Genomic DNA, 72,089 nt, shown 5'->3' on the forward strand with positions numbered 1-72,089 from the left:
TAATGCCCTCAACCGCCACCGCATACTACACTTTGTAGATTTGGCACACATAGTGCAGAAGTACTACGCAACGGAAAGTGCTTGGAAAACTCAGATAGCCCACTGGGAACCACAGGCCTTTAAGCCACCTCCCGGACGGGCAAAAAGGATGCACCCTCGCGGGGCACCTGATCACCATCCCGTGGACAAGAAAATTAAGCCCTTTACAGGGCATAGAACTGTGCTCGAGGGATGGCTTGATAGGCCATGTCAAATACACATGATGCCGAATACCGAACCAACCCACAACCTACGGGCATGTTGGATACTTCGGCAAGTGGCCAAGAGCGGTGAAGGTATCCTCACCAACACTACCCCAGAGAAGTACTCTTCGGAGGATGAAGATCCCGAAGTATTCACAGTCTTCGAGACCTTCTCATCAAATAATCGGCGCAAATGGGCGCTCCGCGACCTTGCCAAAGTCTGCCAAGTAGCAGCAATAAACCCTTGGAATGATACGGCGATTACCTTCAATACCAATGACGAACCAACATCCCGCTCAGTCCAGGCACCGGCCGCTTTGGTCCTAAACCCAATCGTGGACGGCTTTCGACTCACTAAAGTGCTGATGGACGATGGCAGCGGACTGAACCTCATCTACAAGGAGATGTTCAATAAAATGCAAATGGACATGAGTCGCATTGAGTAGAGTAATACAACTTTTCGAGGCATTATACTAGTCGGGAAGCAAGATGCTCAGGGAAAATCAAGCTCGACATGGTATTCGGCACACCGGAGAACTACAGGTCCGAAGAGTTACTCTTCCATGTGGCACCTTTCAATAGCAGGTATCATGCCCTGCTGGGGCAAGACGCATTCACACGCTGTCAAGCTATACCACATTACGGGTATATGAAGCTCAGAATGCCCAGGCCCAACGGAGTTATCACTGTTACCAGTGATCCGGACATAGCACTCCGCGCCGAAAACAAAACCGCCTCCTTGACCCTTGAGGCACTACCGGAGGCCCTCGCAGCCAAAGAATTAACCACCTTATGTTCCATAGTGGATAGGGATGATGTAATACTCGATAAGAGACCTAAGTCAACTTCCTTCAAACCAGCAGACGAAATAGTCAAATTTCAAGTTCACCCGACGGACTCCAAGAAGACAGCTTCCATCGGGGCACAGCTGGATCCGATGGTCGACGCCGCATTACGTGCGTTCCTGCGCGAAAATTGGGACATCTTCACCTTCCACCCTTCTGATATGCCAGGAATCCCGCGCGGACTGGCTGAACACAGTCAATATACTGAAGGTAGTAAAGCAAACGCTGTGGTGATTTTCCGAACCCAAACGACAGGCCATGGGGGACGAGCTAGCCAAGTTACTCGAAGCCGGGTTTATGAGAGAAATCAAACATCCGGACTGGCTAGCAAACTTGGTTATGGTACCGAAGAAGGATAAATCATGGCGCCTGTGTGTCGATTTCAAAGACCTTAATAAGGCCTGCCCTAAGGACCCCTTCCCAGTACCTCGCATCGACCAGATTATTGATGCAACCGCGGGACACGATTCACTGTGTTTCCTCGACGCATACTCCGGACACCATCAAATTAAGATGAAGGAATCCGACCAGGCTGCAACGGCATTTATCACCCCGTATGGGCCTTTCTGCTTCAACACTATGCCTTTTGGGCTCAAGAACGCTGGTGCCACATACCAACGCATGATTCAAATGTGCCTGGAAAATCAAATCGGCAAGACTGTGGAGGCATATGTAGATGACATAGTCACCAAAACCAAGCACGTGGATCGTTGGTGGATGACTTACGCCTTACATTCGAAAACCTCCGAACATATGACATCAGGCTCAATCCGGAAAAGTGCGTTTTCGGTGTTCCCGCCGGCAAACTGCTCGGCTTTATTGTCTCCAATAGAGGAATTGAAGCAAACCCACCCAAAATCTGAGCCCTGTCACAATTGGCAACACCGACTGACCTCAAGCAGGTCCAAAACTAGCCGGGTGCGTGGCAGCTTTGAGCCGTTTTATCTCCAGATTAGGAGAAAATGCATTGCCATTGTATCGCCTGCTCCGACGCACTGACCACTTCGCATGGACGGACGCTGCAGCGGCTGGGCTGGAGGAAATAAAAACTTTGCTAGCTAGCAACCCAATCCTGGCCGCACCAAACGTCGGTGAACCGATGTTGCTTTACATATTCGCAACCCACCAGGTGGTGAGTGCGGTGCTCGTCGTCGAATGAGAAGAAGAGGGGCATAAATTCCCACTTCAAAAACCAGTATACTACGTATCGACGGTCCTTACACCATGCAAATCTCGATACCCACATTATCAGAAGATAGCATATGCGGTCTTTATGGCATCTCGCAAGCTACGACACTACTTTCAAGAGTGCTCGATCACGGTGGCTTCAGAAGTACCACTCAATGATATTATAAACAACTGAGACGCCACCGGCCGGATTGCCAAATGGGCCATTGAGCTCTTACCATTTGAAATAACGGAGAAACCATGCCGAGCCATTAAGTCTCATGTGTTGGCTGACTTCATCGCTGAATGGACAGAGGCCGAACTCCCTAAAGAGTATGACACGTATTCCAATTGGGTGATGCACTTCGATGGCTCTAAAATGCTAGCTGGACTTGGGGCCGGCGTTGTCCTAACATCCCCCACAGGAGATACAGTCTGTTATGTGCTCCAAATACTATATACAGACTCTAATAACGCAGCCGAATAGGAGGCCTTATTGCATGGTCTTCGGATGGCTGTCTCTATGCACATACAATGCCTCGAGGTGCGTGGGGATTCAAACCTTGCAACATCCCAAAAATGGAGATTTTGATGCCAAAGATCCAAAGATGTCGGCTTACCATAACGCCGTACTTAAAATATTAGCTCGGTTCGAGGGGCTTGAGTTTCATCACGTGGCCCGAGAGAGCAATCAGGCAGCGGGCATCCTTGATTGTATGGGGGCTAAGCATGATCCCGTCCCACCTAACACATTTGTGGAAAGGCTCTTCAAGCCATACGTGGTATGGCAGGACGAGAGCAGCAACATCATTCTAGATCCGATCACACATGCGGATTCCGAATACAATCCCAATATCATCGGGGGCTCGGCCACCGAACCAACGCCATGGGCTCATGTAATCATGGCGGTAATCGCCCCATGGACCAAACCCTTCCTGGCCTACCTCAGTAGGTGAGAGAGCTCCCCGAGGACCAGAATGAGGCCCGATGCATCCTCCGATGCTCGAAAGCCGAAAAGGTTCATGAAGGAGAACTCTACAAGAAAAGTACTACCATAGTCCTTCAAAGGTGTATCTCCAAAGAAGAGGAGCGGCAGCTCTTGGCTGAAATCCATGCCGGTCTTGGCGGTCATTGTCGGTGTCAAAACCTGCGGATCTCGGGTAGGGGGTCCCGAACTGTGCGTCTAGGCCGGATGGTAAGAGGAGGCAGGGAACACGATGTTTTTCCCAGGTTCGGGCCCTCTCGATGGAGGTAAAACCCTACGTCCTACTTGATTAATATTGATGATATGGGTAGTACAAGAGTAGATCTAGCACGAGATCAAGGAGGCTAAACCCTAGAAGCTAGCCTATGGTATGATTGTTGTATGATGATGTTGTCCTACGGACTAGAACCCTCCGGTTTATATAGACACCGGATAGGGTTAGGGTTACACAGAGTCGGTTACAATGGTAGGAGATCTTGAATATCCGCATCACCAAGCTTGCCTTCCACGCCAAGGAAAGTCCCATCCGGACACGGGACGAAGTCTTCAATCTTGTATCTTCATAGTCCTGGAGTCCGGCTGAAGGTATAGTCCGGCTACCCGAACACCCCCTAATCCAGGACTCCCTCAGTAGCCCCTGAACCAGGCTTCAATGATGACAAGTCCGGTGCGCAAATTGTCTTCGGCATTGCAAGGCGGGTTCCTCCTCCAAGTTCTTCAAGAAGATTTTTAAACACCAAGAGTAGTGTCCGGCTCTGCAAAATAAGTTTCCACGTATTGCCATAGAGAGAATAATATTAACACAAATCTAATCCGCTGATGTATTCCGCAGCGTGACATCACACTACGGCCAAGCCTTTATTCGAATCGTTTTTACTTTTCCACCTCAGCACGTTGTGCGAGGCGGTTTCCTTGGCATGTCTTGTCAAAGCAGAGATCGTGTCCCCTTTATTTACGAGATTCTCATCAATACGGACGTGGGTAACCCAACCGTGCCGGTTAGCATGTTTCCTCGATTAAAGACGAGTCCCGAGCGGTTACGGGGAGGGATCTTGGTATTCAACCTCTTATAAAGAGACCAAGGCCTTACTCCTTTTTTAAATCTCAGGCGAGTTCGCTCGTCGCCTCGAGTTCCGACACCCTAGGCTCCAGATTCTAGGCACTTCGGACCTTCGACAATGTCCGGTTCTGACCTTCAAGGCCGATGGACGCCCTCCTCCGTCACGGAGGAGGACGTACTAAAGTTGCGGGAGGCTAAGTTCCTGACCGACAAAATTTGGCATAGGTTGCCTGCTCAAGGGCAGGTCATCCCCAGTCCTCAGCCCGGTGAGAGCGTGGTGTTCATGTCTCACTTCCTTCGGGGGTTGGGCTTCCTAATGGATCCCTTTGTGAGGGGACTGCTGTTTTATTACGGGCTGGAATTCCATGACTTAGCTCCGGAGTCCATCCTCCATATCTCCTCGTTTATTGTCGTGTGTGAAGCGTTCCTCCGTGTTACCCCTCACTTCGGATTATGGCTCAAGACCTTCAAAGTGGAGCCGAAGATGATCAAGGGATGGCATGCAGAGTGCGGAGGCGCTGTTATAAGCAAAAATGCTGGTGCTCCATGGCCCGAGGGCTCTTTTCAAGAGGAGCTAGGCTTGTGGCAACGAGAGTGGTTTTACATCACCGCTCCCCGGAGCACCAAGTGGGTGGCGCCTCCTGCCTTTCGCTCGGGTCCCCCACCAGGGCTAGCGTCATGGGTCAACAGAGGGTTAGGTTGGGGTTTGCCCAAAGACGTGCCCTTGTTACAGGGCCGCATTAAAGATCTCTTGGAAGGAGACCTCAGCCTGGTCAAGGTGACACAGGTCATGCTGATTCGCCGAATATTGCCCGGTGAACGTCGCCCCCTTCGCCTGTGGGAGTTTAATCCAGAGGGACTGCGAGCTCTCCAGAATTTCATGGGCGCAACGCCTGCGGAGATGTATAAACTGTTCTTTGGATCACAAGAGATGTGTCCGGATTTAACCGAGGACGCAGGCCTAAGCTGCAATCGCCCGGATACTCAAGTAAGCAACCTTGTGCCCGGACCTTCTATCCGTATAATTGTCATAAACTTGCCCCTAAAAGAGCTGTCCTTTTAAATAGGAGTGGATAGCGAAGGCAAAGCTGATCAGGTGTCCGGCTCCCCTTCCTGAAACCAGGCCGGATCCCGTGCTGGTCAGGATGCTGGAGATAATGCCTTTGGAGGGGGAGGACAAGGAAGCTATGGCCTCCTCGAAGGAGGCTGCTCCGAAGGGAGGAACCGACAATTCCTCTCCTAAGGGGAAGAAGAGAGCCGCCTCTGACGACCTGGAAACCATGGCCTCGAAGCGGGGGAGAAAATCCTCGTCAGAGGGTCCGACGCCGGGGAGTTCCTCGGCCGGACTAAGCCCTCAAGGGGATCAGCCCTCCAGCGAGCCGTAAGTGGAGAAAGATTTTCCTTTTGAGGGATGAGGGAAATCCTTGATTCATATCTGAGAAGATTAACCAAACCTTTACCTTGTAGCTCGGACCTCAGCCCTTCTCAGCAGAGCTCGTCTTCGGGGGATCTCCTTCCGGAGATGATGGAGAGCGGGACGCCTCCCCTTGCCGTGCCGCCTAGCGAGGCGGGCGGCCCTGAGGTGTTGTCGCGGAGGGTTTCTCCGAATCCGGCAGGGGCGGAAGGTAGATATGCGACCCCCCGAGGTTCTCCTCGTCCGGCCTTCGAAAGAGGTCATGTGACGAGCCCGGCACCGTCTGGTGCTCGGCCGGAGGAGCTAAAGATTCTGCTGGGGCGAGCTTCTATCTCAGAGGAGCACCGCGCATTGATGGGCACGGTGATTGAAAGGATTTCATCCGCAGAGAGCGGATTGCATGAGGCCGTCAAATGTTTACTGACGGGTTTCGAGGTACATTAGATAATGTATACTTTTGTCAGTTGCGCATGAATAAGATGCGCCCTGTGTAGATAGTAGCCCCTGAGACTCTGCGCGTCGTCAAGAAATGACGGCATGCGGAGGATCATAATCCCAGGTCTAAGATGTCGCCTTTGATTGTAGGCGGCAGGGTGTCCGGAATCGAGCCGAACTGATGATTTTGCCGAACTAAAGCGGCAACTGGACGTGGCAGATGCCGACATCACGCTTGTCAATAAGCGGCTTGATGAGGCTCAAGGTATGTAATTCCTCGGGCGACATCGGGTAAGAACAGTTTTATGCCTGTGTCTTACGATGTGTGTGCTTGACGCAGATGGCGCGGCCGCCGTGGAGAGTCTTAGGGCAGAACTTGCCCGAGCTAAAGAACAAGCCAGCGAAAGTGATGCGGCCACCAAGAAAGCCCTTGAAGAGCTGAGAGCCGAACAGGCTGCTCATTGCCGAAGCAAGGAAGAGATGGCCGAGATGGCCGAAAAGTTAAAAAGCGCTGCAGACCGTTGCAGACTTCTTGAGAAAGAAGACCAGGCGAAACAAACGGTCTTAGAGAAGGCCGTTGCCAATGCCAATGACGCGCGCTCTGCGATGAGAGCTGCGAAGGAGGAGCTGCGTCAGGTCGAACAGATTGCGGCTGGAAAGCCCTTCGTGCTGCGAAGGAAATTTTGCGATCCGAAGTTTGCTCCATTGGACCGGATGTGGAGTGTGGAGGATACCTATCTGGATTTGGCAGCGAGTGCTGCTGATGCGACCGAACACTTTCGAGATCAGAAAGATCGCAAAGTGGAAAAGCTTTTCTGGTCGCAGTTTCACAATCCAGAGCGTCCACTAGCAGTGGACGATCGTTTGGCTCAATGGGCCAAACTGAATAGGTTGTCCGGACTCTCCATGAAGTATGTCATGGGTCATCTGTGGCCGGGGAGATCGGAGCCGAAGAGTTATTTCAGCTTGGTGCAGCAATTCCTTGACGCGGTGCCACGTATAAATGCAATGAAGAGGTCAGCATGCATAGAGGGTGCAAGGATGGCTCTTGCCCGTGTTAAGACATACTAGGCAGAGATGGAGACCACCGTTGTTGCGTCCCGAGATTCGGACAAAAGCCGAGTACCCTCCGTGCACTATTTTCAGGAAGTCCTTGAAGGCGCTCGTGTAATAGAGACGCAGTGCTCGAAAGATGCTATGTTATGATAGCATATGTAATTATAAAGTAATATTTTGATAAAATGTAGTGGCCTTTTTATACTTGTGCCTTCAAGTATTGGGAACACCTCCTGTGCGGCCGTTTTAATATGTATATAAAATCTGAAAGATGGCAGTCATTGGCTTCAGCCCCCACGCACATAGTGCGGGTGTGCTCGTAGAAGACGCATTTTCACACTTAACCCAACGTCTTGGTCCTACAAAGGAGGTGATAGCGCAGCGGGCCCGGCAACTGGACTATAATGCTTTAACACTTTCACTTAGCCATAAGAGCTTGACAGTGAGACTATTTAGGTAGCTCCTTGGTGGCGACTGCGCTCATCCGAGTTCGGGGCGCGTATGTGCCTGACCGGGAAGCGGCCCTTCGTTAAAGCGGAGGAATCCGATAGATTCCGATAGGTCATCGAGTGGCTGACCAGTCTCACGCTACATCATGATAGTCAGTTTTCGGCTTTCTCTACTGAGGTGCTCGCCCGGCCGAACCGGGGCACAATCGCAGTAGTTCTCCTGGTGCTACCTTAGCCGATAGAGCGGAACGTAAGGTAGCCGAACTCAGGAGCCGGGAAACCCAACATTTGACCAAAGACATGATTCGGAGCTGATGCATATAATGCCAAAACTCGCAACGCTGAACACTCCCTAAGGTATTCGGTCTTTATGAGTGCGGGCGAAACAACACTCTTTATTAAAAAAGCCCCTAGTTTCCAGGTACGTGCAAAAATTCTGACGTGGCCACATGCCAAGACGCCAGCCTCCTCCTTGGTTATATCAGAAAAAACCAGGGGATGTGTAGCAACGAGAGACAGTAAAAAAGGTTTACGCAGGGTCTTAATCTAAAAAGAATCCTTTAGGACGGGTCCCTACTGCACATCTGCGCCTGTGTCTCCGTTGTGCCGTATCCTGGACGGGCGCCGCACGATGTTCATCTGTAAAAGAGAGGAACTGAGTTGAAAACAGGTCGTGCTGAACAAAAGTTTAAAATAAACAAAGTGTAAAGTAAAATATATAAAATTGAGCTTTATTGTCTCTTATTGTATATGCATGGAGCCCCTAGTGCGGGGGTATATGACCACTAAGCCTGCATCAATTATGATTATGTACCGAACTCGTCTATCCGCGTTCGTGGTCTTTAATGACCTATTTCGAAGTTTTTTGGCCGGTGAGGCCATTTTACTGTGGGGCTGTCAAAGCGGCCGCACAGTCCTCCACTTGGGGAGGCACACTTTAGCGCTTCCCCTTCAAAGAGATGATGCCTCGTGGACCGGGCATCTTAAGCATGAGAGATGCATAATGCGGTATTGCGTTAAAGCGAGCGAAAGCTTTGCGTCCCAGTAGTGCTTGGTAGCGACTTGAGAATGGGAAGATATGGAAGGTTAGCTTTTCGCGGCGGAAGTTATCGGCAGAGCCGAATATGACTTCGAGCCAGAGAAAACCCATACAATGGGTGTCCGGACTAGGTATTACCCCTTGAAAGGAGGTTTTGCTGCGGCGGATTCTTGCTGGGTTTATCCCCATGTGCTGGATTGTATCCTGATATATCAGGTTTAGTCCACTGCCGCCGTCCATAAGGACATTTGAAAACTGGAGTCCGCCAATTATTGGATCGAGTATCAAGGCAGTCCAGCCTGCATTCTTGATATTTCTAGAATAATCTAGCTGATCGAAGATGATCGGTTTTGACAACCAGTGGCAGGACCCTTTGGGGATGGGCCCTGTGGTGCGTACCTTTACGGGCGCCGCACGTTTTGTTATGTGAAGTAAGTTCACTGTTTTTACTTCTTGTGGGAAGTTATTTTGTTTCCTGGTGCTCTGCTTTCGGGGTTCGTTCTCGTCTTCGCTTGGTGTGTCGAGCCCCTTGTGTTCGGCATTGAGTCTGCCGGATTGTTTGAAAACCCAACAGTCTCTGTGGGTATGGTTAGCAGGCTTCCTGGGAGTACTGTGTATCTGACATATCCTGTCCAGGATTTTATTTAGGTTGGATGGATCGTCCCTGTTATCCTGGGGGGGGGGGCGATTTTGCCTGATTTTGTCGTGAGCCTTTGAATCCCGCGTTGACTGTCGTGCTCTTCAGACTTTTGTCCTTAGTCCGGCGACGGTCCTTGTTGCGTCACGGTTTTCCGTTTCCATCCCTAGTTTTGGATGTACTTGGGTCGCTGGGGCTGCACCTTGCCAACCAGCTGTCCTCCCCTACACAAAAGCGGGTCATGAGGTTTGTTAGTGTGGCCATTGTTCTTGGCTTTTCTTGGCCGAGGTGTCTGGCGAGCCATACGTCTCGGACGTTATGCCTGAAAGCTGCCAAGGCTTCGGCGTCCGGACAGTCGACTATCTGATTCTTTTTACTGAGGAATCTATTCCAGAACTACCGAGCTGATTCTCCGGGTTGTTGAGTTATGTGACTAAGATCATCTGCATCCGGAGGGAGGACATAGGTCCCTTGAAAGTTTGCTCGGAAAGCATCCTCGAGCTCTTCCCAGCTTCCAATTGTGTTTTAGGGAAGACTTTTAAGCCAATGCCGGGCTGGCCCTTTAAGCTTAAGGGGTAAATATTTTATGGCGTGGAGATCATCTCCTCTAGCCTTATGTATGTGGAGGATATAATCCTCGATCCAAACTCCAGGGTCTGTTGTTCCATCATATGCCTCTATGTTTACGGGTTTGAATCCCTCTAGAAATTCATAGTCTAAGACCTCATCGGTGAAACATAGGGGGTGTGCGGCGCCCCTGTATTTGGGTGTGCCGGATTCTGATGATGGCTTCATAGCATTGCTTAGAGAGCTTGCTTTCTTGGCCCATAAATGGTCTTGACTGGGCCATGATGCGAATCCTTAAGTGGGTCGCATGCCGATTTAAGTGCGGCGCCGCTTGCCGCTTTATGGGGTCGTCTATCCGACCGTGCGGCTTTCTCATTTTTTGAATGCGAGGGCTCTAGGGCCTCTTCATCGAATTCAGGCAGTAGCTTTCTTTTCGGATAGCTTTTAGTGCGGCGACTGTCACCGTATTTATCTGCGGTATTGATTACTTTACTCCATCTAATCCGGAATGCATCTTCCGCAGTTTTTAGCTTCCGCTTCTGCTTTTTTAGGCTGCGTGCAGTTGCAACGAGCCTCTCGTGGAGATTCTTCTGCACCATAGGTTTATCCGGCGTGAGGTCGTCCGGAATGCCGTTTTCGCCGGAGGAGGGATGTTCGGTTTCTCTATCCGTGTTGCCCTGTTCGGACGGTTGCTCTAAGGCCTGCTCGTCGTCTACCGGCTCGTCCTGCTCTATGGCTGGGTTTTTATCGAGGCGGGGCTTGGGTTGGCGTTTACGCCGATGCTTTGATTGCTTTTCGGGGGGTCGATCTCCCGTTCTATCCCCTTTTACCTCGTTGTCACTTCCTTTAGGGGTATCCACCATGTACACATCGTGAGATGAGGTGGTTGTCCAATGCCCTATGGGCGTTGGTTCGTCGGTATCTCCTGTATCGTCATCCATGCTGTCGATGTCTCCGGAGTCGAAGTTGAGCACGTCGTTTAAATTGTCGATAGTGGCTACCAAGTGGGTGGTGGGTGGGCTTTGAATTTCTTCATCGTCCGTATCCCACCCTCGCTGACCGTAGTCCGGCCAGGGCTCTCCTGATAAAGAAAGAGACTTAAGAGGATTCAGGATGTCGCCAAAAGGCGAGTGCTGAAAGATGTCTGCGGCGGTGAACTCCATTATCCGCGCCCAATCGGATTCGATTGGCAGGGGCGCGGGGGGTTCGGAGTCACGGGTCGTGCAGAGTGCGGGGCTAGCGTTTGGCTCGATCGTCTTTGAGATCGCAGCCCCCGAGGTGACGTCCAACCGCTCGTCCTCGATTGGCGCAATAGGCTCCGAGTTAGGGGTCGGAACCGATGCATGTGCGGCCTCCAGGACACTGTCCGGAGGCAGAGCTAGATCATGCCCCTCGAGATAGTGCGGCACGCTTGGCCGTGGCTCTAACCCGTCGAAGATCAAGTCTCCGCGGATGTCAGCCGTGTAGTTTAAGCTTCCAAACCTGACTTGATGGCCGGGGGCGTAGCTTTCGATCTACTCCAAGTGGCCAGGCGAATTGGCCCGCAGAGCGAAGCCTCTTAAGACGAAGATCTGTCCGGGAAGAAAGGTCTCACCCTCGACCGCATCGTTGTTGATGATCAGAGGAGCCATCGGGCCTAAAGGCGACGACACAGAGGAACTCTCAATGAAAGCACCAATGTCGGTGTCAAAACCGGCGGATCTCGGGTAGGGGGTCCCGAACTGTGCGTCTAGGCCGGATGGTAACAGGAGGCAGGGAACACGATGTTTTACCCAGGTTCGGGCCCTCTCGATGGAGGTAAAACCCTACGTCCTGCTTGATTAATATTGATGATATGGGTAGTACAAGAGTAGATCTTCCACGAGATCAAGGAGGCTAAACCCTAGAAGCTAGCCTATGGTATGATTGTTGTATGATGATGTTGTCCTACGGACTAGAACCCTCCGGTTTATATAGACACCGGATAGAGTTAGGGTTACACAGAGTCGGTTACAATGGTAGGAGATCTTGAATATCCGCATCGCCAAGCTTGCCTTCCACGCCAAGGAAAGTCCCATCCGGACACGGGACGAAGTCTTCAATCTTGTATCTTCATAGTCCTGGAGTCCGGCTGAAGGTATAGTCTGGCTACCCGAACACCCCCTAATCCAGGACTCCCTCAGTCATCATGTCGCAGCTCGGGCCTGAGGGAGTCCTGGATTAGGGGGTCTCCGGACAGCCGGACTATATCCTTTGGCCGGACTGTTGGACTATGAAGATACGAGATTGAAGACTTCGTCCCATGTCCGGATGGGACTCTACTTGGCGTGGAAGGCAAGCTAGGCAATACGGATATGCATATCTCGTCCTTTGTAACCGACCTTGTGTAACCCTAGCCTCCTCCGGTGTCTATATAAACCGGAGGGTTTTAGTCCGCAGGACAACATACAATCATACCATAGGCTAGCTTAGGGTTTAGCCTCTCCGATCTCGTGGTAGATCTACTCTTGTACTACTCATATTATCAAGAAGAATCAAGCAGGACGTAGGGTTTTACCTCCATCAAGAGGGTCCGAACCTGGTTAAAACATCATGTCCCCTGCCTCCTGTTACCATCCGCCTTAGACGCACAGTTCGGGACCCCCTACCCGAGATCCGCCGGTTTTGACACCGGCATTGGTGCTTTCATTGAGAGTTCCTCTATGTCATCATCATTAGGTTTGATGGCTCCTTCGATCATCGATAGCGATGTAGTCCAGGGTGAGACTTTTCTCCCCGGACAGATCTTTGTATTCGGCATCTCCGCACTGCGGGCCAACTCGCTTGGCCATCTAGAGCAGATCGAGAGCTACGCCCCTGGCTATCAGGTTAGATTTGGAAACTACACAGCCGACATCCACGGAGACTTGATCTTCGACGGATTCGAGCCCTTGCCGAGTGCGCCGCACGGTCACGATGAGCACGACATAGCTCTACCATCGGACAGTGTTCGGTAGATCGCACCGGCGACCGCTCCGACCCTCAAATCAGAGCCAATTGCGCCATCCAGTGACAGGTGGATAGACCCCGCCGCAAAGGCCGCACTCTCATCGGCGATCGAGCCGAGTATCGACCTTACTCTTCACGAGAGCCGTGACGCCAAACTGCCGGATTCTTCCCCGGCCACGGACTCCGAACCGCCTGTGCCCGTGCCTATCGAATCCAACTGGGTGCCGATCATGGAGTTCACCTCCGCGGATATCTTTCAGCACTCGCCCTTCGGCGACATACTGAACTCATTAAGGTCTCTCTCTCTGTCAGGAGAGCCCTGGCCGAACCATGTCCGGCAGAATTGGGATGCGGATGACGAAGAAATTCGCCACCCACCCACCACCCACTTAGTAGCCACTGTCGACGATTTGACCGACATGCTCGACTTCGACTCCGAAGGCATCGACGGTATGGACGATGATGCAGGAGACGAACAGGAACCACTGCCCACAGGGCACTGGATGCCCACTTCATCATATGATGTATACATGGTGGACACACCCAAAGAAAGCGACGACGAAGAACGGAAGGACACAGCGAAGGGTTGTTCCCTCAAGAAGCAGTCAAAGCGGTGGCGTAAGCGCCGCTCCAAATCCCGCCTCGGCAGAAGCAGCAATCATCTAAACCCAGCGATAGAGCAAGGCGAGCCAGCGGACAACAAACACGGCATTGAACCATCGTCTGACCACGGCAACACGGAGAATCAAACCGAACAACCCGACTCCGTTGAAGATAACAGTTCGGATAACATCACACCAGACAGGCACCCGGAGCAACAGAATACCCATAAAAGGCTTGTTGCCCCTACGAGGAGTCTGAAAAAGCAGAAGCAAAGGCTCAGGGCTGCACAAGGCACACTTAGAATCAGATGGAGTGAAGTACTCAACACTGAAGCGAAGTACGGCGGTAATCGCCACACCAAGAGCTACCCGAAGCGAAAGTTGCTACCTGAATTCGATGAGGAGGCCTTAGATCCCCCGCAATAAAAAAAAAACGGCCATCCGGTCGGATAGACGACCTCGTGGCCAACATAGAGCGGCAAACGACGCCGCACATAAGCCAGTACGCGATCCGCGTGAGGGCTCGCATCAAAAGGACGGGACAACCAGATCCATCTACGGGCCATGCAAGCGCGCTCCAGCATGCAATGCAACACAACAAACATCCCAACACAACGGTACACCCAAATACAGGGGTGCCGCACACCCCCTATGTTTCACCGATGAGGTGCTGGACCACGAATTTCCAGAGGGATTCAAACCCGTAAACATAGAGGCATACGACGGAACGACAGACCCTATGGTCTGGATTGAGGACTACATCCTCCATATCCATATGGCTCGAGGAGACGATCTCCACGCCATCAAGTACTTACCCCTCAAGCTCAAAGGGCCAGCTCGGCACTGGCTTAAAAGCCTCCCCGAAAACTCCATTGGAAGCTGGGAAGAGCTCGAAGACGCTTTTCGGGCAAATTTTCAAGGGACCTATGTCCGACCACCGGATGCAGACGATTTGAGTCATATAACTAAACAGCCTGGAGAGTCAGCCAGAAAGCTTTGGAATAGGTTCCTCACTAAAAATAACCAAATAGTCGACTGCCCGAACGCCGAAGCCTTAGCAGGTTTTAAGCACAGCGTTCGAGGCGAATGGCTTGCCAGACACCTCGGCCAAGAAAAGCCGAGAACAATGGCAGCATTGACAAGCCTCATGACCTACTTTTGCGCGAGCGAGGATAGCTGGTTAGCCCGATGTAGCACCAGCGACCCAAGTACATTCGAAGTCAGGGACGAAAACGGGAAACCACGATGCAGCAAAAACAAGCGCCGGAATAAAGAAGACAGCCCAAAGAGCACGGCGGTAAACGCTGGATTTAGAAGCTCTCGGCTAGGAAAACAAAAGCTGCCCTCCAAAGGCAACAGAGACGAACTGTCCAGCCTAAACAAGATTCTGGATAAAATATATCAGATCCACAGCACCCCCGATAAGCCTGCAAATCATACCCATAGAGAATGTTGGGTTTTCAAGCAGTCCGGCAAGCTCAACGCCGAACATATGGGGCAGGATACACCAAGCGAAGACGAGGACGAGCCTCGCAAGAAAAGCACTGGGGAACAGAAGAAATTCCCACCAGAAGTCAAAACAGTAAACGTGTTACATGTAACAAAGGGGAGAAACAAAGCGGAACTCCTAGTGACACATACCCCAGAGCCTATCACCGCGGTGTTCTGCCACTGGTCGTCCCAACCAATCACCTTTGACCATCGGGATTACTCGGCAAGTATCCGACGTGCAGGATGGGCTGCCTTGGTATTAGACCCAATAATTGACAGATACCACTTCACACGAGTCCTAATGGACGGCGGAGCAGTTTAAACCTGATATATCAGGACACAGTCTGCAAAATGGGGATAGACCCAAAAAAAATTAGCCGCAGCAATACTACCTTTAAAGGAGTAACGCCAGGCCCAGAGGCCCATTGCACGGGCTCCCTGCTACTAGAGGTTATATTCAGCTTTCCCGATAACTTCCGCAGCGAAAATTTAACGTTCCACATCACTCCGTTCCAAAGTGGCTATCAAGCACTACTCGGACACGAAGCTTTCGCTCGCTTTAACGCAATACCGCATTACGCTTCTCTCATGCTTAAGATGCCCGGTCCACGTGGCATCATTACAGTAAATGGAAATATTGAGTGCTCCTTGCGCGCGGAAGACCGTGCGGCTACCTTGGCAGCCGCACACTAAACGGCTCACCAACTAAAGCATCTGACAGGTCGTTAAGACCACGGACGTGGTTGGACGAGTCCAGCGCAGCTATATGTAATTGATACAGGTTTGATGGCTATACCCCTATTACAATACAAGGGGATCAACGCGCACAAACAAGTGACAATTAGGCTCAAATTTACTCATTTTGAACTGTACATGGTTTGTTTAGTATAACCTACCTTTTGCACGACAACTTTTCAATTAAGTTCCTTTCTTTTTCAGATGACCATCGTGCTACACCCGTCCAGAATACGGCACAACGGAGACACAGGCGCAGACGTGCAGTAGGGACCCGTTCCAAGGATTCTTTTTAGATTAAGACCCTGCGTAAACCTTTTTTACTGTCTCTTGTTGATACACATCCCTCGGATTCTCAGTACAATTGAGAAGGATGCTGACGTATTGGCATGTGGCCACGTCAGAATACTGCACGTACCTGGACAACAGGGGCTTATTACAAAGGGCACTGTTTCGACCCGGTTTACAACATAAAGACAGAATACCCTAGGGAGTGTTCGGTGTCGCGAGTTTGGCCTTATATGCATCAGCTCCGAATCATTTCTTTGGTCAAATGTTGAGTTTGCTCGGCTCCTGTGTTTTGCTACTTTACGTTCCGCTCTATCGGCTAAAGCGGCACCAGGATAACTACTGTGATTGTGCCCTGGTTCATTCGGACGAGCACCTCAGTAGAGAAAGCCGAAAACTAACTATCATGATATAGCGTGAGATTGGTCAACCACTCGATGACCTAGCGGAATCTTCGGGATTCCTCCACCTTAACAAAGGGCCGTTTCCCGGCCAGGCATGTACGCGCCCCGAATCCGGATGAGCGCAGAGCCACCAGGGGCTATATAGTAGCCCCACAGTCAAACTCCTCTGGCTAAGTGAAAGTGTTAAAGCATTATAGTCCGGTTGCCTACTTCGTTGTGCTATCACCTCCTTAATGGACCAAGAATTTTGATCAAGTGTGAACATGCGTCTTCTGCAAACACCCCCGCATTATATGCATGGGGGCTGAAGCCGACGACTGCCATCTTTCAGGTTATATACATATATACATAAACGGCCGCACAGGAGGCAGCATAGCACTTTCGGGTAAAAGTATAAATACAGCCTTGATAAATTCAATAAAACATTGTTTGTACAATGGGACTACATGTCACTGGAAAATAATATTCTTCGAGCACTAAGCCTCTATCGAACGAGCTTCTTCAAGGACTTCTTCAAAGTAGTGCTCGGCAGCCACTCGGCCTATGGCCGAACCCTGTGCCGCAACAGTGGTGGCCTCCATCTCTGCCCAGTATGTTTTGACACGGGCAAGGGCCATCCGCGCACCTTCTATGCATGCTGATCTCTTTACAGCATCGATGCATGGCATAGCTTCGAGGAATGGTTGCACTAAGCTAAAGTAGCTACTCGGCCTTGGCCCTCCCGGCCAGAGGTGATCCACAACGGACCTCATGGCAAGTCCGGACAACCTAAGGAGCTTGTCCCAACTGGTCAATCGCTCATTCAACAGCAGCGGACGGACTGGAGCGTGAAACTATGACCAGAACAGCTTTTCCACTTCGGGACCTTTCTGATCCTTGAAGTACTCGGCTGCATCAGCAGCACTTGCAGCCAAATCCATGTACGCGTCCGTAGAACTCCATAGCCGGTCCAGAGGAGCATACTTCGGATCTCCGAACTTAGTCCGCAACAAGAAGGGCTTCCCAAACATGATATCTGCAGCTTGATTTAGCTCCTCCTTCGTCGCTCTAATTTTGGAGCGGGCCTCCTTGGCAGCCACCCGGGCCTTCTCCAGGTCCGTCGCTATCGGTGTCAAAACCAGCGGATCTCGGGTAGGGGGTCCCGAACTGTGCGTCTAAGGCGGATGGTAACAGGAGGCAGGGACACGATGTTTTGACCAGGTCCGGGCCCTCTTGATGGAGGTAAAACCCTATGTCCTGCTTGATTATTCTTGACAATATAAGTAGTACAAGAGTTGATCTACCACGAGATCGGAGAGGCTAAACCCTAGAAGCTAGCCTATGGTATGATTGTATGTTGTCCTACGGACTAAAACCCTCCGGTTTATATAGACACCGGAGGAGGCTGGGGTTACACAAGGTCGGTTACAAAGGAGGAGATATACATATCTGTATTGCCTAGCTTGCCTTCCACACCAAGGAGAGTCCCAACCGGACAAGAGACGAAGTCTTCAATCTTGCATCTTCATAGCCCAACAGTCTGGCCAAAGGATATAGTCTGGCTGTCCGGAGACCCCCTAATCCATGTCAGCACCCCGATTCCAAGTCACATCGATCTAGCTGGTAACACCTCATATCACTTTGCGGCCTCACGCACGGTATTCCCACGGGTGTTGCCTTACCATGGCCCGGGACCGTTTGCGCCTTTTGGCTCACGTATATGATAGTGTCGCTAGCATCCATATGACAGAGAACCCGGGCCGACATGGCTAGCCATGAACCCAAAGCGGCACCAACCTATGGGGACATGCATACATGAATCACATCGAGCATGTCGGTCAGCAGCGCGTGAATCCGGGCTGTAGCACTGGGCTAACAGGACTCCGGGAGGACCCGGGCTGTAGCAGGCTAGGCAGGACTCCGGATGTCACCACGTGACATTTCCCCGAAGGGACAGACACAGGAACGAAGTGAAACACATGCCGGCCAGTCAAGTGTCCTGAGCAGTACTGCTGGGCTAGCAGGACTCCGGTAAACCGGGCTGTAGCGGACTACTATGGCTCATGGAAGCACTAGACTACATTTCCCCATAAGAGAGGCTGCCGAGGATAAACAACTAGATTGTCGGATCCCACACATACCAAGCATTTCAATCATACACACAATATGCTCGATATGTGTAAATACAACATGGCATCACAACATAACTCTACGACTCAAGTATTTATTCATTAGGCTCCGAGGAGCGAGATATTACAAACATGGGTCTCATGACCCAACAATCATAGCATACAAATCAAGCACATGCAGAAGCTTAACATGTCTGAGTATAGACATCTACAAATGAAAAAGGCTAAGAAGCCTGACTATCTACCAGATCCTGCTGAGGGCACAAGATCGTAGCTGAGGTATCAAGCTAAACGTCGAGGTCCACGCGAAACTACTAGTGAGACTAAAGTCTCTCTGCAAAACATAAATTAAGCAAACGTGAGTACAAATGTACCCAGCAAGACTTACATCAGAACTAACTACGTATGCATCGGTATCAACAAGGGGGGGGGGGTGGATTTTAACTGCAGCAAGCCAGCTTTGACTCAGTGGCTAACCTGAACTACGACTGCAAGAAACTCTTTTGAGGTGGCGCACACGAGTCCACATATTCACCATATCAATACACCACTATGGATCCGCTCCCGTCTCCCTATGAGAAGGCCATCCATAGCACTCACGCTTATCTTGCGAGTTTTAGAGTATCCACTTTCACTTGTCTATGAACTATGCAAGGGGTCTGTTAGTGTCAAAACCGGTGGATCTCGGGTAGGGGGTCCCGAACTGTGCGTCTAGGCCGGATGGTAACAGGAGGCAAGGAACACGATGTTTTACCCAGGTTCGGGCCCTCTTGATGGTGGTAAAACCCTACGTCCTGCTTGATTAATATTAATGATATGGGTAGTACAAGAGTAGATCTACCACGAGATCAAGGAGGCTAAACCCTAGAAGCTAGCCTATGGTATGATTGTTGTATGATGATGTTTTCCTACGGACTAAAACCCTCTGGTTTATATAGAAACCGGAGAGGGTTAGGGTTACACAAAGTCGGTTACAATGGTAGGAGATCTTGAATATCCGCATCGCCAAGCTTGCCTTCCACACCAAGGAAAGTCCCATCCGGACACGGGATGAAGTCTTCAATCTTGTATCTTCATAGTCCTAGAGTCCGGCTGAAGGTATAGTCCGGCTACCCGAACACCCCCTAATCCAGGACTCCCTCAGTAGCCCCTGAACCAGGCTTCAATGACGACGAGTCGGGCGCGTAGATTGTCTTCGGCATTGCAAGGTGGGTTCCTCCTCCAAATTCTTCATAAAAGTTTGTAAACACCAAGAGTAGTGTCCGGCTCTGCAAAATAAGTTTCCACGTATTGCCATAGAGAGAATAATATTAACACAAATCTAATCCGCTGATGTATTCCGCAGCGTGACATCACACTACGGCCAAGCCTTTATTCGAATCATTTTCACTTTTCCACCTAAGCGTGTTTTGCGAGGCGGTTTCCTTGGCATGTCTTGTCAAAGCAGAGATCGTGTCCCCTTTATTTACGGGATTCTCATCAATACGGACGTGGGTAACCCAATCGTGCCCGTCAGCATGTCTTCTCGATTAAAGGCGAGTCCCAAACGGTTACGGGGAGGGCTCCTGGTATTCAACCTCTTATAAAGAGACCAGGGCCTTACTCCTTTTCTCCAATCTCAAAACAATTTCGCCCGTCGCCTCGAATTCCAACAACCTAGGCTCCAGATTCCAGGCGCTTCGGACCTTCGACAATGTCCGGTTCCGACCTTCAAGGCTGATGGATGCCCTCCTCCGTCACGGAGGAGGACGTGCTAAAGTTGAGAGAGGCTAAGCTCTTGACGCCGAAATTTCGCATAGGTTGCCTGCTCAAAGGCAGGTTATTCCCAGTCCCCAGCCCGGTGAGAGCGTAGTGTTCATGTCTCACTTCCTTCGGGGGTTAGGCTTCCTGATGGATCCCTTCGTGAGGGGGCTGATGTTCTATTATGGGATGGAATTTCATGACTTAGCTCCGGAGTCCATCCTCCACATTTCCTTATTCATCGTTGTGTGCGAAGCGTTCCTCCGTGTTACTCCTCACTTTGGATTATGGCTCAAGACTTTTGGAGTGGAGCCGAAGATGATCAAGGGACGGCATGCAGAGTGCGGAGGCGCTGTCATAAGTAAGAATACTGATGCTCCATGGCCCGAGGGCTCCTTCCAAGAGGATCTCGGCTTGTGGCAACGAGAGTGGTTCTATATCACCGCTCCCAGGAGCACCAAGTGGGCGGCGCCACCTGCCTTTCGCTCGGGTCCCCCACCACGGCTAGCGTCATGGGTTAACAAAGGATTAGATTAAGGGTTATCCAAAGATGTGCCCCTGTTGCAGGGCCGCATTAGGGATCTCTTAGAAAGAGACCTCAACCTGGTCAAGGTGACACAGGTCATGCTGATTCGCCGAACACTGCCCAGCAAACGTCGCTCCCTTCGTCTGTGGGAGTTTAATCCGGAGGGACCACGAGCTCTCCAGCATTTTATGGGCGCAACACCCATGGAGATGTATAAAATGTTCTTCGGATCACAAGCAATGTGTCCAGATTTGATCGAGGACGCAGGTTTAAGCTGCAATCGCCCGGATACTCAAGTAAGTAACCTTGTGCCCGGACTCGCCATCCGTAAAATTGTCATAAATTCGCCCCTAAAAGAGTTGTCCTTTTAAACAGGAGTGGATAGCGAAGGCAAAGCTGATCAGGTGTCCGGCTCCCCTTCCTGAGACCAGGCCGGATCCCGTGCTAGTCAGGATGTTGAAGATCGTGCCTTTGGAGGGAAGTGAGGGGGAGGACAAGGAAACTATGGCCTCCTCGAAGGAGGCTGCTCCGAAGGGAGGAACCGACAATTCCTCTCCTAAGGGGAAGAAGAGGGCTGCCTGTGACGACCCAAAGACCATGGCCTCAAAGCGGGGGGGGGGGGGGGGGAAAGTCCTCGTCAGAGGGTCCGACGCCGGGGAGATCCTTGGCCGAACTACACCCTCAAAGGGATCAGCCCTCCAGCGAGCCGTAAGTAGAGAAAGATTTTCCTTTAGAGGGATGAGAGAAATCCTTGTTTTTTATGTGAGAATATTAACCGAAATTTTACTTTGTAGCTCGGACCTCAGCCCTTCTCAGCAGAGCTCGTCTTCGGGGGATGTTCTTCCGGAGATGATGGAGAGTGGAACGCCTCCCCCTGTCGTACCGCCTGGCGAGGCGGGCGACCCTGAGGTGTCTTCGCGGAGGGTTTCTCCGAATCCGGCAGGGGTGGAAGGTAGCCATATGTCCCCCCGAGGTTCTCCGCATCCGGCCTTCGATGGAGGTCATAGGACGAGTCCGACACCGTCCAATGCACGTTCGGAGGAGCTGATGATTCTGCTGGGGCGAGCTTCTATCTCAGAGGAGCACCGTGCGTTGATGGGTACGGTGATTGGAAGGATTTCATCCGCGGAAAGCGGATTGCATGAGGCCGTCAGAAGTTTGCTGACGGGTTTTGAGGTACGTTTGGTAATGTACTTCTTTGTCAGTTGCGCATAAACAAGATGCGCCCTGTGTAGATAGTAGCCCTTGAGACTTTGTGCGTTGTCAAAATTGACGGCGCGCAGAGGATCATAATCCCAGGTCTAAAATGTCGCCTTTGTATACAGGTGGCGAAGCATCCGGAATCGAGCCGAACTGATGATTTTGCCGAACTAAAGCGGCAACTTGACGTGGTAGATGCCGACATCGCACTCGTCAACGAGCGGCTTGATGAGGCTCAAGGTATGCAATTCCCCGGGCGGCATCTGATAAGAGGAGCTTTATGCCAGTATCTTACATTGTGTGTGCTTGACGCAGATGGTGTGGCCGCCGTGGAGAGTCTTTGGGCGGAACTTGCCCGAGCTAAGGAACAAGCCAGGAAAAGTGATGTGGCTGCCGAGAAGGCCCTTGAAGAGCTGAGAGCCGAACAGGCTGCTCACTGCCGAAGCAAGAAGGAGATGGCCGAGATGGCCATGAAATCAAAAAGTGCTGCTGACCATTGCAAGTTTCTTGAGAAAGAAGACCCGGCGAGACAGACGGACTTAGAGAAGGCCATTGCTGATGCCAAGGACGCTCGCTCTGCGATGAGAGCTGTGAAGGAGGAGCTGCGTCAGGCCGGACAGATTGCGGCTGGAAAGCCCTTTATGCTGCGGAGGAAGTTTTGCGATCCGAAGTTTCCTCCGTTGGACTGGATGTGGAGTGCGAAAGACACCTATCTGGATTTGGTAGCGAGTGCTGCTGATGCGACCGAATACTTTCGAGATCAAGAAGATCGTGAAGTGGAAAGGCTTTTCTGGTCGCAGTTCCAGAATCCAGAGCGTCCACTGGCAGTGGACGATCGTCTGGCTCAATGGGCCGAACTGAATAGATTGTCCAGACTCGCCATGAAGTACGTCATGGGTCATCTGTGGCCGGGGAGATCGGAGCCGAAAAGTTATTTCAGCTTGGTGCAGCAATTCCTTGACGCGGTGCCACGTATTAATGCAATGAAGAGGTCAGCATGCATAGAGGGCGCACGGATGGCTCTTGCCCGTGTCAAGACATACTGGGTAGAAATGGAGACCACCGTTGTTGCATCCCGAGATTCGGACAAAAGCCGAGTACACTCCGAGCACTATTTTCAGGAAGTCCTTGAAGGCGCTCGTGTAATAGAGGCGCAGTGCTCGAAGGATGCTATGTTCTGATAGCATATGTAATTATAAAGCAATATTTTGATGAATTGTAGTAGCCTTTTATACTTGTGCCTTCAAGTATTTGGAACACCTCATGTGCGGCCGTTTTAAGATATATATACAAAATCTGAAAGATTGCAGTCGTTGGCTTCAGCCCCCACGCACATAGTGCGGGGGTGCTCGCAGAAGGCGCATTTTCACACTTAATCCAACGTCTTGGTCCTACAAAGGAGGTGATAGCGCAGCGAGCTAGGCAACCGGACTATAATGCTTTAACACTTTCACTTAGCCATAGGAGCTTGACAATGGGACTATTTAGGTAGCCCCTGGTGGCGACTGCGCTCGCCCGAATTTGGGGCGCGTATGTGCCTGACCAGGAAACGGCCCTTCGTTAATGCGGAGGAATCCTACAGATTCCGGAGAGTCATCGAGTGGTTGACCAGTCTCACGCCATATCATGACAGTCGGTTTTCGGCTTTCTCTACTGAGGTGCTCGCCTAGCCGAACCAGGGCACAATCGCAGTAGTTCTCCTGGTGCCGCCTTAGCCGATAGAGCGGAACGTAAGGCGGCCGAACACAGGAGCCGGGCAACCCAACATTTGACCAAAATCATGACTCGGAGCTGATGCATATAAGGCCAAACTCGCGACGCCGAAAACTCCCTAAGGTATTCAGTCTTTATGAGAGCGTGAGAGGTAACGCTCTGAGGTATAAGCCCCTAGTGTCCAGGTACGCGCAAGAATTCTGACGTGGCCACATGCCAAGACGCCAGTCCTCCTCCTTGGTCATAGAACCAGGGGATGTGTATCAACAAGAGACAGTAAAAAAGGTTTACGCAGGGTCTTAATCTAAAAAGAATCCTTGGAACGGGTCCCTACTGCACGTCTGCGCCTGTGTCTCCGTTGTGCCGTATCCTGGACGGGCGCAGCACGACGTTCATCTGTAAAAAAGAGAGCAACTAAGTTGAAAAAGGGGCGTGCCGAACAAAAGTTAATGAAATAAACAAAGTGTAAAGATAAATATGAAAAATTGAGCTTTATTGTCTCTTATTTTATGCGCGTGAAGCCCCTAGTGCAGGGGTATATGGCCACTAAGCCTTTATCAACGATACTTTTGTGCCGGACTCGTCTATCCGTGTCTGTGGTCTTAATGACCCGTTCTGATGTTCTGGCTGGTGAAGCCATTATATTTTGGGGCTGCTAAAGCGGCCGCACAATCCTCCGCTTGGGGGAGGTGTTCTCACTGCTTCCCCTTTAAGGAGATGATGCCACGTGGACCGGGCATCTTTAGCATAAGAGATGCATAATGCGGTATTGCGTTAAAGTGGGCGAAAGCTTCGCGTCCCAGTAGTGCTTGGTAGCGACTTGAGAATGGGACGATGTGGAAAGTTAGCTTTTCGCGATGAAAGTTATCGGCAGAGCCGAAAATACCCTCGATCCGGAGAAAACCCATGCAATGGGTGTCTGGACCTGGCGTTACTCCTTGAAAGGAGGTTTTGCTGTGGCGAATTCTTTTTGGCTCGATCCGCATGTGGCGGATTGACTCCTGATATATCAGGTTGAGTCCGCTGCCACCGTCCATAAGGACATTTGAAAACTGGAGTCCGCCAATTATTGGATCGAGTACCAGGGCAGTCCAGCTTGGGTTCCTGATGCTTCTAGAATAATCCAGATGATCGAACATGATTGGTTTTGACAACCAGTGGTGGGATTCCTTTGGGATAGGCCGTGGGGAGCGTACCTTTATGGGCGCCACACGTTTTGTTATGTGGAGTAAGTTTACTATTTTTACTTCTTGTGGGAAATTCTTTTGTTTCCTGGTACCCTGCTTTTGGGGTTCGTCCTCGTCTTCGCTTGGTGTGTCGAGCCCCTTGTGTTCGGCGTTGAGTCTGCCGGATTGTTTGAAAACCCAACAATCTCTGTGGGTATGGTTAGCAGGCTTTCCGGGAGTGCTGTGTATTTGACATATCCTATCCAAGATTTTGTTTAGGTTGGATAGGTGTCCCTATTATCTTGGAGGGGCAGCTTTTTCTGATTCGGTCGTGAGCTTTTGAATCCAACGTTGACTGCCGTGCTCTTCGGACTTTTTTCCTTAGTCCGGCGACGGTCCTTATTGCGTCATGATTCTCCGTTTCCATCCCTAGTTTCGGATGTACTTGGGTCACTGGTGCTGCATCTTGCCAACCAGCTGTCCTCTCCTACGCAAAAGCGGGTCATGAGGCTTGTTAGTGCGGCCATTGTTCTTGGCTTTTCTTGGCCGAGGTGTCTGGCGAGCCATTCGTCTCGGACATTATGCCTGAAAGCCGCTAAGGCTTCAGCGTCCGGATAGTCGACTATCTGATTCTTTTTAGTAAGGAATCTATTCCAGAATTGCCGAGCTGACTCTCCGGGCTGTTGAGTTATGTGACTAAGATCGTCTGCATCCGGAGGGCAGACATAGGTCCCTTGAAAATTTGCTCGGAAAGCGTCCTCGAGCTCTTCCCAACTTCCGATTGTGTTTTCAGGAAGGATTTTGAGCCAATGCCGGGCTGGCCCTTTAAGCTTGAGGGGTAAGTATTTTATGGCGTGGAGGTCATCTTCTCTAGCCATATGTATGTGGAGGATGTAATCCTCGATCCAGACTCCAGGGTCTGTTGCTCCATCATATGCCTCTATGTTTACGGGTTTGAATCCCACTGGAAATTCATAATCCAGGACCTCATCGGTGAAACATAGGGGGTGTGCGGCACCCCTGTATTTGGGTGTGCTGGATTCTGATAATGGCTTTATTGCATTGCTTACGAGAGCTTGCTTTCTTGGCCCGTAAATGGACCTGGCTGGGCCATGATGCGAATCCTTAAGTGGGTCGCATGCCGGCTTAGGTGCGGCGCTGCTTGCTGCTTTATGCTGGCCATGGGGTCGTCTATCCGACCGTGTGGCTTTCTCACTTTTGGAATGCGAGGGCTCTAAGGCCTCCTCGTCGAATTCAGGCAGTAGCTTTCTCTTCGGATAGCTTTTAGTGCGGCGACTGTCGCCGTATTTGTCTGCGGTATTGATTACTTTACTCCGTCTGATCCTGAGTGCATCTTCCGTAGTTTTTAGCTTCCGCTTCTACTTTTTCAGGCTGCGTGCGGTTGCAATGAGCCGTTTGTGGAGGTTCTTCTGCTTCGTGGGCTTGTCCGGCATAGGGTCGTCCGGAATGCCATTTTCGCCGTGGGAGGGATGTTCGGTTTCTCTATCTGGGTTGTCCTGTTGGGACGGTTGCTCTAAGGCATGCTCGTCGTCTACCGGCTCATCCTGCTCTATGGCTGGGTCTTTATCGAGGCGGGGCTTGGGTCGGCATTTACGCTGACGCTTTGATTGTTTTTCGAGAGATCGATCCCTCTTTCCGTCCCCGTTTTCCTCGTTGTTGCTTCCTTTAGGGGTATCCACCATGTACACATCGTGAGATGAGGTGGCTATCCGATGCCCTATAGGCGTTGGTTCTTGGTTATCTCCTGCATCATCGTCCATACCGTCGATGTCCTCGGAGTCGAAGTCGAGCATGTCGGTTAAGTCATCGACAGTGGCTATGAAGTGGGTGGTGGGTGGGTTTTGAATTTCTTCATCATCCGAATCCCATCCTTGCTGACCGTGGTCCGGCCAGGGCTCTCCTGATAAAGAGAGAGACTTTAGCGAATTCAGGATGTCGCCGAAGGGCAAGTGCTGAAAGATGTCTGCGGCGGTGAACTCCATTATCGGCGCCCAATCAGATTCGATCGGCAGGGGCGCGGGGGGCTCGGAGTTCGGAAAGGAATACGGCTCCTCAAAGTCACGAGCCATGCGGAGTGTGGGGCTGGAGTTCGGCTCGATCGCCTCTGAGATCGCAGCCCCTGAGGCAGCATCCAACCGCTGATCCTCGATCGGCGCAGTAGGCTCCGAATCAATGGTTGGAACCGATGCGGGTGCGGCCTCCCAGGCACTGTTCGGCGGCAGAGCTATATCATGCCCATCGAGATAGTGCGGCGCGCTTGGCCGTGGCTCGAATCCATCGAAGATCAAGTCCACGCGGATGTCAGCCGTGTAGTTTAGGCTTCCAAACCTGAACTGATGGCTAGGGGCGTAGCTTTCGATCTGCTCAAGGTGGCCAAGCGAATGGCCCGCAGTGCGAAGCCGCCGAAGACGAAGATCTATCCGGGGAGAAAAGTCTCACCCTGGACTGCATCGTTGTTGATGATCGAAGGAGCCATCGGGCCTAAAAGCGACGACACAGAGGAACTCTCAATGAAAGCACCAATGTCGGTGTCAAAACCGGCGGATCTCGGGTAGGGGGTCCCGAACTGTGCGTCTAGGCCGGACGGTAACAGGAGGCAAGGAACACGATGTCTTACCCAGGTTCGGGCCCTCTTGATGGAGGTAAAACCCTACGTCCTGCTTGATTAATATTAATGATATGGGTAGTACAAGAGTAGATCTACCACGAGATCAAGGAGGCTAAACCCTAGAAGCTAGCCTATGGTATGATTGTTGTATGATGATGTTCTCCTACGGACTAAAACCCTCCGGTTTATATAGACACCGGAGAGGGTTAGGGTTACACAAAGTCGGTTACAATGGTAGGAGATCTTGAATATCCGCATCGCCAAGCTTGCCTTCCACGCCAAGGAAAGTCCCATCCGGACACGGGACGAAGTCTTCAATCTTGTATCTTCATAGTCCTGGAGTCTGGCTGAAGGTATAGTCCGGCTACCCGAACACCCCCTAATCCAGGACTCCCTCAGGGTCCAAGTTTCCAGATCCGACGAATCCGGCTATTCGAATAGATAATGATAAACCTGCAGGGGTGTACTTCTTCACACACGCTCCCACCACTTACCGTCGTTTACATGACATGTACTCGGCAACCTTCAAGCGGAAGCCCAACGAGGGTGTCGGCCACGGCCTACCTAAACACTCAAGCCTCTAGTCCAGGTTTATCGCCTATCCAGGTTCCATCCGCAGGGAGTCCGGCCGAGGTTTCCACATACGGCCCCGAACGATGTGAACAGGGTTCCCGAGACACCAAATAGGTGCCCGGTACACCGTGCCACGGTGTATCTACCGCATCATCGCCCACCCCTAGGGTCAGCGCTACGCACGGCCACCAACACATAACCTACAAACACCAGAAACTAGTTGCAACTCCTGGAGAGAGTACTAGGGTGATTAAGAAGTCGAGAGGGTCAATTAAGGATCCCAATGAGTAGTAGTAGCTGTTCATGGATCACAGACAGAGAACTCAGTTCCTAAGAACGGTTTCAATGAGACAACCCACCATGTACTCGTACATGGCCTCTCACCGCTACCTTTACCAAATCATGTTCACACACTTAGCTCACACATAGTAGGACATGTTCATCACCATTCCAATTCATTCCCGATGAATCAGACCCGACACAACTCTATGCAATAGCAGGCATGACAACAAGCATGAATGAGTAGGCACGTCAGGGCTCAAACAACTCCTACTCATGCTAGTGGGTTTCATCTATTTACTGTGGCAATGACAGGTCATGCAGAGGATAAGGGGTTCAACTACCGCAACAAGTAACAGATGAATTGTTGTTGTCCTAATGCAATAAAAGAGAGCAGGAGCGAGAGAGTGGGATTATATCGGAATGAACAAGGGGGTTTTGCTTGCCTGGCACTTCTGAAGATAATATAGTTCTTCATCGGTGTCATCGATCATGTCGTCGAAAACATCGTCGACTGAGAGGGGACGGTTACCGGCAAACAAAGAAGGACACAATCAGTGCAACGCAACAATATGATGCATGAATGTGACATGGCAATATGCTTTTGATTGGCCTAATGTAACTAGCAACAAGTTAAATGAAGTTGGTTTGAACACTAGGTTCAAATTCAAACTCCATATGTGCTTTCTTAAATGCCATTTAATTGAATTGTCCTAAACAGAGGATATAAGTTGCTCTAACATGCATGAAAATGCCATAAACAGATTCTCTGGATTTTTCTGATCATTTTTCATATATAATTTGTTTCATTTGGAGTTACGGTTGATTTTATATGATTTTTCAAAGTTTGGATATTTTCTGAATTAAACAAATCATTTAAGATTTGTTTAAATTCCAGAAAAGGATTACTATATCAGCCTGATATCATCATGACGTCAGCAGGTCAACGGGGCACGGTCCAGATCAAACCTGATGCGTGGGACCCACTGGTTAGTGTCACAGAGCTGGCTAGTGTGGCTAACATGTGGGCCTGGTCAACGGCCACGTCAGCCGGGTCAAAGATGACGCGTGGGGCCACTGGATTAATCTAAAATAAACAGGGAATAAACCCAGGGTTAATTTGGGCGCGGGGCCCATATGTCAGTGAGAGAGGGGGTTAATTAGCGGGGTAATTAGTCCCTAATGACGGTGCCACATCAACACGCCGGAGTTGAACGTCGGCGAGCACGCGAACGCGTCGGCGATGCTCGGGAACGCGCTACGGGCGGCGGTTGGACGTGCTGCGGGCACCACGAGGAAGCCCTCGCTCGCCCGCATCCAGGGGTGCTCGCAGCTGGGCGCAGGGAGGCCGGGGTCGACGGCGGCGACCACTTGGGCGGCGGCCAGAGTTCGAGTGGTGGCGGGTTTGGCGCTACGGCTTGCGTTCGAGAAAAGTAGCAGGCTAGAGAGGCATTAGGCATTGCTACGAGCGCAACGGCACACGCACATGACCAATTGGTCACCGGAGCCACGTCGGCGACGAGGCCAGGCGGCAGCGCGATTCGGTCGGCAAGGGGGCGATGGCTATGGGGCATAATCGATCTCGGGAAGAGGGGGGTTAGATGCAGGAGCTCACAGCGCTTCGGATGGAAGGCTCGAGGGGCTCGGGGAAGGCCTGCAGACGGCGGAGCGGCGATGGCGTTCGTCGGAGCCCGAGGAAGAAGATGAAGCCGATGCCGGCGATGCAGCACGTACGGGCTCGAGCGCGTCAGCTTGGAGACGTCGGGCATTGCAGTGAAGCTTCTGGATGCGTCGAGGGGGCGAGGGGATGGCAGTGGGCGCAGCAACAGCGAGCGGCGGCGGCGGCTGCGTTCGGTGCGTGCGAGCGAGAGAGCCAGGGGAGGGGATGGGGATGAGAGAGAGCGAGAGAGAGTCGGGGGGCAGCGTGGCGTCTCCAGGCAAGCAGATGGACTCGCAGGGACGCTTCCAGCGCGAAGCAGGAGGTGGAGGCCTCCCAGCGCACGCGTGTGTCTTCGCCTCTGCCTACTGGCTGAGGAAGACGACGAGCGATGAGGTAGGTGGGCTGGGCTGGTCAAGCTGGGCCGGCTACAGGTAAGTGGGCCAGGTAGATTCCTTTCTCCTCTCTCTTTTCTGTTTTCTATTTTCTTTTCTGCAATTTGTTTTGGTTTTAGTTTTAACACCAAACCATTTTATAAAATCCTGAAAATAATTATGTGGCTAGAACGAAAATATAGAAAACCACATAAAATGTTCCAGAATTATTGGACATATATTAATTATATAAAGAATATATATCCAATGCAAATAGTTATTCAATTAATTCAAAGGCCCAAAATAAATATTTCTGAGACTCCAAAAATATTGGTTTGAGTTTTACCTCTTGTAAATATTTTTATAGCTTGACAAGAACATTTTCTTGGGTTTATTTGAAACAATTTTTTAATGCTGATCATTTTTTTAAAAGACTTCTGAGGCTTCCCACTTTCCCCAATTCAACTTTCATAAATATATACATGATGCATGAATGCTTGTGCAACTAGTTACAACCAATTCTAGGGCCGTGACAATCCAAGACTCCCTCAGTAGCCCCTGAACCAGGCTTCAATGACGATGAGTCCGGCGCGCAGTGTTGTCTTTGGCATTGCAAGGCGGGTTCCTCCTCCGAATACAACACAGAAGATTTTGAATACAAGGATAGTGTCTGACCCTGCAAAATAAGTTCCACATACCACCATAGAGAGAATAATATTTCCACAAATCTAATCTGCTGACACGTTTTGGCAGCATGACATCACACCGTGGCCCCGTAATTATTTGAACCGTTTTTTTTTACCAGCCCCACACATAACGCGAGGCGGTTTCTTGACACTTCTTGTCAAAGCAGAGATCGTGTTCCCCTTATTACGGGATTCTCATCAATACGGGCGTGGGTAACCCAACCGCGCCACCAATTACAGCGCTTGGGGGATAAGCGAGTTTTACCAGGCTAGTGGGGGGCGCATAGTTTCGTCCGCCCTTATAAAGGGATAGGGTCTCACCTTTTCCTACCCACGCCTTCTTCCTCCTTGCTCATCCATTCTCACGCACTCGAGCTCCAACACCCAAGTCCACATCCTTCTCCTCAACTCTCTCCAAATATGTCCGGAGCGGGAGGCAAGTGGATGGCCACCTCTGTCACGGAGGGACACATCAAAAAGCTAGGTGGAGCCGGATACTTAGCCACGAATATCGCGCACTGGCTGCCAGCCGCGGGGAAGGTCGTCTCTGTTGGAAATATGCCCTAGAGGCAATAATAAAAGGATTATTATTATATTTCCTTGTTCATGATGATTGTCTTTTATTCATGCTATAATTGTGTTATCCGGAAATCGTAATACATGTGTGAATACATAGACACCAACATGTCCCTAGTAAGCCTCTAGTTGACTAGCTCGTTGATCAACAGATAGTCATGGTTTCCTGACTATGGACATTGGATGTCATTCATAATGAGATCACATCATTAGGACAATGATGTGATGGACAAGACCCAATCCTAAACATAGCACAAGATCGTATAGTTCGTTTGCTAGAGTTTTTCCAATGTCAAGTATCTTTTCCTTAGACCATGAGATCGTGTAACTCCCAGATACCGTAGGAGTGCTTTGGGTGTGCCAAACGTCACAGGGTGACTATAAAGGTACATTACAGGTGTCTCCGAAAGTGTCTGTTGGGTTGGCACGAATCGAGACTGGGATTTGTCACTCCGTATGACGGAGAGGTATCTCTGGCCCACTCGGTAATGCATCATCATAATGAGCTCAAAGTGACCAAGTGTCTGGTCACAGGATCATGCATTATGGTACGAGTAAAGTGACTTGCCGGTAACGAGATTGAACAAGGTATTGGGATACCGACGATCGAATCTCGGGCAAGTAACATACCGATTGACAAAGGGAATTGTATACGGGGTTGCTTGAATCCTCGACATCGTGGTTCATCCGATGAGATCATCGAGGAGCATGTGGGAGCCAACATGGGTATCCAGATCCCGCTGTTGGTTATTGACCGGAGAGTCGTCTCGGTCATGTCTACATGTCTCCCGAACCCGTAGGGTCTACACACTTAAGGTTCGGTGATGCTAGGGTTGTAGAGATATAAGTATGCAGTAACCCGAAAGTTGTTCGGAGTCCTGGATGAGATCCCGGACGTCACGAGGAGTTCCGGAATGGTCCGGAGGTGAAGAATTATATATAGGAAGTGCAGTTTCGGCCATCGGGAGAGTTTCGGGGGTCACCGGTATTGTACCAGGACCACCGGAAGGGTCCCGGGGGTCCACCAGGTGGGGCCACCCATCCCGGAGGGCCCCATGGGCTGAAGTGGGGAGGGGAACCAGCCCATAGTGGGCTGGTGCGCCCCCCTTGGCCCACCCCCTGCGCCTAGGGTTGGAAACCCTAGGGTGGGGGGGCGCCCCACTTGCCTTGGGGGGTACTCCACCCCCCTGGCCGCCGCCCCCCTTGGGAGATTCAATCTCCAAGGGCCGGCGCCCCCCAAGGGGGCCTATATAAAGGGGGGGAGGGAGGGGCAGCCGCACCCTGAAGCCATGGCGCCTCCCTCTCCCCTGCTACACCTCTCCCTCTCGCAGAAGAACGGCGAAGCCCTGCTGCGGTGACTGCTGCATCCACCACCACGCCGTCGTGCTGCTGGATCTTCATCAACCTCTCCTTCCCCCTTGCTGGATCAAGAAAGAGGAGACGTCACGCTGACCGTACGTGTGTTGAACGCGGAGGTGCCGTCCGTTCGGCGCTAGGATCTCCGGTGATTTGGATCACGTCGAGTACGACTCCCTCATCCCCGTTCTCTTGAACGCTTCCACTCGCGATCTACAAAGGTATGTAGATGCATCCGATCACTTGTTGCTAGATGAACTCATAGATGGATCTTGGTGAAAACATAGGATTTTTTTTGTTTTCTGCAACGTTCCCCAACAGTGGCATCATGAGCTAGGTCTATGCGCAGTTCTCTTTGCACGAGTAGAACACAATTTGTTGTGGGCGTAGATGTTGTCAACTTTCTTGCCGCTACTAGTCTTATTTTGCTTCAGCGGTGTTGTGGGATGAAGCCGCCCGGACCAACCTTACACGTACGCTTACGTGAGACCGGTTCCACCGACTAACATGCACTAGTTGCATAAGGTGGATGGCGGGTGTCTGTCTCTCCCACTTTAGTTGGAGCGGATTCGACGAAAAGGGTCCTTATGAAGGGTAAATAGAAGTTGACAAATCACGTTGTGGCTTTAACGTAGGTAAGAAAACGTTCTTGCTAGAACCCTCTTGCAGCCACGTAAAACTTGCAACAACAATTAGAGGACGTCTAACTTGTTTTTGCAGCAAGTGTTTTGTGATGTGATATGGCCAAAGTTGTGATGAATGATGAATGATATATGTGATGTATGAGATCATGTTCTTGTAATAGGAATCACGACTTGCATGTCGATGAGTATGACAACCGGCAGGAGCCATAGGAGTTGTCTTTATTTTTTGTATGACCTGCGTGTCATTGAGAAATGCCATGTAAATTACTTTACTTTATTGCTAAACATGTTAGCCATAGTAGTAGAAGTAATAGTTGGCGAGCAACTTCATGGAGACACGATGATGGAGATCATGATGATGGAGATCATGGTGTCATGCCGGTGACAAGATGATCATGGAGCCCCAAGATGGAGATCAAAGGAGCTATGTGATATTGGCCATATCATGTCACTATTATTATTTGATTGCATGTGATGTTTATCATGTTTTTGCATCTTGTTTACTTAGAACGACGGTAGTAAATAAGATGATCCCTCATAATAATTTCAAGAAAGTGTTTCCCCTAATTGTGCACCGTTGCGATAGTTCATTGTTTCGAAGCACCACGTGATGATCGGGTGTGATAGATTCCAACGTTCACATACAACGGGTGTAAGACATATTTACACATGCAAACACTTAGGTTGACTTGACGAGCCTAGCATGTACAGACATGGCCTCGGAACACAGAAGACCGAAAAGTCGAGCATGAGTCGTATAGAATATACGATCAACATGAAGATGTTCACCGACGTTGACTAGTCCGTCTCACGTGATGATCGGACACGGCCTAGTTAACTCGGATCATGTTATACTTAGATGACTGGAGGGATGTCTATATGAGTAGGAGTTCATTGAATAATTTGATTAGATGAACTTAATTATCATGAACTTAGTCTAAAATCTTTACAACATGTCTTGTAGATCAAATGGCCAATGTTGTCCTCAACTTCAACGCGTTCCTAGAGAAAACCAAGCTGAAAGACGATGGCAGCAACTATACGGACTGGGTCCGAAACCTGAGGATCATCCTCATAGCTGCCAAGAAAGATTATGTCCTACAAGCTCCGCTAGGTGAAGCACCTACTCTCCCTGCAGAACAAGACGTTATGAACGCTTGGCAGACACGTTCCAATGATTACTCCCTCGTTTAGTGCGGCATGCTTTATAGCTTAGAACTGGGGCTCCAAAAGTGTTTTGAGAGACACGGAGCATATGAGATGTTCGAAGAGCTGAAAATGGTTTTTCAAGCTCATGCCCGGGTCGAGAGATACGAAGTCTATGACAAGTTCTTCAGCTGTAAGATGGAGGAAAACAGTTCTGTCAGTGAGCACATACTCACTATGTCTAGGTTACATAACCGCTTGACTCAGCTGGGAGTTAATCTCCCGGATGACGCGGTCATTGACAGAATCCTTCAGTCGCTTCCACCGAGCTACAAGAGCTTTGTGATGAACTTCAATATGCAGGGGATGGAAAAGACCATTCCTGAAGTATTTGCAATGCTGAAATCAGCAGAGGTGGAAGTCAAAAGGGAGCATCAAGTGTTGATGGTGAATAAAACCACTAAGTTCAAGAAAGGCAAGGGTAAGAAGAACTTCAAGAAGGAAGGCAAGGGAGTTGCCGCGCCCGGTAAGCAAGCTGCCGGGAAGAAGCCAAAGAATGGACCCAAGCCCGAGACTGAGTGCTTTTATTGCAAGGGAAGTGGTCACTGGAAGCGGAACTGCCCCAAATACTTAGCGGATAAGAAGGCCGGCATCATGAAAGGTATATGTGATATACATGTAATTGATGTGTACCTTACCAGTACTCGTAGTAGCTCCTGGGTATTTGATACCGGTGTAGTTGCTCACATTTGTAACTCAAAGCAGGAGCTGCGGAATAAGCGGAGACTAGCGAAGGACGAGGTGACGATGCGCGTCGGGAATGGTTCCAAGGTCGATGTGATCGCCGTCGGCACGCTACCTCTACATTTACCTACGGGATTAGTTTTAAACCTCAATAATTGTTATTTAGTGCCAGCTTTGAGCATGAACATTGTATCAGGATCTCGTTTAATTCGAGATGGCTACTCATTTAAATCCGAGAATAATGGTTGTTCTATTTATATGAGAGATATGTTTTATGGTCATGCTCCGATGGTGAATGGTTTATTCTTAATGAATCTCGAGCGTAATGCTACACATATTCATAGTGTGAATACCAAAAGATGTAAGGTTGATAATGATAGTCCCACATACTTGTGGCACTGCCGCCTTGGTCACATAGGTGTCAAACGCATGAAGAAGCTCCATGCAGATGGGCTTTTAGAGTCTCTTGATTATGAATCATTTGACACGTGCGAACCATGTCTCATGGGTAAAATGACCAAGACTCCGTTCTCAGGAACAATGGAGCAAGCAACCAACTTATTGGAAATCATACATACTGATGTGTGCGGTCCAATGAGTGTTGAGGCTCGCGGTGGCTATCGTTATGTTCTCACCCTCACTGATGACTTGAGTAGATATGGGTATGTCTATTTAATGAAACACAAGTCTGAGACCTTTGAAAAGTTCAAGGAATTTCAGAGTGAGGTTGAGAATCAACGTGACAGGAAAATCAAGTTCTTGCGATCAGATCGTGGGGGAGAATACTTGAGTCACGAATTTGGCACACACTTAAGAAAATGTGGAATAGTTTCACAACTCACGCCGCCTGGAACACCTCAGCGTAATGGTGTGTCTGAATGTCGTAATCGCACTCTATTAGATATGGTGTGATCTATGATGTCTCTTACCGATTTACCGCTATCATTTTGGGGCTATGCTTTAGAGACTGCCGCATTCACTTTAAATAGGGCTCCGTCGAAATCCGTTGAGACGACACCGTATGAATTATGGTTTGGGAAGAAACCTAAGCTGTCGTTTCTAAAAGTTTGGGGATGCGATGCTTATGTCAAGAAACTTCAACCTAAAAAGCTCGAACCCAAGTCGGAAAAATGCGTCTTCATTGGATACCTAAAGAAACTATTGGGTATACCTTCTACCTCAGATCCGAAGGCAAGATCTTTGTTGCCAAGAATGGATCCCTTCTAGAGAAAGAGTTTCTCTCGAAAGAAGTAAGTGGGAGGAAAGTAGAACTTGATGAAGTGTTACATCTTGAACCGGAAAGTGGCGCAACTCAAGAAAATGTTCCTGAGGTGCCTGCACCGACTAGAGAGGAAGTTAATGATGATGATCATGAAATTTCAGATCAAGTTGCTACTGAACTTCGTAGGTCCACAAGGACACGTTCCGCACCAAAGTGGTACGGCAACCCTGTCTTGGAAATCATGTCGTTAGACAACGGTGAACCTTCGAACTATGAAGAAGCAATGGCGGGCCCGGATTCCGACAAATGGCTGGAAGCCATGAAATCCGAGATAGGATCCATGTATGAAAACGAAGAATGGACTTTGACTGACTTGCCTGATGATCGGCGAGCCATAGAAAATAAATGGATCTTTAAGAAGAAGACAGACGCGGATGGTAATGTGACCATCTATAAAGCTAGGCTTGTCGCTAAGGGTTATCGACAAGTTCAAGGGGTTGACTACGATGAGACTTTCTCAACCGTAGCGAAGCTGAAGTCCGTCCGAATCATGTTAGCAATTGCCGCATTCTATGATTATGAGATATGGCAAATGGACGCCAAAACGGCATTCCTTAATGGTTTCCTTAAGGAAGAATTGTATATGATGCAGCCGGAAGGTTTTGTCGATCCTAAGAATGCCGACAAGGTGTGCAAGCTCCAACGCTCGATTTATGGGCTGGTGCAAGCATCTCGGAGTTGGAACATTCGCTTTGATGAGATGATCAAAGTGCTTGGGTTTATGCAGACTTATGGAGAAGCCTGCATTTGCAAGAAAGTGAGTGGGAGCTCTGTAGCATTTCTCATATTATATGTAGATGACATACTTTTGATGGGAGATGATATAGAACTTTTGGACAACATTAAGGCCTACTTGAATAAGAGTTTTTCAATGAAGGACCTTGGACAAGCTGCTTATATATTAGGCATCAAGATCTATAGAGATAGATCAAGACGCCTCATAGGTCTTTCACAAAGCACATACCTTGATAAGATATTGAAGAAGTTCAATATGGATCAGTCTAAGAAGGGGTTCTTGCCTGTGTTGCAAGGTGTGAAATTGAGCTCAGCTCAATGTCCGACCACGGCAGAAGATATAGAAGAGATGAGTGTCATCCCCTATGCCTCAGCCATAGGGTCTATTATGTATGCCATGCTGTGTACCAGACCTGATGTAAACCTTGCTGTAAGTTTGGTAGGAAGGTACCAAAGTAATGCAGGCAAGGAACACCGGACAGCGGTCAAGAATATCCTGAAGTAGCTGAAAAGGACTAAGGACATGTTTCTCATTTATGGAGGTGACGAAGAGCTCGTCGTAAAGGGTTACGTCGACGCTAGCTTCGACACAGATCTGGATGACTCTAAGTCACAAACCGGATACGTGTATATGTTGAATGGCGGAGCAGTAAGCTGGTGCAGCTGCAAGCAGAGCATCGTGGCGGGATCTACATGTGAAGCGGAGTACATGGCAGCCTCGGAGGCAACGCATGAAGCAATTTGGTTGAAGGAGTTCATCACCGACCTAGGAGTCATACCCAATGCGTCGGGGCCGATCAAACTCTTCTGTGACAACACTAGAGCTATTGCACTTGCCAAGGAGCCCAGGTTTCGCAAGAAGACCAGGCACATCAAGCGTCGCTTCAACTCCATTCGTGAAAATGTTCAAGATGGAGACATAGATATTTGTAAAGTACATACGGATCTGAATGTCGCAGATCCGTTGACTAAACCTCTCCCTAGGGCAAAACATGATCAACACCAGAACTCTATGGGTGTTCGATTCATCACAAGGTAACTAGATTATTGACTCTAGTGCAAGTGGGAGACTGTTGGAAATATGCCCTAGAGGCAATAATAAAAGGATTATTATTATATTTCCTTGTTCATGATGATTGTCTTTTATTCATGCTATAATTGTGTTATCCGGAAATCGTAATACATGTGTGAATACATAGACACCAACATGTCCCTAGTAAGCCTCTAGTTGACTAGCTCGTTGATCAATAGATAGTCATGGTTTCCTGACTATGGACATTGGATGTCATTGATAACGAGATCACATCATTAGGAGAATGATGTGATGGACAAGACCCAATCCTAAACATAGCACAAGATCGTATAGTTCGTTTGCTAGAGTTTTTCCAATGTCAAGTATCTTTTCCTTAGACCATGAGATCGTGTAACTCCCGGATACCGTAGGAGTGCTTTGGGTGTGCCAAACGTCACAACGTATCTGGGTGACTATAAAGGTACATTACAGGTGTCTCCGAAAGTGTCTGTTGGGTTGGCACGAATTGAGACTGGGATTTGTCGCTCCGTATGACGAAGAGGTATCTCTGGGCCCACTTGGTAATGCATCATCATAATGAGCTCAAAGTGACCAAGTGTCTGGTCACGGGATCATGCATTACGGTACGAGTAAAGTGATTTTCCGGTAACAAGATTGAATGAGGTATTGGGATACCGACGATCGAATCTCGGGCAAGTAACATACCGATTGACAAAGGGAATTGTATACGGGGTTGCTTGAATCCTCGACATCGTGGTTCATCCGATGAGATCATTGAGGAGCATGTGGGAGCCAACATGGGTATCCAGATCCCGCTGTTGGTTATTGACCGGAGAGTCTTCTCGGTCATGTCTACATGTCTCCCGAACCCGTAGGGTCTACACACTTAAGGTTCGGTGATGCTAGGGTTGTAGAGATATAAGTATGCAGTAACCCGAAAGTTGTTCGGAGTCCCGGATGAGATCCCGGACGTCACGAGGAGTTCCGGAATGGTCCGGAGGTGAAGAATTATATATAGAAAGTGCAGTTTCGGCCATCGGGAGAGTTTCAGGGGTCACCGGTATTGTACCGGGACCACCGGAAGGGTCCCGGGGGTCCACCAGGTGGGGCCACCCATCCCGTAGGGCCCCATGGGCTGAAGTGGGGAGGGGAACCAGCCCATAGTGGGCTGGTGCGCCCCCCTTGGCCCATCCCCTGCGCCTAGGGTTGGAAACCCTAGGGTGGGGGGCGCCCCACTTGCCTTGGGGGGTACTCCACCCCCCTGGCCGCCGCCCCCCTGGGGAGATTCAATCTCCAAGGGCCGGCGCCCCCCCAAGGGGGCCTATATAAAGGGGGGAGGGAGGGGCAGCCGCACCCTGAAGCCTTGGCGCCTCCCTCTCCCCTGCTACACCTCTCCCTCTCGCAGAAGAACGGCGAAGCCTTGCTGCGGTGACTGCTGCATCCACCACCACGCCGTCGTGCTGCTGGATCTTCATCAACCTCTCCTTCCCCCTTGCTGGATCAAGAAAGAGGAGATGTCACGCTGACCGTACATGTGTTGAACGCGGAGGTGCCGTCCGTTCGGCGCTAGGATCTCCGGTGATTTGGATCACGTCGAGTACGACTCCCTCATCCCCGTTCTCTTGAACGCTTCCGCTCGCGATCTACAAAGGTATGTAGATGCATCTCGATCACTCGTTGCTAGATGAACTCATAGATGGATCTTGGTGAAAATGTAGGAATTTTTTTTGTTTTCTGCAACGTTCCCCAACAGTCTTTACCCCGGAACCTCACGAAAGGGTGGTTTTCCTTCCCCACTTCATCCGCGGACTGGGGTTTCCCCTCCATCCATTCATCCGCGGCCTCATGTTCTCTTATGGGCTGTACTTTCATGATCTGGCCCCGAATTTCATCCTCAACATCTCGGCGTTCATCGTCGTGTGCGAGGCTTTCCTCCGCATCCGGCCCCACTTTGGCCTGTGGCTGAAGACCTTCAGTATCAAGCTGAAGGTGGTGGGCGGCCAACAAGCGGAATGCGGCGGAGCCATGGTGGGCAAAATGCCCAATGTTATATGGCTCGAGGGCTCCTTCATGGAGACCATAAAGGGGTGGCAATCGGGGTGGTTCTGCATCACCGAGCCGCGTGACACCAACTGGGTGGTGGCCCCCGAGTTTCGATCCGAAATCCCCACGTGGCTCACTTCCTGGAAGGAGAAGGGCATGTCCTGGGGTTCATCGGTGGAGCTGGACGGACTCTAGAAGTGTATCTGGAACATGACAAGAAAGAAACTTAAGCTTGTCAACATAGTCCTGGTCATGCTCTTCCGCCGGATACTCCCGTGTCAACAACGGGATTTCAACTTATGGTAGTTTGACCCGGCCCAGCACCAGACTCTAACGGAGCTCTTCAACACGACGCATAAAGACGTCTGGAGGGTGCTGTTGAAGGTTGCCGAGGTCCCTCCTTCTCTTACCGAGGACCGCGGGCTAAGCGCGAAGCGTTCTGCGAATCCGGTAAGTTCTGTACATCTGGTAGGGTATTTATTTCCCATAGCTTAACCATGTGCGGGGTCTGAGCTCCCATGCCTTTGACAGGACTGGGTGGAGACATCGGAGCAGATTAACTGTCCGGCCCCTCTGCCCGAAGACACTGCGGACGCTCTCCTGATGGAGATGCGGACTCCGGCTCCTTATGAGGTGTCGGAGAAGACCAAGAAGAAGGCCAAGGGAACCCGAAAGAGTTCCCGGCGCTAGGTGGTATCAGACTCATCATCCGATAACATCGAGACACCCTCCTCCCATGAAAACAAGGAGAAGGAAGATGAAGATTCTCCCCCTCCAGCTGGGGGAGACAAGAAAAGGAAGGCCGCCCCAACCGGGGAGGCCAAAGGGTCCAAGAAGGGAAGGACTCTCCTTTCGGACTGCTCCACCACCGCCGCCGACGGCGAAGACGAGTGGCTGCTCAAGGCCAAGCCCCTGGCGAAGTCGTAAGTATTCGGATACCAGAGTAACTCGTAGCATACCTTTGTCGCACTGCTTCTCCTAACGCCGAATATGATTATGCAGTCCGCCCTAAGCCCGTATCGATGTATCATTGTTGGACGGTTCCTTGGACTCGTCGGACATGAATAGTGATACACTTCCAACCGCCTCCTCTCCTTGCCCTACGGACAATACCGAGGTATTGTCTCAAGGGGCAGTGAGCCGGGGGGAGACAATCCCGGAGGCGCCTCAAGGAGACCTTCCGGACTCCAGGAGCAAAGGGAGCAAGGCTCCCGGGGGCTCCAAGTTCGGTTCTCAGCTGAACACCGCGCCGGAACCTCCAGTGGTTCCGTACTTGGGCAGGCGGCCCCCTTCCCAAAGTGGCAAGACGCCCGTGCCTGTGATCTCTGTCCATCCAGAGGCACCGGACAACCTGTTGGGAGCGCTTCGTGGCGCTTCCATCGACAAAGAGCACCGCACTATTATGAGTGCGGTGATCAAGAAGGTTCAGTCCACCAAGAGCGGACTGACTGAAGCCTGTGCCAGCCTTCTAACAGGCTTTGAGGTAAGTATTTAAAATATAGGAAAAATATTACCGCATAGACAGTAGCCCCTTGTAACGCCCCATATGTAACCTGCCATATTTGTATTCCAACTCTTGCCGTTTCCGGCACTAAGATATGAGATTTCCTCATTGTCGGGTTTTTGTCTTCGTGTTGCTTTTGTCTTTGTCATGCATCTCATATCATGTCATCATGTGCATCGCATTTGCATACGTGTTCGTCTCATGCATCCGAGCATTTTCCCCGTTGTCTATTTTGCTTTTCGGCGCTCCTATGTCCTCCGGTGTCCCCTTTTACCTCTTTTCGTGTGCGGGTGTTAAACGTTCTAGGATTGGACCGAGACTTGCCAAGCGGCCTTGGTTTACTACTGGTAGACCGCCTGTCCAGTTTCGTGCCATTTGGACTTCATTTGATACTCCGACGGTTAACCGAGGAACCGACAAGGCCTCATGTGTGTTGCAGCCCAACACCCCTTCAAAGTGGCCCAAAACGCACCTAAACCTCCTCCATCTTCTAGGTTGTTCGATCACGATTGCATGGCTGCAAACCATGCTCAATTTGGAGCCTCCTAGCTCCCTCTACCTATAAATATAGACCCCCCCTCCGAAATTTCCGGATCCCTCACCCTAGCCTCTTCTTCCCCGCGCCACCGGACACGTCCGAATCGGACCGGACGCGTTTGCCCTGCCACCTCAGCCTCTCCCACGCCGCCACATCACCGCCGCCAACCCGCTGCCGCCGAGGCCCGCAGGACCCAGAGCTGGCCCCGCGGCCAGAAACTGCTCCGCCGCCCGGCTTCCTCGTCCCCGCCGCCCGAAGCTCGCGCCCCACCTTCCTCCTTCGCACCGGCGACCCCTCGCTCCGGCCACCACCGCATGCATCTGAACTTGCCGCCCCGTCGCCTCGGCTTCCGCGCCGCCCCGAGGCCGCCGCGCCCCTCACCGCCCGGTGCCGCCGCCATCGCCGTCCGCCGCCGTACCGGGTCGACGCTCGTCGCCCCGTCACCGGATCCGCCCTTCTCTGGCCACCACCTCGCCTTCCCCTCGCCGGGGCAGCCACCACCTCGCTAGAGTTCCTCGGTTCGCGCACTGCTATAGTAAACCCTAGATCTGGAGAGGTTGACCTCGTTTCTCTCCTAAGTCCCAGTAATTTTTTAGCTTTCTTCATCGCATCATAACTTTGCATCCGTGACTCTGTTTTGGGCGTGTAGCATATCAAATTGTTCATCTCAATGAGTGCTTCATTTCATCCCATTGCACCATGTTCCTTTGAGTTCATCTTGATGCCCTAAATACTGTTGTAAGAGTGCTATGTAATGTTAGTTTCAGTTTCTTATCAGTAATTGGACATTTGTCATCTTTGCCATGATTAATGTATGCCTCCTATGAACTTGAGCCCTACATGTGTTTTTAAGTATGCCATGCCATCTTTACAGGGGTGTATGCCATGTATTTTTGTGATCTCTATGGTGACTAGCACAAACATGTAAAGTAGCTCTCGTGATGTTGCTAATTTCAGGGACTTAGAAATCTTCTAAGTCTTTTCCCTGATAATATTTTTATGCCATATATTCTTGTTGCTACAGAGTGATCCATGCCTCTTTTGAGCATGATCAGTAATGTCGTGGGTTTGTCACGGCAGGTGTCCTCATTAAAGGACTTAGTCGTGGAGCCATCGCAACAGGTTAGCTTAAAGGGGTTAAACCGGACAAGGGGACACGGGAGTTTATACTAGTTCGGCCCCTTCGATGAAGGTAAAAGCCTACGTCTAGTTGTGATTGGTATTGCTAGGGTTTCGAAGGCCGGGGAGCGAATCCGCTTTGTCTGGCTCTCAAGTTGTTGTTGTTGTCTCTCTCTAAACCGCGGCCAGGTCGTCCCTTTATATACATAGGTTGACGCTCGCCGGGCTACAGAGTCCTGAAGCCGGATCATAAACGTATCCGGTTCGACCTCTCTCCCTCTCTCTATCTTACTATACAAGTTACATGACTAAGCCGGTTTACATTTTACAGGCTGTAACCCGCCTTTAGGCCCTCCGTAAAGCGCCATCATCTTTACATCTTCATGGGCTTCTAATCTTCAAAGAGTCAACCCGGCTACATAAGGCCGGTTTACCTCCAGTAGTAATATCCCCAACATTAGGCCCCAGATTGGTTTGAACTTGTTCATGTCAATCTTCCACACTTAGAAAAAAATCTTCTCTCTTATCTTCATTTTTGATCTTGTAAACCGCCGTGACGTCATACTTCAAAATTACGATAAACCGCCCTAATGTCATCCATCCGTTGATGTCGAAGCTTTCCTTCATTTAATATATATCCATTCATCAAGGAGACACCTTTATTAACTTATCCATTTTTTGGGCTCCTCGATTCCCGTACTTGCCATTTTATCACTTCGCCTTATAAATAGGACCGAGGGGTCATTTTCACCGTTTCCCCCCGTGCCTTTTTGCGTCATCTTCCTCGCGCCGCTCAGCCTCTGGAGCTCCGCCGCCACCATCGACCGCCGCCTCTGCTCCGACCTTGGCCGCTGCATCACCCTTAATGCACCAGAATACTACGGCGCCCTTCCGCTTCTTCACCAGCTCCTGTAAGTTCTCTGCTTTTTCCACCATAGATCTGTTCTAGGGTTTCGACATTCCTCGCAGTTCTTCTGAAGTTCATCAGTGCTGTTCTTCCCTGTTCTTCCTTTAATATATAGATGGACACTTCATGCTTGACGCATCTCTTGCCGTAGCTTACCTACCATGGTCATCACAAATCCTTATGCGCAAAGATCTGATCTAGTCTGTCAAAAATTGCTTCAGTTCTGCACCCCTTCAAGATCCAATTATTTTTGCTTTTCTGTCTTAGCTTTAGATCCGAAAGTTTTATACATCACTGTGAGATCTGTTTCTATGTTCCTGTGAGATCCGTTTCTCCTCGCACCAATATAAGCGGTTTAACATTGTATAAATAGTCTATGCCATTAGCCCTCTGATAAACCGGAAGAGCATGTTACCTTCATAATTATACTCCGGTTTAACAGTGTTTGATCAATCCTGTGCTAGCATTACCGTTTTCTCTCATTACACTAGTCTCCGGGTTGTACCATTTATCATATCAGTATGTTTCTTACTCCCTTGTCTCTTGTGTATAATCATGCGTAATTTATAAACTGGCCTTTCATTTTTAGTTTGTTCGCTTTGTAATGGCCAAACAATTCACTGCCTACAACTGGGCTCGTTCCCGGGTTACTGAGGCTCAATTGAATGAGATGGTTAGCATCGGCTCTCTACCTAAGAAAACTGAGATCAAATGGCGAGTTCTAGGAATAGAGAATCCTCCAACCCCAAGACAAGGCGAGGTGGTAGTCTTCGTTGACCATATAGGCCATGGTTTCAAACCACCAGGGTCAAAATTTTATCGAGATGTGCTTGCTAGCTTCCAACTGCATCCACAAGATATTGGTCCCAACTCAGTCTCCAACTTATGCAATTTCCAAGTCTTCTGTGAAGTCTATTTACAAGAAGAACCAACTGTAGAACTGTTCCGGGATTTCTTTCACTTAAACCGGCGCACAGAGTTTGTGAATGGCCCGAACACTGAGCTTGGTGGTGTCTTGATTCAAAAGCGGAAAGAAGTGGAATTTCCTCATGCCAAACATCATAGCCACCGAAAGGAATGGAACCAAACATGGTTTTATTGCAGAGACACTTCGCCTCAGGATGAAAATCCCCTCCCCGGCTTCCGTGATCATAGATTATCCAACACTCACCCAATGCCACAATGCCTGAGCTCTTCAGAAAGGGCAAAACACGCTCCTCAAATCGCCAAGCTCCGGGCCTTTATGGCAAACGGTTTAACAGGCGTGGATTTTGTGCGCTGTTGGATATCCTGGAGTATCTTGCCGCTAAGCTGGCGTCCCGGTTTAATGTGCGAATATACCGGTGAAGTTGATGATCCTCAACATCACTGCAATATCCAATTATCTAAGGAAGAAGTTACTGAGGGTGTAAAGAAAATTTTGAATGAATCGAAACTGGTCTGTAGTCAAACCGGTCTGAGTCCCTTCTATACCAAGAACAAACCGCCTGTTGTAAGCATTACACTTCCTCTTCATCTCTAATATCTTTAACTTATACATGCTGTAACCCTTCTTCTTTATATATATAGGGTGATGACCCCTTCTGGAAACGGAAATCCATAGAGAAAGCGGCAAAGCCAACTGGAGACAAAGTGGTCAAGCCAACCCGCCCGAAGACCAAAGCCGTAAAACGGACGTCAAAGCGGAAAACGGCTGACCGGATTAATATGGAGCTTGATGATGATACTGATGACCCAGAAGTTGAGGTAGAACTTGACTCACTTGGCTCTCTTTTTATGCATCTTGTTAACAATGATCTTCCTCAGGAGGAGGCAGAAGCTAGTCAGGCTGATGACGTAGAGGTAATTACCCTTTCCTCCGGTTCAGACTCTATGCCAACACAAAAAAATCGCCAAGCAATCCGGAAAGTAAGCTTTTCTCATCCTCTTGCTCACTTGGATCCAACATTTATTTTGAAGACTCAACAGCATGAAGCTCGCCGGACAACCCGGCATAGTGGCCAACAGGTCACCTCTGCCGGTTTACCTGATACTCTGGTTCGGAAGCGCCGGTCTGAGGTCTCTCCTACTTCTGACCATTCTTACACCAAGGCAAGTTATTTCAGACAGCCTCTTAATCCGCCCGATTCAAATTATCAGGTGACACCTCCTTCCTCTTCTGGTGAATCGACAGCAACTCAACTCCCCCCTTTGAAAATTGTGGCCGGGTGAGTTATGAAAAACCTTTCCTTTCAATGCGCCCTACATCTTTTGAACAAGGTGTTAACCCTTTTTATTCTGTTTGCAGGGCCAAAGCCAGACCCAGCAAGAAAGCTCGGGTCACCAATCCGCCAGAAGAACCTGTTGCCGAAGAAGAAGAACCAAGAGGTGAACCGGAGCAAACTGGTGAACCGGAAGGCCTCCATCCTGAAACAACTTTTGATGATCCGCCCCTTGACGGCCAACATACCGACAAACCAACAGATGTTGAGCCTGCCGCCCCTGATACTGAACCAGCAGAACCAAAACGGGCTAGTCCAATGAAAGACACTGAAATTCCATCATCATCCACCAAAAATCCTGAAGGCCAAGATGATGACGTTATTATTACTGGAATGGGCCACAGCTCTCCTGGTCATCCCGTCATTTTGGCTCAGCATAGTGCCAAAGAAGAGCAAATTGCCAGGGATAAAGGTAAATGGAGCAGCGACTTATCAAACTATGCTCATCTTAACGCTGATGAGCTTCATTCTGGCTTCTTGAACCGTGTGCACTCAAACCAGGATTATTAAGCCGGTTTTGGTGAATTTGATGAAAGAACGATATGAGGTAAATTCTTCTCCCTTGTACATTGATTTATAGTTGAAATACTATTCCAAGTAGCCCCCAAGAGCCGTTTTATGATTGTTAATCATAAACCGGGTCTTTGTAACACTTCAAGCATCCCATCATTGATCCTTGCAAAGCCGTGTCCTCAATTATAGATAAGACTCATGTTTGAAAAAATTAGATAACTTTCTGCAGCATAGCCCCCAAAGGCCGGTTTAACTTGGCAAGTTAATCCGGTTTTTAATCCACACCGCCTGTTTAGAACAAACGTACATTAGCCCCCAAGTGTCAAGGATAATGCTTGCATTGTTCTGGAGACTTGTATAGAGTGTAGTATTTGAGAGAAAATAGGCATTAGCCCCCAAGTATGAAGTGGATAACTTGTTATATGCTTTATACTTAGTGCATAAATATGTTTTTTTTAATATACCTTCAATGTTGCAGGCTGAACTGAGAAGCAAAGATGCCCAAAACTCTGATTTGCAAGAAAATGTGAAGTCTCCACAAGCCGAAGCTGCAAAAGCCAAAGAGGAGCTGACCTAGGCCCTGGCCGGAATGGAAAAGCTGAAAGAATCCTTCAACCATGATCGTGCTGAATGGGAAACCGAAAAAGCCGGTTTAACCAAAAGAGCTGTAGACGCCGAGGAAGCCCTGAAACCGGTGGTTGAAGAACTAGCCGGTTTGAAGCGCCAAATCAATGCTATGACCTCTGCTATCTTTGGTAAGTGTCTGCTTATGTATGTTGCGCCAGTCAGTGAATCTTAAAACTGACCAAAATGTTGATAAAATCTTTGGCAGGAACTCGGATCACTCATCTTGGTGCAGATAAGCGGATGAAGCTCAAAGCGGCATATACATTGGTTGAGCAGCTATACTCTGGGTCTCAGCAAGCCATTAGTACAGCGGCTTATAACAAACCGGTGCCAACTTTGATTAAGGAGACCCTTGAGAAGCTGGGCATGTTACCAGCGCGTATTGTCGAGTTGAAGAGAGCCGCTGCGAGAGCAGGAGCATTAACTGCCCTTATTCGAGCCAAGGCCTGGATTCCGGACCTTGAAGCGGAGGATATCATTAAAGGATATCCAGGCGTTAAAGAAGACGGTTCAAACTTTGACAATGATGATCTTCGGCGGCTGACCAAACAGATGCGGCCAGCGGCCAGCAAATTGGCTGAGGACACCGATTTGTCCCATTTTCAACCGTTTTATGATGCAGAAGGGAAAAGACAGCTGGCCGATATCCATGAAGTTGAAGAACTTGTGCCTCCGATTCTTAAGCACACTTACGCCCCTGATATTAACCCTTCTGATCTTATCCATGAGGAAGCAGTGTTCCAAGCTTTAACCGGAATCGATTGGTCAATGGCTGATTTCCAGCGGCTGGGGAGGGATGAAGAAGTGCCTACACCAACTGATCCGCAACCGTCAAACCGTCGTGATGAAGAGTCCTAATCCGGTCACCGGTTCATATGGCTACTATGAAAAACAATGGCACTGTTTGAGCCGCTTTGAAGCTTGATGTAATAGGATAGCTGAAACTTTGTTTATCTGCCATGCCATCGAGCATGTTTCATAACGCTTTGTGACAATATGTGTCGCCCTTCAGGATATATTTTATGCATAACCTATGATGACTTGCCTTCCTGGGTCCAAAAAAACTTAAAAGTGTCTAGTGGTTTACCGCTAGACATGTCATAATATCCAAGAAGTATATAGTACTTTAGCTGAATAATCAAGTGTTTGTACAAAAAATAATGTACAAAACATACCTTATTGATTGACCAAACGTGTATACATCAAAGGTGTTTAACACCAACCCGATACGTTTGATAATATTATCTTCATAATGCTGGTCTATATATCAAACCGGACCGGTATAACTACCGGATTTTCTTTATAACACTGGTGATTTAGTCAAACCAGACCGGGTCAATGACCACCGGTTTATAATTGATCATGTGCCAACAACTGGTAGTTGGAAAGCAAGCCGGGTCAAGGACGCCGGTTTATCAAAATATACTTACGATTTTCAACAAATAAAATTCAAATAGGAAAATATGCGAGGCTTTTTACGAGCTGCCAGGCTCCAAATCAAGGCTTTTCATGGGCTGCCAGGCCTCTGAGTTAAACCATTTATCAAAGCCTTTTAAGATGGGCCTCCAATTAACCAATCATCGTTTTAACTGTGACAAGTTCAGGGTCTGTAAAAGATTGACTTGTCAAACGTTCGATGGGTCATACCAGGATTACCTGGATAGGAGTGGCTTACTTGATGAAGGCAGGCTAACCCGGGGTTTTAGGTGAATACACCAGGCTTCCAAGCCGTGGCTTGATAGCCAATTACGAGGGTCCTTTCAAAATATTTGTTGCTTTGCAAAAAAGAGCCGCCAAGTAACTTTGTGAGCGATGCTCAATGTGTGCCTATGTTTGAGTCTGTACTATGTACAACACTCTCTTTGGCTCCACAAATTTTCCTTGTATGGCTTGAAATGCCTATCAAGAGGTGTAGCTGAGGTTCAAACATGACCAAGCCCCCTAGTGATTTTCTTTATCTCTATGCAGCTGCTAAAGCCGGTTTAACAAAGACTCCGCTTTGTTAGTTATCGTGTAAAAGCACACACATGATATAAGAAAGAACAGATACCCCGCTTATAACGGAGGCTCCGGTTTATTATATGATATATACACTGTCATAAATATGTACAGATGAAGAGCCTATGGCTTCAAGTATAATAAGGCCGAAGGAGAGCTATGTTCCATGGCCGCTTTTTCTCCTCCTCCGATTGACGTGATTCTTCGTGCTCTCGAACATCAATGAGGTAGTAAGATCCGTTGTGCAGGTTTTGGCTGACCACAAAAGGTCCTTCCCAAGGGGGGGATAACTTGTGCATATCAGTCTGATCCTGGATGAGCCGGAGCACCAAATCACCTTCTTGAAAGGTTCTAGTTTTAACCCGGCGGCTCTGATACCGCCGAAGATCTTGTTGATAAATCGCCGAACGTGCTGCTGCAAGATCACACTCTTCATCCAATAGGTCCAGAGAATCCTAACGTGCCTTCTCATTATCAACCTCAACATAAGCGGCAACACGGGGCGAATCGTGACGGATGTCACTAGGAAGAACTACCTCCGCTCCATACACCATGAAGAAAGGTGTGTAACCCATAGAACTATTGGGTGTGGTGTTGATGCTCCATAACATAGAAGGTAACTCCTCAACCCAACAACCCGGCGTCCGCTTTAAGGGAACCATAAGCCTTGGTTTGATACCCCTTAGAATCTCTTGATTTGCCCTTTCCGCTTGACCATTAGATTGGGGGTGAGCCACTGATGCTAGATCAAGCCGGATGTGCTCACGTTGATAGAATTCTTCCATCTCCCCTTTTGATAGATTAGTGCCATTATCTGTTATAATACTGTGTGGAAAACCAAACCGGAATATCACCTTTTTGATGAATTGAACCACCATGGCTGCATCACACTTGCTGACTGGCTCTGCCTCCACCCATTTGGTGAATTTATCAACTGCTACTAACAGGTGGGTCTTCTTGTCCTTAGAGCGCTTGAAGGGTCCAACCATATCAAGCCCCCAAGTTGCAAACGGCCACGTAATTGGAATCATCCGCAACTCTTGAGCCGGAACGTGCGCACGGCGGGCAAATTTTTGACATCCATCACATCTCTTGACTAAATCCTCCGCATCAGCATGCGCTGTCAACCAATAAAAACCGTGGCGAAAATCTTTGGCAACCAATGACTTTGAACCGGCGTGGTGACCACAATCCCCTTCATGGATTTCTCGCAAAATCTCACGACCTTCTTGAGGAGAAACACAGCGCTGAATTGCTCCAGAAACACTGCAACGATGTAACTCCCCGTTGAGTATGGTCATGGACTTGGAACGCCAGATTATCTGTCGGGCCAACATTTCCTCATCTGGTAACTCGCCCCGGTTCATGTAATCCAGATATGGGATCGTCCAATCCGGTATGGCATGTAGAGCTGCCACCAACTGAGCCTCCAGATCAGGAATAGCCAAATCTTCTTCAGTTGGTATTTTGACTGACGGATTGTGCAACACATCAAGAAAGACATTGAGCGGAACCGGTTTACATTGGGAACCAAGACGACTTAAAGCGTCTGCCGCTTCATTCTTCCGCCGGTCTATATGGTCCACCTGATAACCTTTAAAGTGACCAGCCACTGGGTCTACCTCTCGCTGATATGCAGCCATGAGTGGGTCTTTAGAATCCCAAGTGCCAGACACCTGCTGGGCCACTAGATCTGAATCGCCGAAGCACTTAACCCAGCTCAAATTCATCTCTTTAGCCATCCGAAGACCGTGGAGTAAAGCCTCATATTCAGTTGCATTGTTAGTACAAGGGAACATTAAACAGAGGACATAACAAAACTTGTCACCTCGTGGGGAAGTTAATACGACTCCAGCCCCCGAGCCCTCCAACTGTCTGGACCCATCAAAATGAATAGTCTAATATGTATTATCCGGTTTCTCTTCAGGTGCCTGTAACTCCGTCCAATCGTTGATGAAATCCACGAGTGCTTGGGACTTGATCGCCATGCGGGGTATATATTTGAGCCCATGAGGTCCAAGCTCAATAGCCCACTTGGCAACCCGGCCAGTTGCCTCTCTGTTTTGAATGAGGTCGCCCAGAGGAGCTGAACTGACCACTATGATAGGATGGCCCTGAAAATAGTGTTTAAACTTCCGGCTTGCCATAAACACCCCATACACCAGTTTCTGCCAATGTGGATACCTCTGCTTTGACTCAATGAGCACCTCACTGATATAATAATCTGGCCGTTGAACCGGATACTCCTTGCCAGGCTCCTTGCGCTCTACCACAATGGCTACGCTAACAACCCGGGCATTAGCAGCCACATATAATAATAATGGCTCCTTATCGATTGGTGCTGCAAGCACGGGTGGTTCGACGAGCTGCCTCTTCAGATCCTCGAATGCCTTATCAGCTGCCTTACTCCAGACAAAGTTATCTGTTTTCTTGAGCATCTGATATAAGGGAATGGCCTTCTCTCCAAGGCGGCTGATAAACCGGCTTAAGGCTGTAATCCGGCCGGCCAGACGTTGAACATCGTTAATACACACCGGTTTAGCCAAGGATGTAATTGCTGCAATCTTTTCCGGATTAGCGTCAGTGCCTCTGTCTGAAACCAGAAAGCCTAAGAGCTTGCCTGCTGGGACACCGAAAACACACTTCTCCGGATTGAGCATCATCTTGTAAACCCGGAGATTGTCAAAGGTTTCCCGTAGATCATCTATCAAAGTCCCCTCCTTTCGAGATTTGACCACAATATCATCCACATATGCATGAACATTGTGCCCAATTTGCTTATGAAGGCAATTCTGAACACATCGCTGGTAAGTTACCTGGGTACTCTTGAGTCCAAAGGGCATGGAAACATAGCAGAAGGCTCCAAAGGGAGTGATGAAGGCTATCTTCTCCTGGTCCTTAACCGCCATTTTGATCTGATGATAACCAGAGTAAGCATCTAGAAAACACAAACGGTCACAACCCGCCGTAGCATCAATTATCTGATCAATGCGAGGGAGAGCAAAGGGGTCTGCAGGGCAAGCTTTGTTTAAATCCGTGTAGTCCACAGACATGCGCCAAGTGCCATTTTTCTTAAGAACCAGCACCAGATTGGCTAACCACTCTAGATGAAAAACTTCGACAATAAACCCAGTAGCCAACAGACGGGCTACCTCTTCACCTATAGCCCTGCGTCTCTCTTCGTTGAAACGGCGGAGGAACTGCCGGACTGGTTTGAAGTTAGGATCACTGTTGAGTGTGTGCTCAGCGAGTTCCATCGGTACACCTGGCATGTCAGAAGGTTTCCATGCAAAGATGTCCCGATTCTCACGGATGAACTCGATGAGCATGCTTTCCTATTTGGGATCCAGGTTAGCGCTGATGCTGAACTATTTGGATGAATCGCCAGGGACAAAACCAACCATCTTAGTGTCTGTAGCCAATTTGAACTTCAACGCTGGGTCATGCTCCGTAGTTGGCTTTTTTAAAGAGGTCATGTCTGCCGGATCAACTTGCTCCTTATAGAATTTTAACTCCTCTGTGGCACAAACTAACTCCGCATAAGCCACATCACCTTCTTCACACTCCAAAGCAATCTTTCTACTTCCATGTACCGTGATAGTCCCTTTATGACCTGGCATTTTAAGCTGTAGATAAACATAACATGGCCTTGCCATAAACTTAGCATAAACGGGCCGCCCAAACAAGGCGTGGTACGGACTTTTGATCTTTACCACCTCAAATGTCAAAGTTTCTGACCTTGAATCGTAGTCATCTCCAAAAGCTACCTCCAAAGCTATCTTACCAACAGGATATACAGACTTACTAGGCACCACACCATGAAAGACCGTATTTGACGGTTTAAGATCCTTATCTGTCAACCCCATATGGCGGAATGTATCATAGTACAAAATATTGATACTACTTCCCCCATCCATGAGCACTTTAGTGAACTTGTATCCCCGGACTTGAGGGGCTACCACCGAGGCCAAATGACCTGGATTATCAACCGGGGGCTGGTGATCATCTCTACTCCACAAAATAGGTTGCTCAGACCAGCGTAAATACTGAGGTACTGTCGGCTCAACAGAGTTGACTGCCCTTTTGTGAAGCTTCTGATCATGTTTGCACAAACTAGTAGTGAAGACATGATATTGCCCGCTGTTCAGCTGTTTGGGATTGCTCTGATAACCCGACTGCTGCTGCTGTTGCTGACTCCCCTGATGGTTGTAGCCTCCCTTGTTGCCTTGGTGTCCTTGATTGATGTGTCCGGTTTGGTTGCCTGGAAACCCTAAACCGGAACCACCACCTCCGTAAGCCGGCCCGTGGAAACCTCCTCCTGAACCGCGGGGCGGGCCGTTGTCATATTGGAACATATTGGAATTCTTGAAATCCCGCATGATATAACAATCTTTCCAGAGATGTGATGTCGGTTTCTCCTTTGATCCATGCTTTGGACAGGGCTGATTTAACAAACGCTCCAAATTGTTGCCTGGACCTCCACCCCTCTGGGGCTGCTTGCCTTTACGGCGCTGGCCATTCTCCTGCGCGTTGGTATTTGCGACAAAGTCCAAGCTACTGTCGGCCTTGCGCTTACCAGCGTTTCCATGGCCTGCCGGATTATGCTGTTGGCCTTTGGCATTGCCGTTCTTCTTACCTTTCTCCAGTTTGTCCTCCTCTGAATCCGGATCCTTGGTATAATCTGAATCGGCATATTTAACCAAAGCGGCCATGAGTGTTGACATGTTGTTGTAGTGACGTTTGAGCCTTCCCAACTTCTGTTTTAACGGTTTGAAACGGCAATTTCCCTCTAACGTTAACACTGTGGTGTCTGCATTGATACGATCTGATGAATGCAAAATCGCCGAGACCCGTTTGACCCAATGGGTCATGGACTCCCCTTCCTCTTGGACACAAGCGGCCAAATCTACAATTGACATTGGCTGCTTACGCGTATCCTTGAAGTTCTGGATAAAGCGGTGCTTCAGTTCGGCCCATGATCCAACAGAGTTGGTCGGCAAGCTCTTCAACCAAGTGCGAGTTGTTCCTTCCAACATCATGGTGAAATATTTAGCACACACCGCCTCATCCACATCTAACATCTCCATTGCCATCTCATAGCTCTCCACCCACGCCTCTGGCTGCAAATTGGCGGTGTAATTTGGTACCTTATGAGGTCCCTTGAAATCCTTGGGCAGTCGCACATTACGTAAAGCGGGAGTTAAACACGGTACCCCTAAGGAACTGAACATTGCCCCTGGCTCCACGGAGGCCGTGGGGTGAACCGGAGTATGCTGTCGTGCTTCGTGTCGAGCTGTCAACTCGGCCTCTCGACGCACGCGGCCATGGTCCACAACATCTTACACATTAGCACCTCCCCCGGCCGGGTTGTTCCCTTGTGGCGAATTTCGGCGATGTGCACTACTGGACACGGCCGGTTCGTCCTCCATGTGTCTGCTATAACCGGCTTGGACGGGGAGTAGAATGAATCCTCTCACGGCTGTGTGAATATGCTTGTTGTTGGTTTAGTGTTGTTTGAAGGAGATCCCTAGCCCGACGCGCTTCTACTGCAACTGGTGACTCACCGTCGGTTGGGAGGGCCGCCAGGCGTGAAGCGGCGGCCACAATGTTGTTCAACAGGTTGGAATAATGCCCGGGCGTCGTTGATGGCACAACGTTGTTCCGGCGAGGCAGGTCCATCATGCGTGGCTGAACCGGCGCTCCTGCTCCCGGTGCCCCCGCCCGGTTTAGCGTGGGTTGGTTACCAGCTCCTGCACCTGGCGTGTTGAAAAGATTCTGTGGCTCATAAACCGACGGGAGACGTGATCGATACCTTCTTCTCATGACTTCCTCTGAAGCATTCTGATCCAGTCTAATCCGGTAGGCATGTGCTTCCAACTCGGCCCGCTCCGTAGCCATCCTGGCATTCTCTGCTGCCAGGTCCGCTTTAGCCTGGGCTATCTGATCTTTTACTTTTACAATCTCTGCATTGTGCTAATCCCTGGCTGTTGCGTCCACCTCCGCGGACATCAATGTTGCTAGAGCGTCGAACAAATCAGACAAGACTTGGGCCGGAGGTGGCGCCGAGCTTCCAGCCCCTGCTGGTGTGGCCGTCGTTGAACCAGAGAGCATTGCTGCAGCGGTAGATGAATGAGGCGCCGATTGTGTGCCGGCCATGAAGATGGCGGCCCGGTTTGGCAGACCGGGGGAATCCGGAATATTGTTGCCCTCGGATCCTCCCTCAAACCGGCTGTCCTGCAACTGGTAAAGCGATTCGGTCTCTCCAGAAGACTCGTCATCGGAGCAGACTACGGTTTCTCCATCGGACACCGGTCCATCCTCATACCCCGATCCATGGATGACACCTACGAAAACACGCCTTGCCTCGGGCTGAACCGGCGAAGAACTTGCACGCCGAGCCGTTTCGATGATGTCGGTGCAGATGTCCGGCTCAGGGGCCGGTTCGGTGATCTTGCCGATGAAGACGTGAATCCCACCAAAGGGGACCCAGTACCCGTATTCGATTGAATCAGCCTCGGGACCCCATCCTGCATTGTCGATGTAGAGCTTGCCACGACGACTCTTCGTCATCCGGCCCACAGTGTATCCCTTAAGTCCATCAAAGCTGCCCTTCAAGAACTCAAAACCATCGTGCGATAGCCCCACGGTGGGCGCCAACTGTCGTGGGTTTGTCACGGCAGATGTCCTCATTAAAGGACTTAGTCGTGGAGCCATCGCAACGGGTTAGCTTAAAGGGGTTAAACCGGACAAGGGGACACGGGAGTTTATACTAGTTCGGCCCCTTCGATGAAGGTAAAAGCCTACGTCTAGTTGTGATTGGTATTGCTAGGGTTTCGAAGGCCAGGGAGCGAATCCATTTTGTCTGGCTCTTGAGTTGTTGTTGTTGTCTCTCTCTAAACCGCGGCCGGGTCGTCCCTTTATATACATAGGTTGACGCCCGCCGGGCTACAGAGTCCCAAAGCCAGATCATAAACGTATCCGGTTCGACCTCTCTCTCTCTATCTTACTATACAAGTTACATGACTAAGCCGGTTTACATTTTACAGGCTATAACCCACCTTTGGGCCCTCCGTACAGCGCCATCCTCTTTACATCTTCATGGGCTTCTAATCTTCAAAGAGTCAACCCGGCTACATAAGGCCGGTTACCTCCAGTAGTAATATCCCCAACAAGTAAGGATGTTTTGGAGATAATGTTATGCTCTATCCATCCATGTATTTGTTTGCAATTATGGAGCACCCTAGCATGACTCAGTCGAGCTCTACTTTTGCTATAAAATGTTCCTGGAAAATTTTTAACATGTTAAGCAATTTTGCCGAGGTTGTTGTAGTTGATCCGTGCATGCTATGAAGTTGTTCTTGCCATGTTTAGCTTGTATGTCATGTATACTTGCTGGGTGTATGCTTAGTTTGTCATGCAATGCTTTGTGGTGGTGCATCGAGCTCGTAAACATGCCTACGTGAATCTGTTTTGCCATGTTCCAGTTTTCTTCTAAGTCTGAATCTGTTAACGAAACTTGCTATGTTCACATGGTTGCCATTGTATTTTCTGATCCCTTTTGGCTCATGGTCAGTAAGGGACTTTTGTTGTATGATTTGAGTAGCTTCATGCCATGCCTTGCTTTGCCATGATATGTTCCTGTAGCATGTTGTTATCGTGCTCTAAACATTGCATCCTGATGTTAAATTCCTGGCATGTTGTTATTTTCACAAAGTCTGTAACCTGATATCTTTTGCACTTTTGCCATGCTTGGTCGAACCTTCTATTGAGTGAATTAGCTGTAGCTCAGTGTTCATCTTTTGTCAAGCATCTTGAGTGGATCACTGCCATCTGATTTGTTGCTATGTTAGAGTGCAGTAGCTTGTTGTTCTTGATGCATTTAGATGGCCTCGTGCTGTTAATCGCAGCTTTGTGCCATTATTGTTTTGCTTGTCATTTGCAAACCGTGCATCCGATTCCGGTGATCTTTATGTTGATTTCGACCGAAATCAACTCATCTTTCCAGCGGGACTCTTGGTTTTCCAAGTTGAGGCCAGGTTCAATCTTTCCTTTCTGAAACATGCATATGCATTTCATATCACATCCCGCATATCATACCATGTTTTGCATCATGTTGCTTGTGCATTGCACGTGGTTGATTGTGTCTCCCTTTTCTTGTGTTCTTGCTGTGGGTAGAGCCGGGAGACGAGTACGCGATCGAGGAACCCGTTGAGAACGTTTACAAGGATCAAGCTTACGTCAACTCGAAGAACTTTGCAGGCAAGATGACCATACCCTCGAAATCACTTCTATCTTTGCTTGCTAGATAGTCGCTCTATTGCTATGCCTATGCTACGATACCTACCACTTGCTTATCATGCCTCCCATATTGCCATGTCAAACCTCTAACCCACCTTGTCCTAGCAAACCGTTGTTTGGCTATGTTACCGCTTTGCTCAGCCCCTCTTATAGCGTTGCTAGTTGCAGGTGAAGATTGGAGTTTGTTCCTTGTTTGAACATGTTTATTGTTGGGATATAATTATTATATCTTGTCTATTTTAATGCACCTATATACTTGGTAAAGGGTGGAAGGCTCGGCCTTATGCTTGGTGTTTTGTTCCACTCTTGCCGCCCTAGTTTTCGTCATACCAGTGTTATGTTTCGAATCATGCATATGCATCACATACCGCATCCCGCATATCATACCATGTATGCATCATGTTGTTTGAGCATTGCACGTGGTTGATTGTGTTCCTTTTGCTTGTTGTTCTTGCTTTGGGTAGAGTCGGGAGACGATTACGTGATCGAGGAGCCTGTTGAGTACGCTTACGAGGATCAAGTCAACTCTGAGAACTTTGCAGGCAAGATGACCATACCCTCGAAATCACTTCTATCTTTACTTGCTAGATGCTCGCTCTTTTGCTATGCCTATTCTACGATACCTACCATTTGCTTATCATGCCTCCCATATTGCCATGACAAACCTCTAACCCACCATGTCCTAGCAAACCATTGTTTGGCTATGTTACTGCTTTGCTCAGCCCCTCTTATAGCGTTGTTAGTTGCAGGTGAAGATTGGAGTTTTCCTTGTTGGAACATGTTCTTTGTTGGGATATCACCATATTATCTTGTTTATCTTAATGCACCTATATACTTGGTAAAGGGTGGGAGGCTCGGCCTTATTCCTGGTGTTTTGTTCCACTCTTGCCGCCCTAGTTTCCGTCATACCGGTGTTATGTTCCTTGATTTTGCGTTCCTTACACGGTTGGGTTATAATGGGAACCCCTTGACAGTTCGCCTTGAATAAAACTCCTCCAGCAAGGACCAACCTTGGTTTTACCATTCACCACCTAGACTTTTTCCCTTGGGTTTCGCGGACTCAAGGGTCATCTTTATTTTAAACCCCCGGGCCAGTGCTCCTCTGGGCTGGCCTACCGGAAGTTTGGACAATCTGGTGTGCCCTGAGAACGAGATATGTGCAGCTCCTATCGGGATTTGTCGGCACATTTAGGTGGCTTTGCTGGTTTAGTTTTACCATTGTCGAGATGTCTTGTAACCGGGATTCCGAGTCTGATCGGATTGTCTTTGGAGAAGGAATATCCTTCGTTGTCCGTGAGAGCTTGTGATGGGCTAAGTTGGGACTCCCCTGCAGGGATTTCAACTTTCGAAAGCCGTGCCCGCTGTTATGGGCAGATGGGAATTTGTTAATGTCTGGTTGTAGAAAACCTGAAACTTAACTTAATTAAAATGAATCAACTGAGTGTGTGGCCGTGATGGTGTCTTTTCGGTGGAGTCCGGGAAGAGAACACGGTCTCGTGTTATGCTTGAACGTAGGTTGTTCTAGGATCACTTCTTGATCATAGTTATCGACCGTGCCTTTGCCTTCTCTTCTCGCTCTCATTTGCGTATGTTATCCACCATATATGCTAGTGCTTGCTGCAGCTCCACCTCATACCTTTTACCCTGCCTATAAGCTTTAATAGTCTTGATCGCGAGGGTGTGAGATTGCTGAGTCCCCGTGACTCACAGATTACTTAAAAACCAGATGCAGGGACCGATGATACTGCTCCAGGAGATTCGACTGAGCTCAAGTGGGAGTTTGATGAGGACTCAGGACGCTACTACGTTTCTTTTCCAGACGATCAGTAGTGGTGCCCAGTTGGGGCGATCGGGGACATTATGCATTTGGGGTTATCTTTATTTCGGTTCCGTAGTCGGACTTTGTTTGTATCTGGATGAATGTAATGATATTTACGCTATTGTGTGACGTGGCGATTGTAAGCCAACTATGTACCTCTTTTCTTATTCATTACATGGGTTGTGTGAAGATTACCCCACTTGCGACATTGCTTACAATGCGGTTACGCCTCTAAGTCGTGCTTCGACACGTGGGAGATATAGCCGCATCGTGGGCATTACACCCCTGATGCTCTATTTGGTGTTCACAAAGAAAAGCCGAATAGAGGATCCAATAATTTCTGCAGGAGTCTAATATAAGTATGTCTGTATGCATATGCAGGCTTCGCTGCTGACCTCTGCCGCACTAACTGCGAAGGTCACCGCATTAAAGCAAGACCTCGAGGGGTCCGAGAAAGAGCTCGGCCTTGCCAAGAGGCAGCTCAAGGAGAACAAAGGTAAGTAATACCCTTGACTATATATAAAAGAAAATGTGGTTGCGAAATGACAGGATCATCATGAATGTGCCAGGGGCCACGACCGAAGTGGCGACCCTGAAGCAAGCGTTGTCCGAGGCCGAAAATAAAGCAGCCAAGGAGCGCACCGAGCGGGAAAAGCAAGAGGCACGGGTGGGCGTGGTGCAGCAAGAGCTCCAGGCTCTCGTGAAGAAGCACGAGGCTTTGGAGCTTGACTCGAAGACGCGAGAGTCCGAGCTTGCCGCGGCCCTCGAGAGCACAAAGAATGCCAAGGCTGAAGCCCAAAAGGCCCTCCAGGAGATTGAGGCGATGAGGAAGATAGCAGCGGGTAAGGTATTCAATATGCAAAGCAAGCATGTGAAAGTAAATTACTTGTTACTTACCCGAGTCCGGAGCTCTCCAGGAGCATTCGCAGATTTGCCCCGCAGCATGTCGGATGCCGCGAAATATTACCAGGCCGAGGAGGGAAGCTCGACGGAGAAGTTGTTCTGGTCTCAGTATACTGGGACCGAACACCCGATGCCTATGAGCGACCAACTGAAGCAACTGATCGAGCTGCACAAGGCGGCCGAACAGGCCATGAAGGGCTTTATAGTCCGGATGTGGCCTGGTGACTCCCTTCCCAACAGCTACTTCGGCCTGGTGAGGAGGCTTGTGGATGCCTGCCCACGGCTGGAAGTCATCAAGCGGTCCGTCTGTATCGAAGGTGCCCACCGGGCTTTTGCCCGTGCAAAGGTGCACTGGTCCAAGATGGACGCCGAGAAGCTGGTGAAGGAGGGGCTGCCGCAGGGCAAGGAGCATCGCCACCCCGAGATGTATTATGAGGGTGTCCTGAAGGGTGCCCGTCTTGTGGGGGACGAGTGTGCGAAGGATGTAATGTTTGAATGAACTTGCTCGTGTGATCCTGTATTATGAAAACTTGTTCATATGCGCTATGCAACGCTTGTTTGAATTTAAAATATTACCTTCTGTGCGGCTGTTTATCAAATCTGAGAGATGGCCAGTCGTCGGCTTCTGCCCCCATGCCACGAGTGCTGGGGTGTTCGGGATAAATCTGAGCACTCTTTTTCCCATTGTTGGGTCCTTCGAGGGAGGTGCTCAGCACAACGAACAAGGCAATCGGACTATAATGCTTTATCACTCTCACTTAGCCATAGAATTCTACAATTTTAAATTTTGGCGAAGCCCCTAGTATTCGGAAGGCCGAATTCGGGGCACTATACACGCCTTAAGCCGGATAAAGCTGACTCCTCGCTCTAAGCGGCATAAGTCTTTAGGGACTCGAGACCTCTCGAACAGCGACCAGCTCTCGCCTTATCATGACAGTCAGTTTTAGCTTTCTCTACTGAGGTGCTTAGCCCAGCTGAACCGGGGCACAATCACAGTAGTTCTCCCAGTGCTACCGTAGCCGATATAGCGGAACGTAAGATACCAAAACATGGGAGCCGGGCAAACCCAACTATTGACCCAAGACATGATTCAGAGCTGATGCATATAATGCTATAAGTTTGGGGTGCCGCACTGTCGAAAGTGTTCGGACTTCTCACGCCATATTATGGGGTATGCTTAAGCCCCTGGCATATTGGCTGTACCAGAGTGTACGGGTGATGAATGTTATGAATGAATATATGTATAAGGAAGAATAGAGAATGCGATAATAGTCTAGTGCTATGCATTGTTTATTCAAAAAGGTGCGTCGAAGCAGAATGATACAAGTAGTGCGATAAGCAAAAAGTAGGACTATTTAACATGTCCCCTCCAAGGGCAAGCTGAGGAATGGTATTTAAAGCAGGTATTTCACTCGTTATCAGAGACCACCTGGGAATTCCTTGATACGACGTAGCTTTCTGCCTCCTTGGTTGTTGTATCGTGTGTTCGGCAATCGTGCTGCCGGATGGGGCTTCCAGAGATTAAAGTCCTGAAAGAAAGAAAAATAACAAAGTCGGAAGCCCCTAGTGCGATTGAGCCGCGTCTTGGGGCGTGCCGTAGTCGTGCCCCCTCCCCACCTATGCCCATGGTATTTTCAATGCATAATTATGTACGCGTAGCATGGATTTCGCTGTTTGGCTGGGACTGGGGTGGGGGCCGCATTGCTATGCGAGCTTAGAACGTGCTAGGCGGTCTTGTTGCCGATTACTCCGGGCGCGCTTGAAGGTGTCCGGGTCCTTAATCGCCGAACTGGTGGATTGCCTTAAGAGGCTGCTTTGCGCTTCTGTTGCGAGGGCCGCAGTGTGCTCCTCCGTGCGGAGAGAGTGCTCTGTGTTTCCATTAACTGTGATGACCCCCCGAGGTCCTGGCATCTTGAGCTTGAGGTATGCATAATGCGGTACCGCATTGAATCTCGCAAATGCGGTTCGCCCGAGCAGTGCATGATAGCCACTGCGGAACGGGACTATATCGAAGATTAACTCCTCGCTTCGGAAGTTATCCGGGGATCCGAAGACCACTTCTAGTGTGACTGAGCCTGTGCAATGGGCCTCTACATCTGGTATGACACCTTTGAAGGTCATTTTTGTGGGTTTGATCCTTGAGGGGTCTATACCCATTTTGCCCACTGTGTCCTGATAACGTAGGTTCAGGCTGCTGCAGCCATCCATAAGGACTCAAGTGAGGTGAAATCCGTCAATGATTGGGTCTAGGACCAGTGGGGCGAATCCGCCATGACGGAAACTAGTGGGGTGGTCCCTGCGATCGAAGGTGATCGGACAAGAGGACCATGGGTTGAACTTTGGGGCGACTGGCTCCAACGCATATGCGTCCCTTAGCGCACGCTTCCGCTCCCTCTTGGGGATGTGGGTTGCGTATATCATGTTCACCGTCCGCACTTGTGGGGGGAACTTCTTCTGTCCTCCAGTGTTCGTCTGCCGGGGCTCCTCCTCGTCATCTCTATGTGACCCCTTATCTTTGTTTTCGGCATTTAACTTGCCGGCCTTCTTGAACACCCAACAATCCATGTTAGTGTGGTTGGTTGGCTTGTAGGGGGTGCCATGTATTTGACACGAGCGATCGAGTATACGATCCAAACTGGACGGGCCCGGAGCGCTTCTTTTGAATGGATTTTTCCGCTGACCGGGTTTAGAGCCTTTGAATCCGGCATTGACTGCCGTATCCTCGTTATTGTCGCTGTTAATGCGGCGCTTGTGTATGTTGCGACGTGACCTGCCATCGCCATCCTTGGTATCCAAAGTACCATGGTTCTTTGATATGTTATTGCTGCGAGCCAGCCAGCTGTCTTCTCCCGCGCAAAAGCGGGTCATGAGTGTCGTGAGGGCTGCCATAGATTTCGGCTTTTCCTGGCCGAGGTGCCGGGCGAGCCACTCGTCGCGGATGTTGTGCTTAAAAGCTGCTAGGGCCTCTGCATCTGGACAGTCGATGATTTGATTTTTCTTTGTCAGGAACCGTGTCCAGAATTGTCTGGCCGATTCCTCTGGATGCTGAATTATGTGGCTCAAGTCATCGGCATCTGGTGGTCGCACATAAGTGCCCTGGAAGTTGTCGAGGAATGCAGCTTCCAGATCTTCCCAACACCCAATGGATTCTGCTGGCGGGCTGTTGAGCCAATGCCGAGGTGGTCCTTTGAGCTTGAGTGGGAGGTATTTGATGGCGTGTAGATCATCACCGCGGGCCATGTGGATGTGCAATAGGAAGTCCTCAATCCATACCTCAGGATCTGTTGTGCCGTCGTATGATTCGATATTTACGGGTTTGAAACCCTCTGGGATTTGGTGATCCATTATTTCGTTTGTGAAGCATAGGGGCTGTGCAGCGCCTTTGTACTGGGCTATATCGTGACGCAGCTCAAATGAGTCTTGTCCGCTATGTTCGGCCCGGCCGGATTTACTTTTACTGTATCCGACGTGACGGTTATCATCTCGCATAGTGGCGCGCCCTCGTGATCCGTAGATCGATCTTGCGTGTTTTGCTTTGTCCTCCAATACGTCTCGCAGGTCTGGCGTATTTCCCCATGCCTTGACATTTTTATTTGAGTGGCGTCGGGGTGCGGGCTGAGCTTTTGGCTGAAATGCCTCTCTGTCGTGGCCACGAGGTGGCCGATCAGCCGCGTCATACGCTGGAGATGTAGGATTTGGTGCTTCCTCCTCCAGTCGGGGTAGCAACCTGCGCTTTGGGTAACTCTTGGAGGGGCGTTCGAGTTTATATTCCTCAGCCGCAAGGACTTCAGTCCATTTGTCAGCTAGCAAATCTTGATCAGCTTGAAGCTGATGTTGCTTTTTCTTCAGGCTATTTGCCGTGGCTATAAGCCGGCGCTTTAAGCGCTCTTGTTTGAGAGGATCCTCAGGCATGACGAATTCGTCATCGTCGAGGCTTTCCTCGTCTTCGGAGGGAGGCATGTAATTATCATCATCCGCTTCTCCATCTACCGCTCTCCCGGGAGGGCTGGCTTCTCCATCCTCCTGCCCTAAATCTTGCTGGAGGGGATTGTTGTCGTCTTCGGCACTGTCCGGAATGCTATTATCTCCTGTGCCCGTGTCACCGCTTTTGCTTTGGCAAGACTTAGAGCGGCGCCGCTGACGTCGGCGCTTGGGTTGCTTCTTAGAGGGGTCATCCTCCATTGTCCCGTCGCCATTGCCTTCTTTGGGTGTGTCCACCATATATATGTCATATGACGAGGTGGCTGTCTAGTGCCTTGTGGGCAGTGGTTCTTGTTCGCCTCCTGCATCGTCATCCATGCCGTCGATGTCTTCGGAGTCAAAGTTGAGCATGTCGGTCAAATCATCAACAGTGGCTACTAAGTGGGTGGTGGGTGGCGGCGAATTTCTTCGTCATCCGCATCCCAATCCTGCCGGACATAGTTCGGCCAGGACTCTCCTGACAAGGAGAGAGACCTTAAAGAGTTCAGTATGTCGCCGAAGGGCGAGTGCTGAAAGATATCCGCGGAGGTAAACTCCATGATCGGCGCCCAGTCAGATTCGATAGGCACGGGCGTAGGCGGTTCGGAGTCCGTGGCCAGGGAAGGATTCGACAGCTTGGCATCACGGCTCTCGTGAAGGGTAAGGTCGATACTCGGCTCGATCGCCGCTGAGGATATGGCCTCCGTGGTGGGGTCTATCCACCCGTCCATGGATGGCGCAACTGGCTCCGAATTGATGGTCGGAGCGGTTGCCGGCGCGATCTCCTGAACACTATCCGATGGCAGAGCTAAATCATGCTCACCGTGACCGTGTGGCGCACTAGGCAGGGGCTCGAATCCGTTGAAGATCAAGTCTCCACGGATATCGGCCGTGTAGTTTAAGCTTCCAAACCTGACCTGGTGGCCAGGGGCGTAACTCTCAATCTGCTCCAGATGGCCAAGCGAGTTGGCCCGCAGTGTGAAGCCGTCGAATACAAAGATCTATCCGGGGAGAAAAGTCTCACCCTGGACTGCATCGCTATCGATGATTGAAGGAGCCATCAAGCTTAACGGTGACGACACAGAGGAACTCTCAATGAAAGAACCAATGTCGGTGTCAAAACCGGCGGATCTCGGGTAGGGGGTCCCGAACTGTGCGTCTAAGGCGGATGGTAACAGGAGGCAGGGGACACGATGTTTTACCCAGGTTCGGGACCTCTTGATGGAGGTAAAACCCTATGTCCTGGTTGATTATTCTTGACAATATGAGTAGTACAAGAGTTGATCTACCACGAGACCGGAGAGGCTAAACCCTAGAAGCTAGCCTATGGTATGATTGTATGTTGTCCTATGGACTAAAACCCTCCGGTTTATATAGACACCGGAGGAGGCTAGGGTTACACAAGGTCGGTTACAAAGGAGGAGATATACATATCCGTATTGCCTAGCTTGCCTTCCATGCCAAGGAGAGTCCCATCCGGACACGAGACGAAGTCTTCAATCTTGCATCTTCATAGCCCAATAGTCCGGCCAAAGGATATAGTCCGGCCAAAGGATATAGTCCGGCTGTCCGGAGACCCCCTAATCCAGGACTCCCTCAGCCACATCCGCCCGGTTTTCCTCTTCAAGAAGCCGGTAACGGTCAGCAGCATCTTTTAACTCCACGACCATCTTGGCAATTTTTTCTTTGCTCTCGCAATGTGCGGCTTGTTCGGCCCTTAACTCTTCGGCCGCCTGTAAAGCGGCCGCATTGCTGCTCCTTGCTTGCTCCTTGGCTCGGGCAAGCTCCGCCCGAAGGGTCTCCACGGTGGCCGCTCCATCTGCAGTCACAACATATTAAAGATACTGGCATCATGCTGCTCTTATTATGTGACGATCACTAGAAAAATCACTCACCCTGTGCCTCGTCAAGCCGCTTGTTGACAAGCACGATGTCGGCATCTGCTGCATCCAGTTGCCGCTTTAGTTTCGCAAACCCATCAGTCCGGCTAGCCACCGGAGCTTCAACCACCTGCACATAAAGGCGGTCTGGTTATTACCTGGGACTATGATCCTCTGTTTGCCGCCGTTCTCAACGACAACCAGAGTCTCAGGGGCTACTATCTGCATGGGCATACCTAACGTATGCGGTACTATTAAAGGCATACATTATTTTACGTGCAAACTACTTTTGGCGGATGAAATCCTTTCAATAACCATACCCATTAGCGTACGATGTGCTTCCGAGACGGTAGCTTTCCCCAGAAGATCCTTCAGCGCGTCCGACCGCACACAGTACGGACCCTTGCTGTCTCTCTCCTCGGGAGCCGAATACTGGGGATGCTGGGCAGCCAAAGGGTTATCCTCTGGCGATATTGGATCCGGAGATACCCTTCGCGACGACGCTTCAAGGTCGCCCGCTTCTTGAGCTGGGGAGTTCGGGGGAGGCGTTTCGCTCTCCATCTTCTCCGGAAGAAGATCCCCCAAAGATGAACTCTGTCGAGAAGGGATGCGATCCTGACTACAATTTACATGCATCGGTTATTGTCTTCGGAAGTAAGGTAGGATATCTTCACTATTAAGTACTTTTTGATTACTTACGGCTCGGAAGAGGGCTGATCCCCGCGCGGACATTGTGCGGCAAGAATACCCTCCGAGGCAGGACCCTCTGGCGGAGATTTCTTCTCCCGTTTGGAAACCTTAGTTTCCGGATCTTCAGAGGTAGTCCTCTTCCTTCCCCGGGGAGAGAGAATGTCAGATTCTTCCCCTTGGTTATCCTCCCTCGCGGAGGCGCTCATTCCCTCGATTGGAATAGGTAGCGATGGAGGCCCGCTTTCGCCCTCTTTATTCCCCCCTTCATCTTCCTTTGAGGGCACTAGACAAGGTGCTGGCTCGAGCATCTTTTCCAGCACCGGATTGTCCAAGCCTTCAGGAAGGGGGGCCGAACACCGGATCATCTTCTCCTTTGTTATCCAGTCCTGGTCAAAGAGCGACTCTTCAGAATGATGTCATGATAAATAAAAGGACAGTGTGTTCGGCCGTGGGATTACTTACTTGGGCAGCGGGGCGGTTGCAGCTCAGGCCCACGTCCTCGGTAGTATCCGGACACTCTATTTGGGGTCTGAAGAACGATTTGTACATCTCCTCTGTGTCATGCCGAGGAAATTCTAAATAGTGTGCGGTCCTTCCGGGTTGAATCCCCACATGCGGAGGGGCCGACGTTTGCAAGGCTAGACTCGACGAACCAGCATAACTTGCATTACCATAACCAGACTGAAATCTCCCTCGAAGAGATCTCGGATACGGCTCTGCAGTATTGGCACGTCCTTGGCTGGACCCCAGCTCAGCCCCCTGCTGATCCATGACATCAGTTGTGGTGGAGGGCCCGAGCGAAAGGTGGGGGCAGCTACCCACTTGGCACTTCGGGGAGCTATGACGTAAAACCACTCCCGTTGCCACAATCCGGACACCTCTGGAAAGGAACCCTTTGGCCATGGAGCGTCAGCAATTTTGCTTATTAGAGCACCTCCGCACGCTGCGTACTGCCCCTCGACCATCTTCGGCTTCACATCGAAGGTCTTGAGCCACAGGCCAAAGTGAGGGGTAATGCGGAGGAAGGCCTCACAAACGACAATAAATGACGAGATGTGAAGAAGGGAATCCGGGGCCAGATCGTGAAAATCCAGCCCGTAATAGAACATAAGACCCCTAACAAAGGGATCCAGAGCGAGTCCTAGTCCTCGGAGGAAGTGGGAGACGAACACAACGCTCTAGTTGGGTTCGGGAGTAAGGACGACCTGCCCTCGGGCGGGCAGCCTATGCGAAATTTCGGCGGTCAGATATCTGGCCTCCCTCAACTTCTTGATGTCCTCCTCCATGACGGAGGAAGGCATCCACCAGCCTTGAAGGCTGGATCAGGACATGATTGAAGGTCTGAAGCACCTAACCTAGGCTTTGGGTGTTAGAACTCGAGGCGGGGGAAGGATTCGATTGAGCACGGGAGGGAAAAAAGAAAAAGCCTTGTCCCTTTATAAAGGGGGTGAATATCAGGCGTCCTCCTCATGGCCGTTCGAGACTTACCTAAGATCTAGGAGTCATACCAACAGGCACGGTTGGGTTACCCATGTTTGTATTGATGAGAATCCTGTGATAAGGGGAACACGATCTCTTCTTTGACAAGACGTGTCAAGAAACCGCCTCGCATTATGTGCAGGGCTGGTTAAAGAAAAACAGTTCAAATAATTACCGGGCTATGGCGTGATGTCATGCTGCCAAAACGTGTCAGCAGATTAGATTTGTGGAAATATTATTCTCTCTATGGTGGTATGTGGAACTTATTTTGCAGGGTCGGACACTATCCTTGTATTCAAACTATTCCGTGGTGTATTCGGAGGAGGAACCCGCCTTGCAATGCCGAAGACAACACTGCGTGCCGGACTCATCGTCATTGAAGCCTGGTTTAGGGGCTACTGAGGGAGTCCTGGATTAGGGGGTCTCCGGACAGCCGGACTATATCCTTTGGCCGGGCTGTTGGACTATGAAGATACGAGATTGAAGACTTCGTCCCGTGTCCGGATGGGACTCTACTTGGCATGGAAGGTAAGCTAGGCAATGCAGATATGCATATCTCCTCCTTTGTAACCGACCTTGTGTAACCCTAGCCTCCTTCGGTGTCTATATAAACCGGAGGGTTTTAGTCCGTAGGACAACATACAATCATACCATAGGCTAGCTTCTAGGGTTTAGCCTCTCCGATCTCATGGTAGATCTACTCTTGTACTACTCATATTATCAAGAACAATCAAGCAGGACGTAGGGTTTTACCTCCATCAATAGGGCCCGAACCTGGGTAAAACATCGTGTCCCTTGCCTCATGTTACCATCCGCCTTAGACGCACAGTTCGGGACCCCCTACCCGAGATCCGCCGGTTTTGACACCGACAGGGCCCTTGTAAGTAAAGCCTTCCAAACTGGATTTTTCTGGCCTACGGCCCGAGCAGATGCGCAAGACCTCGTCGAACGTTGTGTAGGATGCCAACTTTTCGCCAACCAAAGCCATATGCCGCCTACCTCCCTACAAACGATCCCCATTACTTGGACCTTTGCGTTCTGGGGGCTTGACATGGTCGGACCCCTTAAAGGGGGAAGCCATAATAAAAAATACATGTTGGTCATGGTGGATAAATTCACCAAGTGGATAGAGGCCAAGCCAGTTAAAACGGCTAAAGCCGGACTAGTGATAGATTTCATATCAGGTGTCGTACACCGTTATGGTGTCCCACACAGTATCATCACCGATAACGACTCCAACTTCACAACCGACGAAGTAAAAACGTGGTGCGCTAATCTGGGCATCAGGCTAGATTATGCCTTCGTCTATCACCCTCAAACAAAATGGTCAAGTCAAACAGGCTAATGGCCTGATAATGAGCGGCATTAAACCCAGACTAGTGCAATCCTTACAGGAGTCAGATAAACACTGGGTTGAGGAGCTCAACTTCGTACTCTGGGGGCTGCGGACCACGCCCAATTGCACGACCAGATACACACTGTTCTTCATGGTGTACGACGCAGAGGCTGTCCTGCCCTGCGATATTATCCATGACTCACCTCGAGTCCGCATGTATGAGGAGAAAGAAGCCGAGCTCGATCGGCAAGATGGCTTAGATGGCCTGGAGGAGGAGTGCGATGTCGCAAAAGCTCGCTCAACATTCTACCAACAACAAGCTTGAAAATACCGAAGCAGAGAAGTGCGGGCCAAGACTTACAATGTTGGTAAACTCGTTCTATGCTTACCAGAGAAGAAAAAGGACAAGCTCAAGCCCAAATGGGAGGTTCCCTTCATTATAGATGAAGTTCTCACTGGAGGAGCCTATCGCCTTCGTAATGCATCGGACAATCGCTTAGAGCCGAACCCATGGAACGCTGCCAGACTCCGAAGATTCTACGCCTAAGTCCGAACTCACTGTTCGTTCCCCCTTTCCTTGTCTTTTCTTTTTTCTTCTTTTCGTTTTTATATGCCTTCCGGCTCGTGTTCGGATCAACCGCACACCTAAGGGGTATACATCCTTAAATGTATATACCCCATAATACCTGGGGTCTTCTTCTCACAACAAGCTTATTATTTTTCGAGCATCAAGCTCACAATATATATGTGTTGTCTACTCATATACGTCTTTTCTTCACCATTATATGCACCTTTATGACTTAAGTTTTTGCCAAGCTGGGTTGCCTGGCTCCTGTGCTTATGCCCTACGTTCCCGCTAGTTCGGCTAGGGCTTAAAGGGAGCACCTCTGTGATTGTTACAGCCGGGTCATCCGGACGTGTACCTCAGACGGGTGAAGCCGAAAGCTAGGGTTCTTGAAGGAATAATTGGTCGGCGAGCAAAAGACAAGCTACCCCCCGTTGCAATACAAAGCCCCCAGACTATAACATGTACTGTGATTTTAGCATCACAGTTTCAGTATGCACAAAAAAGAACTGCATGTTGGCCCAGGGAAAGGAACCCTTAACGAAACTATTCTCTCTGGAAGATGTTTCTTACAAATCAACTGTAATATAACATAACTCCCCGAATACAAATTGTATGTTCAAGCAACTATGACTGGACTGCCTAGTTGTAACATCCCAATTTTCAATTTGGATGTTATACATAGGTCATCATATGCATATCATATTTTATTTGCATTTTGGTTGAGATCGTAGAAATCATAAGAAACTCAAGGACCCAAGGAGAGAGTTGGGGATTTCACAAATTTTCATATTTGTTTTTCTCAATTTTGAAAAGAGGATGAAATTGATTTTTAATATTTTTCTCTCCAATTTTTTCCAATAATAAAAATAAATGAGAGAAGATAAAATGACTTCTTCAAAAGAGAGGAATACTGAAGGAGAAATTTTAAAATCAAATTAATATTTTTATTTGCATTTTATTTGCTATTTTATTTGAAATTAAAAATTATCTAATTTTGAAAATTGCATTTTTAGGTCATAAAAATGTTCACTTTGTCCTAAATATTAGGTTTGGATAGTGAAAATTATTTCTGCTATTTTTAGAATTTTTTTATAAT

Source organism: Triticum urartu, chromosome 1, assembly GCF_003073215.2.
Source record: "Triticum urartu cultivar G1812 chromosome 1, Tu2.1, whole genome shotgun sequence".
Lineage (NCBI taxonomy): Eukaryota > Viridiplantae > Streptophyta > Magnoliopsida > Poales > Poaceae > Triticum > Triticum urartu.